The following is a 65812-nucleotide window of genomic DNA, read 5'->3' as shown; positions in this document are numbered from 1 at the left end:
CCTCCTCCTATAGCTCCAAGCAACTGAACCTACAGCGTTAAAGTGGTTGGCTGTGGGCCTGTTCCCCAGGGCAGGGTTCGGGTGGATGCAGTTCAATCCTCAGGGCTTCACGCAGGGCTGGGCTCAGATGCTAGGTGGCGAACTATGCTGGCAGGTGAGGGAGGGTCACAGCCTGGGCTACAGGGTGAGAGGCAGGGCAGGCCGGCCCACTCCCCTACTTAACACAATACCAACAATACCGTTGCTGTGAGTCGATTCCGGCTCATAGAAACTCTATAGGACAGTTCTATTTCTATTCTGTCCTATAGAGTTTCTATGAGTTGGAATCGACTCGACGGCAGTGGGTTTGGTTGTGGTTTTTTTAATAGGGTTTCCACGGAGCCGCTGGTGGATTTGAACTGACAACCCTTTGGTTAGCCGCCAAGTTTTCAAACCACTGTGCCACCAGGGCTCCAACACCAATAATAAGGCCTATTTAGCTCCACATGTACAGCTGTGTAGCCTCTCCCAACCTCAGTTTCCTTATCTGAAAAATGGGGATAATAGGAAGACCTACCTCACAGGTTTGTTCAGCAGATTTAAGGAGTTAAACTTGGAAAGAGCTAGTGTATAATATGCCTGGTACATAATAAGCTATCAAAAATGTTTGCTGTTATTGTCACTGAGCACCAACTTGGCACCAGACAAAGCTGTAATTGTCCCTACTTCTCCGCTTGGCCTGGGAGGCCTGCTCAGAGTCATGGCCTCACGGAAGCGGCGAGCTGGAACTTGAACCCGGGTCTTTGTGACCCCACAGCCTGGGCTGGTGGCGGGGAAAGCACACCAGCCCGCCAGTTGTGGTGACTCAGAGCCTGCAGGGCCTCAGGCCCGCCCTTTCTCACTGACTCAAATCTGATGATTCTGAGGGCCTTTCTCTGGAATTCTGGGCCCCAGGTGGCATCCCCGGAAGACGGCCTTCTCCTCCAGGAAGTCCTCCCTGCAGATTCCTACAGGTGGCTGGAGCTCCTATTGTTACCGGAATAAGGTTCTTGTCTCTTGCTGGTCAAGAATGAGCAGGTAAGGCACGTAGAGTTTTCCACATGGGCAAAGCTTTATTGAAGAGGATTGCAAGTGGAGACAAGGAGGGCCTAAAGCAATGTATACCCCCATCTCACAGAACAAAAGACGGGCCTGGGTTTTTAAAAGTTCCTGGGCAGAAAAGATTCATGTTTATTCATAGGCACAGGCGGGGATATGTTAACTACAGTGCGCACATGCCCACGTGCAAGCGCGCAGCAGCAGTTTTCCAAGATGGCTCCTGTCCCGAAGGCCTCTGGGATTCTTAGCAGGACTTATTATGGGGTGTCGCTCCTGCACAGTCTCCCAGCTGCTGCTACATCCCCTCACTGCCCCTGGTGGAAGGTCACACAGTGGTCACAGATGGATGTTCTGCATGTGTCCTCGGGGCTGGTTTTCTCCAGCTGCTTCTGAAAAAGACAACTTTAAAGAAGTTTGCTGGCTATTTTCTGATACCTTGCCCATTATTCTAGGGAATGGCTTTGCTTCTGCGCCCTGCCCCTTTTCTTGTTACTTTGCAGATTTTTTCTGCTCTGTTTTACTAAGTCCCTAGGTACCACACCCACCCCCATATTACCTTCCTGATAGTATAGCCTATCTCTCTTTTACTTGCTTCTCCTCTAACCATACCGGCCTCTGCTATTCTTCAAACAGGCACCCACCGATCTCAGGGCCTTTGCTTCCTGTCTTACTATGGCAGCTGGCTGGGGTCACCAGCCTCTCTCAGAGGAAGGCTGATGGCTAACTGGGCAGATAGGGGCTCTGGGGACTTTCCCTTTTATCCCCTCATGGTGTACTTGGGGAAACTGAGTCACAGAGGAGCCTGATGTCATGTCTGAGGTGGAGGTGACACAATAAGGGGAGGCCCAGCCAGAGAAGCCCAGCTTCGAGCCCTGGCCTACTCCTATGTCTTTTCTCAGCTCTTCCCAGTCCTGACTTTCACCTCCTACTCCAGGCCTGTCCCCTGCCCCTCAACCCAGCCTCACACTCAGCCCAAGGTCAGGCATGCAGATCTCTGTAATTGGTTCACTTGGGGTAAGGGTGAGTCAGTGTTCAGCGTTTCTACTCCCCACTGTCAAGGCTACAGGGTTGGAGGTGGGGTAGGGGTGGGAGGGTGGCCATGGCGGAAAGAGGAGGCCGGGACAGGTCGCCCCTCCTCCCTCCTTCTGCCCAGCCAGAGACCCCGCAAGTACAAGCAGGAGTTGTAGTCAGTTTCCCTAGGCCAGGGCATGGCTCCTGCTGGCCACTCCCTGCTCTGCTTCCTGGGGCCCTGGCCTTGGGCCTCAGTTTCCCTAACTAATGTAAAACGGTAGTCTCACAGATCCTTCCAGCCCTGACTCCTGTGATTGGCCACAGCAGACACTGCCCTCACCCACCCTCCTGGAATGAGTCCCAGGGAAGGCTTACTGTATAGAGGTGCTGTGGGTACACTGGGCAGCAGGGAGGGGAAGGGACATTTCTGGAGGTGTTCAATTACTATGTTAATTCAGCATCTCCCCTGTGCTCAGGTTTGTGCCAGGCCCTCTCAGATGAGGGGTACAGAAAGGCGTAGAGACTTGCCTAAAATCAGAAGCACATATTATCCTGGGATTTGAACACTGGGCAGCCTGGCTCTGGTGTGGGGCAGACCTTTTAAGGAATTGTCCCCAATCCTGGTCCATTAACAGCCTCCTACTGAGCCCCTGCTGTGCACCAGGCCGTGTGCTGGGCCCTGGTTCTTACTGAAGAGAAGAGATGGCCTGACAAAGTGAGCTTAGTCTGGGGGCTGAGGTGGGGAGCCCAGGTCACCACCATGCACCCACCTTTACAGTCCAGGAGGCAAGATCAATTAAGACCCAAACTCCTGGGATGCAATCAGGGGCTGCCGAGGAACAGAGAAAGTGCTAGGCCAGTGGTGTCCATGAATGAACGAAAAGGGGGATCCCTGCTTCTATGGGGTTTGTGGCTATTTGGAGAAGACAACAGTATTGTGACTAATAAAAGTGAAAGCCAAGTCCTGTTAATGACCTTCAAGGTGTCCCGCTGCCCCCTTGCCACTCTCTCCTCCCTCATGCCACCTCTCATCCTCACTGCTTCCAATACCTTCTGGCCCACCCAGGCTGACCGAGGACGGGTGCCCGCACTCAGCTTGGGAGCCATGCAGAGGAGCTCAGCCTGGGGGCTCTCGCCCCAAGGGAGGTGGCACTGATCTGAGACCTGAATGGCTGGAAGGAGACTTCCATGCCAGGAGCTGGGGGACAAGCATACCAGGCGGAGGGAATAGCCTGGACGAGAGCCCCGAGGTGGAAAAAGCTGGCCAGTTCTGGAAGTTGGAGAGTGAATCGGGGGAGTGGAGTGGGGCAGTGGGCAGGGCTTGGGACAGAGTTTGCATGTTATTCCAAAATTCCAGGTTGGTGGGGAACTATTGGAGGGGTTTAAGAACGGAGAGGCCTGTTTGCTTTTAAAGTGCTCCCCCTGACTGCAGAGTGGGGAATGGGCTGTAGCCTGGGGTCCCGTGGGGAGGCGCCTCAAGGTTCGGACTGGAGTGGGGGCAGAGGTGGTCGGAAGAGGACTTTGTGAAACGTGCTTCTCCCGCTGACTGTCACAGAGCCCTGTGAGGCGGGAGGAGGACAGACATTTCTGTGCCCGCTTCACGTGGAGGGGACTGCAGCTCAGAGGCACTCAGGGTCTAGGAATTGGGGAACCCAGGCCCGGAACCCAGGCCCCTCACTTTCCCTGGGCCTCCGCGTCTGGCCGCAGGGGGCTTTGAGCTCTCCTTGCAGAGCTCGCTAGAGCAGCTGCACCTTCTGAGGAGGATTTTGGGAGCTGGACATGGATGAGTCTGCTGGGCTGGTGGGCTGTGGGAGATCCGTGGAGCTTTCTAGCCACTGAACTGGCCCCTCTGCCATCCATTTGCAGGGGGAGAGGCCTGGGACAAGCCACCCGGCCTCCGTGGGGCTCATCTATCTACCAAACACCTAGTCTGTGCTGGCCTTCTCACTTGAGGCGCCCAAGTTCCCTGCCATGTGGGGATTATTATCCCATTTTAGAGATATAGAAATTGAGAGGGGAAGGGGTTTGGCCAAGGAGACTTAGCTAAGGTCAAACCTAGGCCCCGGAGCACTTTTTCAGCTCCTAGACGGTCTTCCGCTCTAGATGTGGCTACATTACCCTCCTTCTGCAGACAGGGAAACCGAGGTTCAGGGAGGGACAGCGCTCCTGGGGGCAAGCCTGGGATAGGACCCAGGTCCCCAGGTATGAGGTCTAGACCTCCTTGTTTCCCCAACATGGTGCCTGCCTTCCTCGCTGTAGAGACAAGATGAATGTAGCAGAACCCACAAGAAGACAATAACAGAGGTAATGCTCAGCACTTCCACCCTCAGTGCTGTGGGTGCCCAGATGGAGGAAAAGGCTCTGCCGATACAGTGCATTTGTGGGGAAACGAGTACATCCCCTCCTGCCTCCGCCTGGCTCGATGCCCACAGTGGGTAAGTGTCTGTGAGTGTGTTCCTGTGTGTGAGAGAGACTGTGTGTTTGAGTGTGTCCTTGATGTGTGTGTGTCCGTGGGTGTGTGTGACTGTATGTGTGTCTGGAAGTGTGTAACCATGTATGTGAGTGTGTTTGAGTGGGTGTATGACTGTGTGTGTCCATGAGTGAGTGTGAGTCTGTGAGCGTGGTGCCCGTGGGAACTGTCCAGCCTCTCCAGGAGGGCCAGGTACCCAGGGGCACCCAGCCTGCACCCTGCTCACACCTTGAACCCCCTCACTTCCCTGTCCACTTATCTGCTGGTCCCTTGGTTTCCGTGTCTTATCTCCAGGCCCTGCCTAGGCTTCTTGATGAGAAAATGATTAACCATAGGCTCATTTTCCAAGGCTTTCATTCTGTTCTAATGGCCAAGTTAAAAACATCCACAATGAGCGGGGCTGCTGGTAGGAGGAGTCACTCCCTGTGGGAGGGCAGCAGGAGGCCAAGGGCATTTGGAGCTCAGAGAGGGAAGGTGTGTGTCTGGCCACAGAGCTTGGGAGGGAAAAAGACAGGCCAGGGGCCAGGCTCTGATTGCAGCCCACTGCCACCTCACCGTGAATTTGGGCCAGTTCTTTGCCCTTTTTTCACCTCTGCTTCCTCCTTTGTGAATTGAGGAATTTCTACCAGAAATTAGTATTTCCAAAGCATTTCCCCTGGATATAAACAGGTAATACCCAAAACAAAAACAATAAAAACCTCTGTGGCAATTAGGTTTGGGAAATGACTCCAAGATATATAAAGTTAAATTGATTTCTTTACTGCAGGACTTGTCAGAGCCTTTATCCATTGAAAACTTTTAAGTCTTTGGGTAAGTAATCTAGGTGCACATGGCTTCTAATCCAGAAGGTCTGGAAGAGGCTTGGGGAACAGTGTGCCTCCTTTCTGTACCAGCTGTGTCCCTCTGCCCCTCACCTCCAGCAGGCAACTGTTTCCAGCGCATAGAGAGATGGTATCGCAGGTGCCAGCTGATAAAGAGTACAGACACAGACTGTATCATGGTAAGCAATCACAAGTTTCCCAAGGGGGCAGGGTGTAGATACATCATTTCTCAAACTCATTCGACCTTGACCACGGAACCCCTCCCTCCTTGCATCTCTGGGATCAGCATCTAGAGGACACCCTTTGGGAAATGTGAGGTTCCAGGTCCCCACTTTCGCCACGAGACTTTATGGAGGAGTTAGCAATGGTGCCCTGGGGGCTCAGACTCTCATCTCTGAGAAGGCAGTGGTGACCTCTGCCCTTTGCTACCCATTCAGGGGCTGACTTGAGGCTTGAGGTCAGTTTGGGGAGAGAGAGGCCTGGAGAGGGCAAGCCCTTGCCGATTCCCCTAGTGAGTCAGCCGCCTGGCTGGAATTAAGATTCAGTGCCCCCAGGCAGGGCTCCTCACACAGAGGACCCCAGTGGCCCCACAGCTGACCAGGGCCACAGATGTGCTTTGGGCAGGAGGGGAGCTGTGGGACAGACACACAGAGGCGTTCTTGGAAGCATCCAGAGCTCTCCTCCGCTATTTGATGGTCATTTCCTGGGAAGCAGAGCAGGCAGGATTGTGACCAGGTGTGTGGCATACGCCCAGGGTGGGGGTGAGATGCACATTATGTGTGGGCCATTGTGCAGCGGGTGTGATAGGTGAGCCCTGTGTGTGAGTACATGGTGTGTTGGGTGTGAGTAGTATGCCGTGACACGGTATGTTGTGTGACGCTGCCCGTATGGTGTGTACCTGTGTGTTGGTGTGACGTATACGCTGCATGGCTGCTGCCGGGGCTGTGTAAGATGTGGGTGTCGTGCAGGGTGGGCCTGTGGCTCGCACAGGGTGTTCGTGTGGTCGTATGTGGCTGTGTGCCTGCTGTCCCGGCCAGGTGGGCGCGCTGTGGCCGCGGGAGCGGCGCGCTGCCCCCAGCGCTGCCCCCAGGTGTCTCGCGGCGTGCGGAGGGTGTGAGCGTGCGTGGCCCGCCCCGCCCCGCTCCGCCTGGAGCCCGCCAGGTGTGGGCGGGCCGCCCGGACCCCGCTGCGCCGGGCAGGGAGCGCGGGCGGCGGGAAACAGGAAGCGGGGGAGGCGCGCGGCCGGACAGCCGGAGGCGGGCGTGCGGGCGGACGTGCGGACGGCTGCCGGCGGACGCTGGCCCGGGCCGGGGCGACGATGTGGGGCGGCCCGGGCAGCCCCGGCGGCCTTGGGAACGGGGGCGGAGCCGGGGGAGCCGCCCCCCTGCGCCGGCGGAGCCACCGCCCGAGCGCGGACCCGGGAGCCAGAGGTGGAGGTGGCGGCGTGCGGGGTGAGTCCCGGGGCGCGGGGCAGCGCAGCCGTCGGCCCACGGGGCGTGGAGAGGGGCTCCGGCGGCGACTGGATTCCAGGGCGACGTCCCGAGGAGGGACTGGCAGGCGCGCCCGGCCCCGGAGAGCCCCTGCTGACTCCCGCGCGCCTCTCCCCGCAGACCCCAAGGACGAGGCCATGCCGGGCCGGGCCGAGGCTGGGGAAGCCGAGGAGGAGGCCGGGGCCGGCTCGGGGTCCGAGGCGGAGGAGGATGCGCTGTGGGAGCGTATCGAGGGCGTCCGGCACAAGCTGACGCGCGCCCTGAACCCTGCCAAGCTCACGCCGTATTTGCGCCAGTGCCGGGTCATCGACGAGCAGGACGAGGAGGAGGTCCTGAGCACCTACCGCTTCCCGTGCCGTGTCAACCGCACCGGTGAGCCGACGGGGAGCCACCGGGTCAAGCTGGAGCGGGCAGTGCCTGAGGCCTGCCCGTAGCCCACCATGACTCCTCGGAGCGCGGAGCACTGAGCCCTGGAGCGCGAGGCCAGGGGTCAGGTTCCCAGGGCCTCCGTGTCCACATCTGTAGAGTGGGCCGGTTGGGTGTGCCCAACCACTTCGCCTTCTCCTGAACCACCATTAGGGGCGCAGCCGGTCCACCGTGCCCACACCGGCGTCAGGGTTTTGTCTGTCTTGGGGTTTTCACCCACTTCCGGAGCTCATGTTAGAGGAGGGGGTTGGATGTGGTTGCCTGTGCTGGCTAGGCCTGGGGCCTTTTGGTCACAGCTGGAGGATTGTCACCTTTTCTGTGCCCTTTGATCCCTTTGGTTTTGTCTGTCTCCTCTCCTGTGTCTGACACACTCTTTGGATAGTTATTTCTCCTCAAGTGTCCAAGACCCAGTGCGGCCTTAGGAGAGTTCCCTTTACCACAGGGTGTGTCTTTGAACCAGAGCTGGAAAAGGGATGAGGGTCTTGTGGATTTCAGGCAGTGGTCACCAGGAGAAATACTTCTTTGTTTTGGGGATGAAGGGGGCTTCTCTGTGCCATAGGAAGGGTCTCAGGCTGCATTTGCTGGCCCTGCATCTGTGAGTATGTGGAGAGGTTAGGGGGTGCCCTGGGGGGCCCAGCTCTCCTGGCCGTGGCAGACAGGCTCCCCTCCCTGATGTGTTCGAACAGGCCCGTGTGTGTCAGTGGCTTAAAAATCTGGGGAACGCAGGCCCTGGGGCATGGGGGGAAGAAGTGGCCAGGTGCTGGGGGAGGCTCTCACCTTGTGACCCCCTCACTGCCGATGCTCCCCAGGGCGCCTGATGGACATCCTGCGCTGCCGTGGCAAGAGGGGCTATGAGGCCTTTCTGGAAGCCCTGGAGTTCTACTACCCTGAGCACTTCACGCTGCTCACAGGCCAGGAAGCCGCCCAGCGCTGCTCCATGATCCTCGGTGAGTGGGGCTGCCGTGGCTCAGACACAGTCCAGAGGCTCCTTACCCTGCCCTCATGTGGGTGGGGGTGGGGGGGGGCACTCTCGTTATCCCTGTCGAACAGATTAGGGAAACTGAGGTGCAGAGAGAGCTGAAGCACCTTGTCCAAGGCCCCACAGCAAGCTGAGTGTGGGGTGGGGTCATTGCTCTTTTACTCTAAAATTGTTTTCAGACATGTATGTATTGGGCATACATGGGTTTACAGTTTCTTATGTAAAATATTCAAAGATTGCAGGAGACTTTAGAGTAAAAAGAGAAAATACACAAATATGTGGAAATAAATAACACACTTCTAAACAACCAGTGGAGCCCTCGTGGTGTAGTGGTTAAGAGCTTGGCTGCTAAGCCAAAAGTCGGCAGTTCGAATCTACCAGCTGCTCCTTAAAAACCCTATGGGGCAGCTCTGCTCTGTCCTGTGGAATCACTGGGACTCAGAATCAGCTCTATGGCAATAGGTTTAATTTGAAACAACCAGTGGGTAAGAGAAGGAATCAAGAGAGAAATAGAAAAATGCTTAGAGTAAAAGGAGGCCCTCACTCCTTCCCTCAGCTCGCTCTGCTGGTAACAAGTTGGGAGAGTCTCCTTTTTGTCTGCGTTTGTACATGTGTGTGTACACGAGCACCTGGGATCATTGTACACGTGTTGCCCCGTGTTCTGCTTTTTTTCAGACCAACTGCTTTTAGTGATTTTTCCCCACCTGTTACACTTGTTGTAAATGACTCCATAGTGCTCATTAGTGAAGTTTGGCCATTATTCATTTAATCAGTCCCCTATTGTTGGACATCTAGGTTGTTTCCAGTTTGCAGCATTATAAACAGTGATACTGGGAATATCCCACGGGCCTTTGTGCAAATGCGAGTGTGTCTCAGGAGGACAGGTTCAGAGAAGCACAGTTTCTCAGAGTATGTGTATTTTAAACATTAAACCAACATACCTCCCACCGGCAGTGTATGAGTTCTGGCATCGCTCTATTCTCATGAATCCTGGGGATCACTTGTAAACGTTTTTGCCAGTTTGATATATAAAAAAGTATATAATTGTTTTAAATTTGTACTCAAGACATACAGTTCACAGCTTACTAGCTCGTGAATCTTGGGCAAATGGCTTGACCTTTCAGTTTCTATATTTAAAGTGAGAATAATAACAGTACTTACCTTATAGTGCCATCACGAAGATTAAATAAGTTAACATATGAATCTAGTGTGAAAAATGAAGTCAACAAATGTTAGTGGCTACTGTTACTATGGCTGGTGAGTTTGAGCATATTTCCCTATGTTTGTTAGTCATTTATATTATGGGACTTGCCCATTGATAGCTTTTGCCTTTTTTCTATTAGATTGTTTGCCTTTGTCTTATTGATTTGTAGGAGCTCTTTTTGTATTATGGCTCAGAATCCTTTATTATATATGTTATAAATATTTTTTTCTATGCTATTACCTGTCTTTTAGTTATTATGCTTTCTGTCATTCAGAGGTTAAATTTTTTTTTTTGCATGGGTTTGCCCAACTTTTCTCTTTAGCACCTGGATCTTTTGCCTTGTTTAGGAAGATCTTCCCTACTTTCAAAATTATAAAAATAGATTCCAGAATTTTCTTCTAGTATTTTTGTGGTTTGTGTTTTTCTGCGCAGTCTGCTATCCCCTTGCATTTTGTGTTCTTGACCTGAGTTTTCTCTCCCCTGTCCTCGGCAGATGAGGAGGGGCCTGAAGGCTTGACCCAGTTCCTAATGACGGAGGTGCGGCGGCTGCGGGAGGCTCGCAAGAATCAGCTGCAGCGGGAGCAGCAGCTGCAGGCCCGGGGCCGGGTGCTAGAGGAGGAGCGGGCAGGGCTGGAGCAGCGGCTGCGGGAGCAGCAGCAGGCCCAGGAGCGCTGCCAGCGGCTGCGGGAGGATTGGGAGGCGGGCAGCCTAGAGCTGCTGCGGCTCAAGGATGAGAACTACATGATCGCCATGCGCCTGGCACAGCTTAGCGAGGAGAAGAACTCAGCCGTGCTGCGCAGCCGCGACCTACAGCTGCTGGTAGGCCTTGGGGAGCAGGTGGGGCAGGTGGGGAGGGGGCAGCTCTGTGGAAAATAACGGTTCTGTGGTACCAACTCGTGTTCCAGAGCCACTATGTTCTGGCTACTTGACGGTGACCAAGTCACTCTGGCCTCAGTTTTCTCATCTGTACCATGGGGATGTTGATAACATTTATTGGAGTTTAATGGTACTCAAGATGGGGCCACTTTGCCCTGTAGAAACTTTTGTCCATGTCTGAAAGTATGTTTGGTTGTCTCAACTAGGGGGATGCTACTAGCATCTAGAATTAAAGGCTGGGGATGCTGCTAAACATCCTACTGGGGACAAGACAGTCCTCCACAACGAGGAATTATCTGGCCCCAAATGGCACTAGTGCTGAGGTTAAGAAACTCTGGGTTATGAGGATTCAGTGGGTTTAAGGCCCGCACAGCACTCAGCTCAGTGCTCAAAACGTGTAGCATTGGTAGTTGCTGTTGTTGACGTTATTAGCAAGTGTGCTGTGCAGTTTACACGCATCACGTCATTCAGTCATTACTAAAACAAAGTGCCAGGTTCTCGCTTCAAAATACAGACATGGATGCTCCGAGAGTCAGGGGGACTTGCTCAAGGTCACGCAGCTGGGAAGAGGCACAGCCTGGGTTTGAGCCGGAGCCTCCTGGCACAGTGCTGGCCACTAATGGGGATGGCGTTCTGCCTGCTCACCGTCTGAGTGAAATCCCACGTGTTTGTCTCCGGCAGCAAGTGGGGCCACGCCTCGTACAGGCAGGACACCAGGCCTCACTTGCTTTTACTTCTTGGATTTAGCTTGGGGATAATATTGGTATTTTACTGCTGCAGGGAGTTGCCCCAAGGATTTAATGAACAAATCCATGTCAAGGGCTTATTTGCCAGTGCCCACAGCACACAGCAGACTCTTTCCAGGAATGTTGTGTGAGGTCCCACAGTGGGACTCAGACTGTGGAATTTGAAGCCCCCTCCCACCACGAGCCTTGGGCTGTGGCTGCGGTGTTGCAGAGGGTGGCATGTGTCCATGGCGACAGTTGGCACATGTGAGGCTGTGGGTGTACTAGTGTGTCAGTGCCCGCAGCTGTGCGTGGCTGGGCAGGTTGTTGTCTGGGGGAAACGCATTCTGACTGGGGGCGATAAGCTACACGTGGAAGGGCCCAGATCTCTGGTCCCTCTTGAGGGCATTGGTGGCCAGTTTGGGCTTGTGAGGCGAGCGTGAGGCTGTTTTCTGAGGGTTGGCTTGATGTTTGGTGTGAGGTAGAGGCTGCCTGAGGCCCACAGACTGGCTGCAGATTGAGCGAGGGGTGGCTGGCAGGGCCAGGGGATGCAGGGCACAGGCCTGACTGTGCCGCTGAGGAACAGTGTGGCACAGGCAAGGCTTCCTTCCCTCTCTGTGCCTCAGTTTCCTCAGCCTCAGAGCGGGAGATCGTTAATGAGGATGGTCCTCAGAAACCGTGGGACAGTTCTACTCTGTCCTATAGGGTTGCTGTGAGTTGGAATTGATTCGTCGGCAATTTTTTTTTTTTTTTTAAAGTAACAATTATAAAAGACTTCCTGTGCACCAGGCGCGGTCCTAAGGGCTTGCCATGTGCAAACCTCTTTAATTTTCCAGCGATCCTGTGGCGTTAGGGGAGGCGCTGCTATTTTCCCCGTTTATGATGAGGAAACTGAGGCACAGAGAGCTTGGTTAGAGCACTTTCTCAAGATTGAGCAATTCTCGACTTTGCTTTTGGCAGTGCCCAGTGGTGGGGTAGGGGGTGGGAGGGGAAAGCCGAGGTTCCCCTCTCTACCCAGATGTGAGACAGACATAGGCTGGCATCAGGTTTTCTCAGAGGAGAGGGCTTTGTGGCTTCAGTGAGGACAGTGATGGCCACTGGCTGCGTGGTTGGTAGAGGCTGTGGCTGCCATGACTTGCACCTTTGGGTCAGCTGTGATGGTGAGCTGAGACCTGAGGACTGGCGGGTGTGTGCCTGTGACTTGGGGGAGTGTCCTGGGTGTGCCCAGCCATCTAGAGTCTGCTCTGGCAGTGGGGATGGAGAGCGAGGCAGTTGTAGATGCCTCTGTGTGTCTTCAGGTCAGCTGCAGGTGCGCGTAGTATGACCAGCTAGGGGGAGGGTGGTCTGCCATTAGAATCAGATAATGGCTGCTTTCTCCCAGTTTGGCGGGGTAGAAGGTAAGGGATAAAATTAAATTGATAAATAAGATTTTCTTTGTTTAAAACTTAGCTAACCAATAACGGTTGCACAGCATGGAGAGCTCTGTAGGGTTTTCAGCGCTGTGACCTTTGGGAGCAGGTCTCCAGGCCTGTCTTCTGAGGTGCCTCTGGGTAGGTTCAAACTGCCAGCCTTTCGGGGAGCAGCCAGATGCTTAACCATTTGCTCCACCCAGGGACTCCCTCTAGAAATGACGAATTGGCAAATGTTTTTTATATTTTCACCACAGTAATAAAACCGAAAACTCTGCTACTGTAAATTTGCGTTACCTTCTCGGAGATTTTCCGCCGCAAATTAACAAAGGAGCTGCAGGTGGATATTAACGGAACAGCTGATCAAGCGAGCCTGGCTTGGCAGCTTGGGTCCCCTCCCCCCATGGACAGGTGCGCCTGTGGCTGTGATTTAATACCTTGTTTTATAAGGTGCAAATTTAATGAGCTGTTATTTCTAAGGAACATAAACTTAAGCACGAACGCTGTAATTTTGAGCTAAGTGAGTTTGTACACCAGAATTAAATGCATCCGTATTTCCTGGTGTGCAACGCAGACTGCAGGTGCCCCGTTCCCTGGGCTGACGCCGGGGGAGCTGGCCCAGCTGAGGGGTGGGCTGGAGGCTGTGGTGTGTGGCTGCGGCTTGCTGGGGAGGGCCTGACCGTGCTTGCCCTTGTAACTAGCTGTCTTTCTCTGGCAGTTCACAAAGCATATTTTGTGAGTGGAAAGGAATGCGAAGTCATGAATTTCTTTCTCAGTCTTCTGCGGAGGAGGAATGGACTGTTAATTTGTGGAATTGCCCGCCCCAGCCTCCAGACTGCTGTGTGTGTGTGTGTGTGTGTGTGTGTGTGTGTGGTGTGCCATTCTCGGCTCAGAAGGGTGGGGACAGCAAGTCGCTTTCCAAGAGAAGTCAGGGACACTCGAGGTCACCAGACCTTGGCACGCCTGAACTCGACACCATGAGAGCTCATTGTGACTCTTTCCAACAATGACTTCATTTCATGTCCTGCCACCTGCTGCTGCACTCGTCATTGTCTGGCCACCTCAGACTCCGCGTGAATTTGGAAAGTGATAACCCCGTGGAGTGGATGCACAGGCCAGCAAATGGGCCGTGCACATCTGCCCTCAGCCAGGCAGCCTCCACACAGCTGCCCACCACCGTATTGTGCCAGCCTGTGGCTACACAGGTTGAGCTGGTGACAGTCGGGGTTCTGGGACTTTATTTAAAACTGTGAAGACAGCCATAGTCATACCCTTGGCAGCTGTACAGTTGCACCTTTACCATCTGAAGGCTTCTGCTCATCCACTCCTTTATTTGATTCCTGCAACAACTTTGGGAGACAGGTGAGGGCAGAGGATTGACTGCCCCCCCGCCCCCTTTTTGTGGTAAATACGCACAGCAAAACAGACACTGATTCAACAATTTCTATATGTTGATTTCATTCTTCAGGTTGTGCAAACATTCTCACTGTCCTTTTCCAAGTTATTCCACCACTGTTAAGATAAACTTACTGCCCCTGAACTTCTCATTGAAGCTTTCGAGTTGCTGTTGTCAGTTTGATCTAATTGGGCCCATTTTAGTGATGAGGAAACTGAGGCTTTCCAAGACGAGGTTCTGTTAAGAATTTCTTGAAGGCAGGATCAGACTCCAGTTCGTTTCATAAGCGTGTGTTGAGCTGGGAGGGGACATGTTGGCTTCTGCTATTGCTAAGAAAGTTTCGGTCCTGGGCTGGGTGAGACCCTCAGAACCACCACCCCCTTCCCCCAGGTATGGATGAGGAGGCCGAGGCACAGAGAGTGGCTGTGACTTGCCCAAGGTCACATCAAGTTAGAGGCAGAGCAGGGCCCAGGCCCTGGTTCCTCCTATTATTGGTCCAGCCCTCCTTCCCTTCCGTCACACTGATAACTTGGCTAATTGACTGTGCAAGCAGTCCCCAGTTTATAATGGGGTTCCTTTTAGTGGTTCCAGTGACTCCGTTATAAGTCTGTTTGAATGTAAGTCAAATCTCTCTTTTTTTTTTAGTTTTCATTATTATTGCCTTTTATTATGAGTACCTTTATAGATCCCATCTTTGTCTTTGTAATTGGAAACAGTACACATTAAGTTACAGGTATGTTTTAATACATACATTAAAAAAATACACGAATCATAAAAATTTACTCCGATGATGAAGAAGAGTTGGACAATGTTGACGTTTTGTCATTTGTAGTAATAACTTCATTTGTGGAAGGTTCTGGATCATCTGGGTTTTCCCTGAGACTAGAGGTGGTGTTTCTAGTCAGAAAATTAATGAGAATCATCTGAACGGTCCTTTTCTTTTTTTTCTTCATGTATTTCTTGGTAACATCTCACTGCTTCCTGAATCTACCTGTCAACTTTAGCAAAACGACCAGTGTTCGGATCCATGTTTTCAAGCAACTGAAGCCCCTGATTTAGTTCTAAACTAAAACTTTAGCTAATCCTTTCACTGCAAGATTTTTTGGCAACTTCTCTCCTTTGTCTTTCGTTATGTCTTCTTCAGTATTTCTTTCCTTTCCAAAATCCATTAAGTCCTGGTCTGCCGGTTCCCCTTCTTGGTGATCTGTGAGCTATTCCACATCGCGCTGCTACGTGGCACATAGTACGTATTACTAACGATAAGATGTATAAAAAAAAAAAAACCAGATGGTTGTAAGTGTGGTTTGTCATAATTCGAATACGTTGTAAGTTGGGAACTACCTGTATTCAGTGGAATTGTGCGACAAGTGAGCATGTTGTAACGTAGCATGTCCACCCTGAAGTCCTTGAAGCAGAGAGTCCGGGGGTGGTGGGGGGAGGTGGCCTTTGCCTCACTGTCCCCTTTCCCTCCTGGTATTTGCCCAGCCCATCCCTTCTCCATAGACGAGTTTGGGGAGGACTCCTGCTCTGGCCCATTGGGAATCTTGACTGCCCAGGAGTGAAGGAGCAGGGCTTCTCTCCCCGCTGGCCTTGCTGGTGGCTCCTGAAGTGTTCCCTCCCGGGCTGACCCATGTCTTGGGCTGCAGGTGGATCAGCTCAAGCTCAAGGTGAGCCGGCTGGAGGAGGAGTGTACCCTGCTGCGAAGGGCCAGGGGGCTGCTCCCAGGGGCGGAGGAGAAGGAAAAGGAGAAGGAGCCGGATAGCACGGACCTTGTCTCCGAGCTGCAAGCCGAGAACCAGCGGCTGACGGCGTCACTGCAGGAGCTGCAGGAGGGCCTGCAGCAGGTACCGGGGTGGTGCAGGGGGGGTGTGGGGGGTAGATGTTTGCTGGACCCTTCCTGTTCCTTACTCCGTCCTCCTGACTCTTGGAAAGGTGAGGATCCCAGAACTGGGAGTCTGAGGTCTGACTGGCATCCTGCTGGGTATAGGGCCCTTAGAGCTTGGCTTTCCTGGACATTTGCTTTGGGGTCTAGGGGTGACTTCCTGGGGGTCTCTGAACTCCCAGAAACCATGTGGCTCATTTCCTTGGTGAGCATTTTCCTGGGATGAGGTTCTCCAGCTTTCCTTTGATTTTTAGGGTAGTTTGTGATCCCAAAGGAGCCTCTGGGTGGCACAAACAGTTAAGCGATTTGCTGCTAAACGAAAGGTTGGAGATTGGAACCCACCCAGAGGTACCTTGGAAGACAAGCTTGATGATCTACTTCCAAAAAAATCAGCCATTGAAAACCCTGTGGAGCACAGTTCTACTCTGACAGACATAGGGTCGCTGTGAGTCAGAATCAACTTGATGGCAGCTGATGTGGTTTGATTTTTTGTGACGCTAAAAAGTTGAGACTCTTGAGGTGTGGTTGGCCCCGGGGGTTGCTTAATGGCCTGTGGCAGGTCAGTGGCAGCGTGGGCCTGCCTCCTGCTCATTGCTCATCACCACACAGGAAGTGGAGGGATGGCAGCCAGGGCTCTGGTGTATTTCATGGGGTTACGGGGTACCTGGCTGGGCTTTGGGTCTAGGGGCTGGATCTTGGGCCCAGGGCCCATCTCCTCGGTCAGACTCAGCCCCTGTGAAGACCCGTTATCAGAGGGGCAGGAATAGGCTTTGGAAATAGATGCACTCTGCCGCCCTAAGCCTTGGGTGGGGGCCTGAGCAAGGCAGCTGGTTCTTGTTAAGAATGAAATCCTGGCCGAACTTGCTAGAGCTCACCCTCATCCATTTAACTCAGATGCTCCCTGGAGGCCGGGCAGGGTTGGTGCAGTCACACTCACTCTACAGAAGGTCCCAGAGATCCAGGCCCTTGGCCAGGGTGGCCGAGCTAGTGGGGTATGTCCGAGGGCTGGGGGCTTTGTCTCCTCCTTCCTCCCCACGCTCAAGGCAGCCCTGAACTCTGGCCTCAGGAGATGAGCCGGCCGGGGGCCCCAGGCTCGGAGCGTATCCTCCTGGACATCTTGGAGCACGACTGGCAGGAGGCACAGGACAGCAGGCAGGAGCTGTGCCAGAAGCTACATGACGTGCAGGACGAGCTGCACTGGGCAGAGGCGCTGCGGGACAAGGTAGTTGTCGCCTGCCCCGTCCCGCCCCCATCCTTCTGACCACCTGCTAACAGCCCGGCTCCTGGGGGCAGAAGGCGACAGGCAACCCTGAGCACCTTCTGTGTGCCAGGCAGTGGGCTAAGAACTATCTATTCACTTCTTTACAAATAATCTATCAAGGCGCCAGTGTTCTAGGCGCTGGGGACATCAGTGAACAAAGCAAAGGTCCCTGCTTCTGTGGTGTGAGTTCTAGCAGGGGCTCAGAGTTGGACATACACGTAGTAAGAAGTCAGCCATTTTGTGCAGTAGGGGATGAGGGCACTGTGGAAGACGCAGAGGGACGGGTTGCAGTGGAAATAGCCAGATGGGTAGTGTGACAATATTCTTAAACATCCATTTTATAGATTAGGCAGCTGAGGTCCAGTGAATTAGTGGCTCGACCACACAGCTAGAGAGTTGGGCAATTGAAATTGGGCTCAGGCCTGTCTGACCAGGGAGCTCAGCCTCCCTCAGTGGAATGTGGCCACCTGCTGGTTACTTCCCTCTCGCCCGCACATGCTCAGGGTCCCTGGCCAGTGCCCTGCTCTGACTAGGCCCCGCCCTACCCACAGTACCTGCAGGAGATGGAGGACCTGCGACTGAAACACCGCACACTGCAGAAGGACTGTGACCTGTATAAGCACCGCATGGCCACTGTACTGGCCCAGCTGGAGGAGATTGAGAAGGAGCGGGACCAGGTGAGCCCTAGCCTGCTGTGCACCAGGCCCTGGCTGTCATACAGGGGAGTGCAGGAGAAGCGGACAGGTCAGGAAAAGGTGTTGACGGTGCACTGTTGGCTTAGGACGGAGCAGGTGGGCCAAAGAGTAACAGAGACGTGGGACCTTGAGTACTTAAGATCTGTGGACCTTGCACCTGAAGGCACCTGCCTCACCTGTGCTCCCGTGACAGTTGCAGGAGTTGGTCCCAGTGGCCTTCATTTCTGAGTCCCTTGTTCTGGCATATCAAGGACAAGGCCTGCACAGAGGAGGTACATGCAGATTTCTGCTGATGAAAAACTTCCCAGAGTTCTGGCTCCCAGTCCCTGGACACCGTGGCCTCGTCTTCTTCTGAGGCCATGGAGTGGGGTGACGATCCCAAGCCCAGTTCCTCCAGGCCCCCAGCCGGCCTTGTGTGAGGCGCCCCTTGTAGAGTGGAAGGGCAGGAGGTTTTGTCCTTGGCTCAGGTTCAGGTCCACAAGAGGAGTTGGAACCTTCACATTTGAATGGGCCTCAGAGCCCCACCTCGGGCTTGGTGAAATTGCCAATTTGGGCTTTACCCCCAGACATTTTGATTCCAGGTTGGGGGGTGGGTGGGGCCCAGGAGTCTGCATTTCACCAGGCTGTTCCCAGCCCCAGCTCCCTCCGAGGCAATGTTAGCAAGTCTGGGCCATGAGCCCCACTATCATGGGGACCCTGGTCTTCGTTATGGGAAAAAGTGCTTTGGTTGCAACCACCTGGGCTTGAACCTGGCTGTTCCACTAACGGGATGCTGTGAATAAAGCACACAGTAGGTCTCGCAGAAGTACAGCCAGAATGCTCCTTAGAAGCGAGCGTGGTGAGACTTTGTCTCACGTACTTTGGACGTGTTATCAGGAGGGACCAGTCCCTAGAGAAGGATACCATGCTTGGTAAAGTAGAGGGTCAGCAAAAAAGAGGAAGTGAGTTGACACAGTGGCTGCAGCAGTGGGTCCAAACATAGCAACAATGGTGAGGATGGTGCAGGACTGGGCAGTGTTTTGTTCTGGTGCAGATAGGGCCACTATGTGTTGGAACTGGCTCAATGACACCTAACAACAACAATAGGTCTCACAGGAGAGCTTTAAGTTGTCTTAGTGAAGTGGCAGGAGCCTGGACTCTGCAAGGAGACTAGAGCATGGGTTTGAGTCCCAGCTCCGTGCCTACTGGCTGTGTAACCCTCACGCCTTGATTTCCTTATCTGTGAGGTGACAATACCCAACTCCTCCTAGTGCTGATATTTAGCATAGCACCTGGCACACAGGAAGTGCTCAATAAATGTTAGCTGCTCTTACTGTTGTACTCAAACATACCAACGATCGTGAAGATGGCATAAGATGGGGCAACGTTTCATTCTGTTATACGTAAGGTTGCCATGGGGCAGAGCCAATTCCAGGGCAACTGACAGTAACAATGGCTCTCGTTGTTATCGGCCCATTCTTGGGGTCAGAGGCCAGGACAGCTGAGCCAGTGCGGCTTCCCAGCTGCCGGTCCCCAGCGTTTTCCCCGCCCGCTCCCCTCAGGCCATCCAGAGCCGGGACCGGATCCAGCTGCAGTACTCACAGAGCCTCATCGAGAAGGATCAGTACCGCAAGCAGGTGCGGGGCCTGGAGGCTGAGCGGGACGAACTGCTGACCACGCTCACCAGCCTGGAGGGCACCAAGGCCCTGCTGGAAGCGCAGCTGCAGCGGGCCCAGGGAGGCTCCTGCCTCAAGGTGAGCAGGGTTGGGAACAAGAGGGTCCTATGAAATCACCAGCATCCTGGCAGGAGCCCTTGGCCAGGCATGGGAACAGGCACGAACGACCTGGTGGGGGCCTTTGACTGGGCTTGGGAATACGCTCAGTGGGAGCTCTTGGCTGGGAATATCCAGGTCCTGGATGGAAATGCGTGAACCCTGGCAGGCGCCCTCACCGTGCACCAGGAACACACTGGTCTTGGAGGGAGCTCTCCAGCAGGGTGGGGAATGCACAGGCCCTGATGGGAGCTCTTGGCTGGGGTGGAAACACCTGGGCCCAGGCCAGTGTGGGTATGGTTTGTTGTATCAGGGAGTGGTGGGTGCGTATGGGCCTCTGAGTTCCTGGGGTTGCTCCTAGGCTGTTGAGAATTGTTTGAAGCCTCTCGCCTCTCTCAACACAGACTTGGGAAGCCTGGCTGCACAAGGGCTGAGAGCATCCTGAAATACAAAACATGGGACCTAAAAGCTCCTCGGAGTCCAGCTAGCCCAGACCCCTCATTGCACAGGGCCCAGAGAAGGTTAGGGGCTTGCCCAGGGCCACACAGCCAGCCAGTGCTGGAGCTGGGCACAGACACACTGGCCTTCAGGTGTCTGCTGGGTTGCTCTGCCTTTTCCTGTTTTGTATTTGCTTGAAGAAGGGTTCAACCAGCCAGGTGTTTGGTGCGATGATGCCTGGCAGAATGGGATGAAGGAAGCGTGAATCTATGGTTTCCCACTTTTTGAAACTCTCAGTGGCTCTTAGGTAAAGACAAAGCCCCTGATCATGCCTACAAGGCCCTACAGGGTGAGTCCCTCCTTTTCTCTAGCCTGGTTCTCTGTGCTTCAGCCACACTGCCCTTTTAATCCTGGAGTGTGTCACAGTCCTGCCTCCGGGCCTTTGCCCATGCTGTTTCCACTGCCTGACACATCCTCCTCCACCTTCCCCACTTAGCACCTACTTACCTTGGGTTCTCAGTTCAAACCATGAGTTCCCTGGAAAGCCCTCCGAGGCCCCCAGGCCGTTTCCTTCTGGCCCCAGGCACCTTCTTCCTTCATCTCAGTTAACCAGCTACTACTGAGTCAGCTCAGACTCTTGTGTGTCAGAGTAGAAGTGTGCTCCATAGGGTTTTCAATGGCTGATTTTTTGGAAGCAGATCGCCAGGCCTTTCTTCCGAGGCACCTCTGGGTAGACTCGAACCTCCAATCTTTTGGTTAGTGGCCGTGCTTAGCCATTTGTACCACCCAGGGATTCCGCTCTCATTGCAACTTGGGGCTATTGTATTCATGTTTGCAGTTTGTTTTCCCTTCTAGTCTGTGAGCTTTGCCAGGGCAGCGGTCTGGCTCCGTTTCCTGCTGTATCCCTGTGCCTGGCCCAGGGTGGTGCTCACGGGATGATGGTGGCTGGCTTGGGCCCAGCCCTGCTGACCGCCTCCTTCCTTCCTCTCCCAGGCCTGTGCCTCCTCCCACTCCCTGTGCTCCAACCTCAGCAGCACCTGGAGCCTGAGCGAGTTCCCCTCCCTGCTGGGGGGCTCAGACACAACGGGGGAGGTAGCTGTCGCAGGGGGATCTGAGCCCCATACCTCGGTAAGATGCCCACCTGCCCCGGATATGGGGTGGGGGGCTGCTGATGACCTTCATACAGCTACTGATTTGTAGAGTACTTTTCAGTTTCTGACAGTCGCATTTCACAGGTGAAGAAATAGAGGCCCGGGGAATCCAAGTGCCCTATTTGGGCTCATTCAGAGCCAGCTTGGTGCTGAGCCTGGGTGCCAGGGGACCAGGGGTGCCCCTCACATGCTGTAATCTTGCTGAGCCCACTCCCCACTCTGGGCTATGGTCTCATCTGTGGAATGGGCACAAACCAGTTGCTCTGAAGTTTGGGAAGGTGCTGGGCAGGGGAGATGACCCAGGCCCTGATGTGGCATTGCAGGAAGAGGCCACAGACAGCGAGAAGGAGATCAACCGGCTCTCCATCCTGCCCTTCCCTCCCAGCGCTGGCTCCATTCTCCGCCGGCAGCGTGAGGAAGACCCTGCACTTGCTAAGAGGTAAACAGGCCCTGGAGAGAGCAGTAGGGGCCCAGGGAGGTGAGGCTGCTGTTTCCTGAAAGACAGACCCACCTCCCAGCTTCCCTGTGCAGAGTCAAGTCCAGGCAGTCACCTCCCCTTACTACCCTTAAACAGGGAGCTCTGCAGACCCAGGCCCCACAATCCTCTGAGTGACTGAGGTCAGGGGTTAAGGCAGTCCAAAGGGCAGAGTGGACCCAGCCTCAGCTGAGTCCCTTGAAAGGAGATCACTGAAAGTCAAGCCTTGAGGATCCTAAATCCCGGGGGAAGCCATGTGGTTCAGGACTAGGGGACGTGGAGAATGTTTCAGGGGGTCAGGGACTCAGCCAGGGAAGCCTGGCCCCAGGTTTAGCCAACAGCAGCGAACAGGGACCAAGCTATGTCTGCTGGTGCTAAGACCAAGGGCAGGAGATACCCTGCCTCCTGGTGTCGTTCCCCTGTACTGCTTTCCCCTAGAAGGTGCCCGTCATCTGTTCATTTGCTCATGAAATGCTGGGCACCAGGAGGTGTGATCAACATGGGCCTGATCAGAGTCATGAATACACCGTGACTGAGGTGGGAGGAGGGAGGAGGTAGACCCTGTAGTGGCAGTTCAAGGTAGAAAGTGAGTGAGATACGAGTGTCCAAGAAGGGGACTGGGGCTGGCTTTGAAGGCCAGGCCAGGGCACTGTGGGTGGAAGAATCTGCAGGAGGGGCCTGAGTCTTAGCTTCTTGCTTCATGAGCTTGGGGGAGCAGGGTGGTGTGGGTGCTCTGTGCCTGGGACCCCTGCCTTGGGTCTCTCTGCCTTTGCCTGGGGGCTGCAGGACCGTGGTGGCATGGGGCAGGACAGAGTGGGCAGAGTGTCTGCTGTGCCTTATCTCCTGCTCCCTCCTCGCCCTCTCTCTGTCCAGGTCCTTCAGCAGCATGTCAGACATCACAGGTAATGCCCTCGAACTCTGTGGGGATGGGTCATCTGAGGGAGTGCTTTCAACCCACCTGAGGCTTATGCCACCTGCTCTACCTGAGACGCCCTTGTTGAGGGCGAAGCCCCACTGTTCTCGGAGACCACACTGTGGCCCTGGGGCGTTTGGTTCCCACCTCTCACCCTGAGCCCAGTCCTGGTCACATCGCCATCCTGGCTGTGGTGGACGGGCCCCTCCTCAGACCCCACCTGCCCCCACGCTTCCCTGGGAAACTGAAGGGCCACCGAAAAGGCCCTGGGCCAGCTCTGAGTTCGGTGGGTCTGATGTGCTCCTGGGGCCTCAGCTCACACCTCTGGGTTGCTCTGGTTGCTCATGCCCCCTGCCTCCCCGTCTCCCAGCCCGGGTCCCCTGACCCTCGTTGTTCCTCCCCAGGGAGTGTGACGCTTAAGCCTTGGTCCCCTGGCCTATCCTCGTCCTCGTCCTCTGACAGCGTGTGGCCTTTGGGCAAGCCGGATGGACTCCTGGTCCGGGGCTGTGGCCTGGACTTCTTCAACAGGTACGGCAGCTGCCTGGGGCAGGAGCTGGGGGGCTTGGGCCTCAGCTATCTTGAGAGGGTGGGCAGGGGTGAGGCAGCTAAGCCTTTGCCAAAATAGTGAAGTCTTTAGGCAAAAAAAAAAAAAAATTTTTTTTTTTTTTTTTTTAGGCCAGGGCTTTGAACTGGTTAGTTCTGGTCTGAACCCCTGCTGAGAATTTGCATTTCTGACTAGTTCCCAGGCTCTGCTAATGCTGCTGCTTAGGGACCAACTCTGAGAACCACTGGAAGGACAGTGGGTCTCAAAATTTATTGTACATAAGAATCACCCGGGGATCTTGTTAAACTGTAGAATCGGATTCAGTGTATCTGGGGTGGAAATGCATATTCTCAGCAGGGGTTCTAACCAGAACGAACTGGTTCAAAGCCCTACTTTAGACCTTGGGGTTTAAATCCAGCCACCACCGTTCACTGTCCCTGACTTGGGCTGGTCACTCTACCTCTGTGGGCCTCAAGCTTCCCCGTTGGTTAACGGGAGACAGTGATCTCTTCTACATGTGGGTGTTTTGAGGTTCCTGATTCATAACTCTGTCAGGCACACAATAGGTGTTTAGTAAATGGCTGCCCGTGTATCAACATCCCTGCCTGCCAGGCCTCCCTGGCCCAACACTCTGGACAGGACTGAGCCATCCAGCAAAACTCTGTGCTGTGGGTGCAGCTGGGCCACTGTGGGAGCTCAGAGTGCAGGCGCTGGGCTCTGTTAGCGCTGGCCAAGGAGTGGCTCCCTGGTCAGACCTGCCAGTGGCTCTCAGGAGTGGTGGGGGCTGGGAGCTCAGCAGGTGGGGGGAAGAGCTGGGTGACTGTGGCAGAGGGAGCGGGCAGAGGGAATCCAGGGAAGTGCCCGTGATTTGGCTGAGACTGGAGCACAAGGAGGAAGGTGAGGGGAAAGGTGAAATTTGAGGCTGGGCCGGCCACCGTAGACTCTGTGTCAGGCCAGGAAAGTGTGGACTTTGGCTTGTGGACTCTGGGAGACCTGAGAGCGTTCAGCTATTAAATGCAAGACCAGCAAGTCATGGCCGCTCCACAGTGTCCTCTCTGTCCTGGGATGTAGACATTATATGGATTATCCCTGTTTTTTAGAGATGGAAATTGAGGCTCAGAGAGGTTAAGTGACTTGTCCAAGGTCACGCAGCTGGGAAGTGCCTGAGCCAAGGTCCAGAATGAACTGATCCATCTAGATTTTAGACAAGGGCTTGGGGAGCACTGAATGGTGGAACTGGAATGGGGGGATGCTGGGTCCAGAGGAAGAGGTCACCCAAAAACCATGGGTGGGGTAGGACTAGTGGCCTCCTGGAAGCAGCTTGGCCAGCCTGTGGTCAGGCCCCCGCCCCCACCTCGCCCTGGCTAGACAGCCGGCCCTGTGTGACATTGTTTCTTAGACGCAGGACGTGCTTCAGGGGAAGGGGCGGAGGTACCTCCCTTCCTGCCTGCCTTGGCCCTTCCTCCCTTCCTCCTGCTTGGCTACAGCAGGGGTCCTGGCTGCTGTCCAGGGGCTGCTGGGAGAGTGGGCAGGAGGCTGTCTCAGCCCCCACCCATGGGGTCATGGGGTCACTCCTGCTGCCCACGCCTGGGGAGGAGGGAGTTGAGGTGGGGGTGGGAGAGATATAGAAATGGGGGGTGCTGGAGGGAGTGGGGGACCGAGAGAGAAGGAGGTGGACTGTCAGAGTCGGGGGCCCTAACTGTGCCTGGTGCCCTGGTGGGGCGCTGTGCAGCGGGGAGAGTGGACTTTGGAGCCAGCTACCTAGGCTGAAATCCTGGCTCTATCTCTTGCGACTGTAGGGCCTCAGGCAAGTCGCTTCGTTTACTGGTGCCTCAGTTTCCTGCTCTGTAAAATGGGACCCACAATAGTGGCTGTCCCTAGGGTTATTGTGGGGGGTTCCAGTATTCCATCTCAAGTGCTTAGAACAGTGCCTGGCTCATACTGTTGTATATCCTCGAGTCAATTGGGATTCCTAGAGACCCTATAGGATGGAGTAGAACTGCCCCATAAGGTTTCCTAAGCAGATTGCCAGGCCTTTCCTCCTGCTAAGCCACTGGATGGGTTTGAACCAGCTGAGCGCTTATTATGCCACCAGGTCTCTTTGCCTGGCTCATAAAAAAAAAAAGTGGTAAATACATGTTAGCTCTTAGCTGTTAATACGATTGCTACTGTTTAACTCACAGAGCAGTCTTGAAGGCTAATATATATATGTATTTTTAATATTTTATTGCGTTTTCAGTGAAAGTTTACACAGCAAATTAGTTTCTCGTTTAACAGTTACTACACGAATTGTTCAGTGACATTGATTACATTTTTTCACAATGTGTTAACATTCTCATTAATTCCATTCTGGATATTTCATTTCTAGTAATCTGGTTTCCCTTCCCCCTTCCCCTTTCATCTTTGCTTTAGAGTAATTGTTGACGGTTTGGTCTCATACAGATGATTTTGTACAGGTGCTCAGTACTCACTGGTGATATTCTTTATTTTATGAGCCAGTCTGTTATTTAGCTAAATGGTGACACCGGGGTGGTTTTGGTTCAAGGTTTATGGAGCATTGAAGGGCAGTAGTCTTGGGGAGTCCTCTCGTCTCAACCGGTATAGTAAGCCTGGACTTTTTAGGAAGTTGAGTTCTGCTCCACATTTTTCTCCCCTTCTGTTGGGATCCACCTATTGTGGCCTTGATGAGAACGGCCTAGTTGTAGCCGGGCACCATCTAGTTGTTTTGGTCTCAGGGTAGATGAGGTCATGGTTCATGTAGGCTGTTAGTCCTGTAGACTAGTTTCTTGTTTTTTGAGTCTTTGGTTTCCTTCTTTCTCTTTTGCTTCGGATGAGAAGAGACTGATAGTTGTAAAGACTGGTCTTTTTAGCCCTATTATACAGATGAGGAAACTGAGACTCAGAGTCAGGAATTTGTCCAAGTCATAAGGCCACTTGGTGGTGGAGTTGGGGATTCCAATGTGCCTTCTTTCCATATAAGTTCGACTCTCTGCTGAGCCACTGCTATGTGCCGGGCGCCTGTCCCTTTCCCAGTTTCTGCCCATCTCTTCTCCTTAGCCTCCTTGCCACCTCTTCTGGTCTTCCCTGCCCTTCTCTGCTCTTGGGGCCTTCGTGGGGGCAGACCATGGATGGACAGTGGGGGTGCGCCTGCAGGCTGAAGGATGAACAGACAGATGGATGGGCAGGGAGACAGTGAGGAAGAGCTGAGGAGTGAAAGTGAGGACCTGAGGAGGGCTGACAGGGCACTGGGAGGATCTCTGGCATCTGTCCTTGCTCAGAGAGGGTTTGATAGGTCTAGGGGGCCGTGGTTAAGAGAGTGGGCTCATTTCCTGACTCCACCACCGGTGTGACTCTCAGCAAGGTACTAACCACCCTGTGTCTTAGTTTTCCTCATTGGAAGAATCAGCGTGCCTTCTATAGGGTTGTCAGAATTAAAGGAAGTAACCTGTGACACACTTAGCGCGGCTCCTGGCACACCGTCAGCCAGCGAGTATCCATTTTCAGCAGAGCGGGCGGTACAAATGGTTAAGCGCTCGACTACTAGTTGGAAGGTTGGCAGTTCAAACTCACCCAGAGGTGCCTTGGAAGGCAGGCCTGGTGATCTGCATCTGAAAGGTCACAGCTTTGAGTTCTACTCTGCACATGTGGGGTCGTCATGAGTCAGAATTGACTTGAGGGCAACTAACAACAACAACATCAGTGCCATAGCATGGGGGCTGAGAGGAATAGGAAGAATCTTCACACAGCTTGGGTGATCAGTCATGGAGGGCTGCCTGGAGGGGGTGAGTGTGGCAGGGGGTGGAAAGATGAACAGTGAGAAAGTGGTGACCCACACACAGGTAAAAGGGAAGGAGAAAATGGTGAGACAAGGGGGAAGGTAAGATGCACTGGGCAGAGTGGGGGCAGACTTGCAGAGAAGGAGTCCAAGGCTGAGGGAACAGTGTGTGCAAACGGCTTGGAGGCTGAGAAAACAGGACCCTGGAAAGACTGGAGCACCATGGGACAGGAATGGGAGGGAGTGTCTGGAGAAGAGCCTGGGCCAGGTGGAAGAGCCCATGGGTATGGGGCCAAGGAGCGTGGGTAATAGGGAGCTACGAGGCCTCTGGGAGCTGGGGAGTGACATGGTCATACTGGGCCTTTGCTGGGATGGCCTTCAGGGCTGGTGGGGCGGGGGTGGGAGAGAAGTGAGGTAGGCCTGGCTTCTGTAAGCATTATAGGGCCCTGAGCAGGAACTCAAGCATCCTGTATTCTGCCTGGAGATCTTCCCACAGTGCTCTGGGGTGGTGGGCAGGAAGGGAGGGCAGAGCTGGGAGAGTGAAGTATTTGCCTGTTTTCCTCTGCCTGTGACCTGACCTCCTGACCCTCCTGGAGGTGCAGTACTGAGAGCCCTCACTGGGTAGATGGGAAACCCCATCCTTCCCACACTGCTCAGGAGTTCCGGGAGGTTGGGCAGGCAGCCCGTTTCCCGCACCCTGCTCCCCTCTCCACCCCCTCCTGCTTGTGGGGTGAGGCCTGGGCCTGAGAGGATCTGGTTCCTGCCCTCAGCAGGCCCCCAGGCGTTTTCTGAGCATGCTCAGGGCAATAGCCCGAGAGGGAGGTGGAGGGTCAGAGAAGGCAGTGTCTCCCTCAGGGAGGTCTGGGAGGTTGGCAGGAGTGCCCTGGAGGAGGGGATGCCTGAGCTGGGTTTTTAGGGAGCGGCAGCAGTTGGCAGGCCCTAAGGGAAGAGCCGTCGGCCTGTGGACTGCGGTCCTCACCTTGAATTACAGGGAGAGTGGAAGAACGCGGGAGGGCTAGGCCCTCATCTAGGGTGGCTGTGATGGTCTTTCTGTGGGTTTGAAGCGGTGGGAAGACAAAGGCCGAGAGAGAGCTGATCTGTTCTGAGTCACACCTGATAACAGTAAATGCCTGCTTTTTATTAAAGACTCAGCATGCCTGACACTGTTGGTGCTTTCACTCATTTAACTCCTCAGTGCTGTGAGTGGGTGCAGCTGGGGACATCGGAGGGTTAAGCTGCCGGGCGGTCTGGCCCAGAGTTCCTGTTCATGACCTCCATACCACTGTCGGTCAAATTTTCTGACCACAACCCACAGTGAGAAATTTATTTTATATCGAAACCTAGTCCACACGCCTGAAACTAAAGGGTCACGAGACAGCAGTTGGTTTGACCTGGTAGGAGGCTGGTTTATGTTTTCTGTTGCATTCCGCTAAAAACAGTGCCGGCTTTGGCCCAGTCAATTCCACACCCCGAGGGACAGGCCTGCAGTTTGGAACCTCCTCCCCCCGCAGCCCTCTGCTTCCACCTGTTTACCTGCATTGTTTTTCATTGCTCAGACTCTCCCTCCCCTCGCTCACACCCATACTGGGAGACAGGTTCCATCTTTTCCTCACTTTACGAATGTGGTCAGCTCACGCACCCGAGTCTAGGCACGGTTAGCGCTGGGCTTTGGAGCCATAGCTGTTTCTTCATGGCCCATCTCCAGCCACAGGGCAGCATAGCCAGCCCAGCCACAGGCTTCTGTGGTTCAGGCCTTTCCGCAACCCCTTGGTGCAGCCAGGGTGAGTCTAGGGCTGAAGGAGCCCGTGAACACAGCATCGATGCCTCCACTGCCAGTGTTCAGCCCTAGCCCCTTGGGCTTGGTTGTCTGAGAGCGACCGAGGGGGTGGTGAGAGCATGGAGGGCTGGGGCTGCGACAGGCGTTCTTCATGGCCCAGGTTCCCAGCTCCCCAGCAGTGGTGCCCAGGTGAAGGTCCTTCCCGCCTTGCCTATCCCAGGCTGGTAGCAGAGGGCAGTGTGGCTGTATCTGTGCCACAGCTGTGTGGGTGGGGATGTGGGCACTCTGCCTGAGCCACGTCTTTGGCTGGGGCACACCTTTTAACCTGGGCCTCCCCTCACCCAGAGGATCCCGGAGGGGACTTCAGGTCCGTTTGTCTTTGAACGGACCATGGGGCCTCACTAGTTCTCACCCAGGGACAGGCAGAGAGCCCTGCTGTGATGGGGACCTGGGTGACTGTCTTAACCTTCAGTGGCTCCCACTGCCCACGGGATGGCCAGACACCTTCGTTCTGCGTCCTCCACAGGCTGGCTCCAGCTTGTCTCTTCTGGGAGGTGCTTCCCAGGATGTTAGTTAATTAGGAGCTGAGAACAGTGCCTGGCCCATGGGAAGTGCCAGTGTTTGCTGCTGCTGTTAGTACTGTTATCAAATTCTTCCCATACCCTGTATTCTGCCCTCCACGCCTTTGCTCATGCTATTCGTTCTCCATCCATCACTGAAGCGCCACCTTTCTCCATGAAGGGGGAGCCTCGGTACCCCTTCCTCTGGGAAGCTCCCCTTTTGCCTCGTGGCCAGCTGGCTCCCTTTTCTGGTCTGCTTAGGGTTCTAGTTGACCTCCCTCCCCAGACCGTGGGCAGGGTGGAGATTTATTAATCATCTGCTGTGGGCCAGGCAGAGATCTTGGCGGCGCAGTGGTTAAGAGCTACGGCCTCTAACCAAAAGGTTGGCAGTTTGAATCCACCAGGCGCTCCTTAGAAACTATGTGTGGCGTTCCTACTCTGTCCTGTAGAGTCGCTATGAGTCAGAATCGACTCGATGGCAACGGGTTTTGGTTTGGTGGGCCAGGCACTGTGTTTGGTGTAAGGGGTACAGAGTTGGACAACCACAGAAGTCTGGTTCTGAGGATTTTTTTTTTTTTTGTATTTGATTTTGTTGTCTTTTGTTTGCTTTCACTGAGTCAGCCCCCTACTCATGGTGGCCTCATGCGACAGAGTAGATCAGCTCTGTAGGGTTTTTTTTCTTGGCTGTAATCTTTACAGAAGCAGGTCTCCAGGCTTTTCTTCCACAAAGCTGCTGCGTGGGTTTGAACTGCCATCCTTTAGGTTAGCAGCCAATCGCAAACCACTTGTGCCACCCAGACTTCTCAGGTTGTTTTTCCTGATGGAAGAAACAAAAGGGCAAGGGCAAAGGCAAAGGCAAGTGCTAGTCCAGGGAGCTCCCACCTCCCTGGGCACTCAGAGGAGAGGCCGCTTTGACCTGGGCTTTGAAGGATGAGCAGACTGCCTGGCTGAGGAGAGGGGCAAGGGCATCCCAGGCAGAGGGCCCCTCAGGTGTAGCGGCTGGGGAGCCATGGCACCCAGGGACTCTTGTGCTTGCTGTCCTTCTCCAAGAATGTTGAATGGGAATGAAAATACTACTGGGCTTTAATTCCCACCCCCCTTCTGCCTTCTCAGGTCGCTGGCTGTCCGATTGTCTGGCTGGAGCCCCCCAGGGGGCCCTGAGCCCCAAGACAAGAGCCCAGACGGCCTTTCGTTCCTTGGGGACAGCTGGTCTGGGGCCGTGAGGCGGCGGGTGCTCTCTGGGCCGGGGTCTGCCCGGGCAGAACCCCGAGAGGTGAGGGCCCTCTCCCCTGGGCTGGAGGTGGAGTCAGTGCGTTAGCCTGGGTGGGGCAGCCTCTGATTGGTGAATGAAGGTCACTGGGTGGAGCTTCTGGGGATTGGCTAGAGCAGAGAGAGATGGGTGATTAGCTGCTCTTTGCCCCGCCCCAGCCAGCGTTGAAGGAAGTCTGATTGGGCAGGAACTCCAGGTGGGGCGGATTGATAGCACCTGACCAGGATGGGGTATGTGGGGTGGGAAGCCTGATTCCAGAGTCCTGTTGGTGGGAACAGGGCCTGACTGGGCTGGACATGGCATGTGCCCCCTGACGTGGGGTCTGAATTGTGAGACATGGTCGCCCCCACACCCTGGTCTTCCTCTAGCTTCCCAGTTGTCCTGACCTGGGAGGGTCGCTTCATTCCCTCCCTGCTTGGGTTTTTCCCCAGCCAAGGGCTGAAGCTGCTGGCCTGGAAGGGTCATGCCTGGATGCGGAGGTCCAGCAGAGACCCTCGCCCTGGAGCCAGGTGTCCACACACCCCTTCCTGGTGGATTCCAAGGGTAAGCCTGGTCTTGCATGGAGGCTGGGGAGTGACTGGGACCAGCCCAGGATGCAGATGGGGAAACTGAGAGCTAGAGAGGGAGATGGCCCCACCCCAGTCACCCTGTCTCCTGTGCTATTGCCCTGTCCTCAGTAAGCAGCGTCTGGTGAAAAGTGCACTGATGAGGAGTCCGGGAACTTGGATTCAAGTCCTCGTTGTGTCCCTAGTGGGCTGCGTGGTCTAGGGCAAGTCTCCACCCCCTCTGGACCTCAGACTCTCACTCTAAGAAGGGGGAGGTGGGGTCTTGGCAGCTCAGGCCTCTAGAGGGCCATGCTGGTGGTCTCACCATTAGCCGATCCCTGGCCTCACCTTTCTCCTCTTGTTCCCCCCACTGTCCCTGTCCACCTCATGCTCAGCCTGCCAGTCCTTCCACGAGGCCCTAGATGCCTGGGCAAAGGGGCCGGGCACTGAGCCCTTCTACATTCGAGCCAACCTCACCCTGCCTGAGCGGGCAGACCCCCATGCCCTGTGCGTGAAAGCCCAGGAGATCCTGCGGCTGTTGGACCCGGCGTACAAGCGGCAGCAGGAGTGGTTCTGTATACGGGTTGACCCCCTCACACTACGGGACCTGGACCGAGGCACTGTGCCCAATTATCAGAGGTGACAAAAACTAGGAGCCTAGAAACTGGTCCCACTGGGAGCGGGAACTGGGGTGGGGGTCCCCCCCCTGCAATCCCTCACCATCCTCTGGGGTGGTCCAGGAGGCAGGAGGAGAAGGGGCAAGGGGGCTCCCCATGTCTCTGCAAACACATGGTCCCTACAAACACATGACATGACTCCCCTCCACCTCCATAGAGCCCAGCAGCTCCTGGAAGTTCAGGAAAAATGCTTGCCCTCCAGCCGGCACCGAGGTCCCCGCAGTAATGTAAGCAGGCCTGGGTGGGCAGGAGGGGCCTGGAGAAACGGAGAGGGTGGGCTCTGTTCTCTAGCAGCCCTGGGGGAGGAGAGGAGGGAGGTCCCCCCTCACAGGACTTAGGTGGTCATCTAATAAGCACCTAGCATGTGTTTTCTTAGCGCTTTACAAACAAACAGAACAACAGAGGGCCTCATCCAGGCTAGCTGAGAGAATTGGATGAGCCAGAGTGTGCCAGTGCTAGGAGGATGCCTGGCCCATAGCAGGCACTTGGCAAACAGCCATCACATCTGTTTGCCATTCTTGGATAGGGCTAGGCTGGGCGATCGTCCCCACTGTGTGCTGGGGCTCAGCAGACTTCAATACTCAGGAGGCTCTGTCGCTAGAGAGGTGTTGAGAACGTGGGCTCTTAAATCCCAGCTCCGCTGCTTACCAGCTGTGTGACCTTAGACCACCACCTTAGCCTCCCTTAAGGCTCTGTTTCCTCACTTGTAAAATGGGGACAATTATGCTATCTACCCAGGAGGTAGTATAAGGCTTCAGTGAGTTAACCCCATGTCAGGTGCTTAGCGTCTGGCATGATATAGGCATGTGATGTGTGTTAAGTATTGGTATAATAAGTGCCAGTGTTATTGGACCAATTAACCTTACCCAAGGTCATGTTGCTAGTTCATTGACAGAGCCCCCAAAGTTTGTCCCTTCTGTACCATGCTGCTTCCCCGGGCAGAATTTCCACCTCCCCACTGGCTGAAGCCAAGCCCGCGTGGCTGGTGTGAGGGCTGTGGCAAAAGGAATGGAAGGAGTATATGCGACATTAGGCTTCTCCTGTCTCTGGCCCTCAGTCTCACCATCTATAAAGTGGGGGCAGACCAGCCAATCCCTAAGACTCCTCCAGCTCTAATTGGCTCTGACTGGGCTCTTCTCTGGACCCTTAGCGATGATTGTCCTCACCTGCCTAGGAAGTGGCCCTGGGCCAGACAAGGGCCTGGGATGGGCCTGGTGGGGAAGTGGGGCCTTGTGCTGACCCAGGCGGTGGGGGGTGGGGGGGATACCCTCTTCTGGAGGCTGTTTATTCTCCCGACTCCCTGAGGGTGGGGTGGAGCTGAGCTCTCAGGTACCCCTCCTGACTCTTTCCCAGCTGAAGAAGCGAGCCCTGGACCAACTCCGACTGGTAAAGCCTAAGCCTGTGGGGAGTCCTGCAGGGGACTGCCCGGAGCAGCTGCAGCTGGAGCCCTGCTCAGGTGAGTGCCCAGGCGTAATGGTGCAGACCTGTGCTGTGCATGGTGTCCTTGGGCCTGGAAGGGCCTGTTGAGGGGGTTCCACTGGAAGGTGGGGCCCATGCTGGGGGCCTGAGAGGCAGGGCTCCCCCTGGTGGAAGATAGGCTGCTGGGGTTGAGAGAGGTGGGGAGATGAGAGGAGTAGGCTATGTGTATGATTGTCATTGTGGGTCTGGATGTGTTTGAGGCACACACAAGCATGGGCCCATTCTAATCTGGGAAAGTGTGTATAGCTGCGTCTTTTGCACGTGTATGGTGCAGGTGTCTCGTGAGGACCCCAGAGAAGGGGTTCCTGGAGCAGTAGGGTGAGGCCTTAGACCAGATCGGAGAGAATGCACTGGGGGAGCCCACTGAAGGAGTAGCAACTTTGAGAGTTCAGAGGAAGACTTCCTGGAAGAGGTAGCATTTGAACTGGGGCCTTCAAGGATGAATAGGAGTTTGTTTCAGGTGGGAGGCACAGCTGTGCAAAGGCACAGTGATGTGGGTGCTGTGTTTAGAGAACATTCAGCTCAGTAAGTGTGTGCATCAGGCACCAGGTCCGTGAGCGTTGTGCTCCATCCGGTGAACGCAGTGGTCCCCACCCTCATGGGGGCCACCGCCATGGGGAGGCACACGCCAGTCAGATAATTGCCCTCGTGAACATCATTACACAGAGGGTGAGGCGGGTAATGGAGGAGCACATGCCAGCAGTCCTGCTGTCTGTGTGACCAGGGCTTTGAAGGGGGAGTTAAGAGTTAAGGGGCTGAGGGGTGCAGGGGTGGGGGTGGGTGGCCCCAGCGCATGCAAACACCCTGTGATTGGAGGCAGCACTCTCAGGTGGAGGAACTGAAAGATGGTCTGTGAAGCAAGGGTGGAGTCCGATGGGTGCGTGGCTCGCTGCCTGTCCAGGCTGACCTGCAGGGCTTTGTCACCCACGTGATGAATGTGCCCTTTTCCCTAAGAATCATGGGAAGTCATCGTTGCATTGAAAGCAGAGCAGTGATAGGATCTGACTTTAGTTTTAAAAAGCTCCTTCTGTCTGCAGAGTAGAAAATGACCTGTAGGGGGCAAGGGTGGGGCAAGGGAGCAGTGAGGCGCATGCCGTGATGGTCTCAGCAGCTGGGTGCTTGTACCTGCATTTGTGCACATTTGCAAGACAAGCAGCAACGGGACATAGGAGGTGGGAGGGGATGGGTGGGGGGAGGCGATGGAATTTCTGGGTGTCAGAGGAACTGGGCCCTGCCTACACCCTGTCTTTTCTGTCCCTGCTCCCACCCCAGAGCCAGAGCGGAGCCTCAAACCCTACAGCCTGGTGCGACCACTGCTGGTGTCTGCTCTGCGACCTGTGGTGCTCTTGCCTGAGTGTCTGGCGCCCCGGCTCATTCGTAACCTGCTCGACCTGCCCAGCTCCCGGCTAGACTTCCATGTGTGCCCAGCGGGTGAGCCTGAGAGCTGGGAAGGGAGGTGGCTGACACCCTGGGCAGCCAGGCACACTGACCTGTCATCCCTGTCTCTTCCTCCCTCCTTTGCAGAAAGCCTCTCTGGGGAGGAGCAGTGCACATCCTCAGCCCCTGGGGCCCCCAAGGCCCGGCCTGCCACCCCTGGCCTGGGCAACAGGATCCGCGCCATCCAGGAATCTGTCGGGAAGGTACCATGTTTTGGATGGGGTACAGGTGGTGGGGCTGCCATCCTGGGCCCAGGAGCCAGAGCCTGAGTGCAGGCCTTGTTCTACTGCTCGGTTGTGGGGTGACCCTGGGCAAGTCCCTTCCCTTTTCTGGGCCTCATTTTCCTCACCTGTGAAATGGGTGGGTTGGGTCAGTTGACCTTGTGTGGGTCATCCTTGAGGTGTTTGGTTCCCGACACAGTACTGACACACCTCGTCCTTGCCTTTGCCACTACCCTGGGAGCTTGCCAGGAGCTGCGAAGGTGGGTCTCGTGGGAGTAGCGCCATCCTACAGGTGGGGAGACTGAGGTCCTGAGAGGGGAAGTGACTTATCTCCTCAGGTCTCCCGCCTCCCCTTCTGAGTTCTTTCCTTGCTGTCAGGGTTATTCCTGGGTGGAGGGGAAGCGGGAGGTCAGGGGAGGGTGTGGAGAGGTCAGTGTCTCTGGGCTGGGACTAAACTGTAGTCTCAATCCTCCCTGGCCCCCCGAGAAGAAGCACTGCCTTCTGGAGCTGGGCGTGCGCGGCGTGCGGGAGCTGGTCCTGAATGAAATCTACCCCATTGTCATCCATGTGGAGGTGACTGAGAAGAATGTCCGGGAAGTCAGGTGAGGTGGGTGGAGGGGAGCGGGGATGGGCAGAACCCTGAGACCTTCCTCCTGTTTATGTCTCTGTGTCTCTCTGTCCTCGCTACCTGTTGTATGTGTGTCTTTTTCTCTGGCTACCTCCCTCTTTGTCTGCCATCTCTCTTTTTTCTCTGTCTGTCTGTCCTCCTCTCTCTGACTCTCCATATCTTTGTCCCTCTGTCTCTGTCCATCTTTGTCCCCTGATCCACCTAACCGCTGCCCCCTCCCCTCTCTGCAGGGGCCTGCTGGGCCGGCCGGGCTGGCGGGACTCGGAGCTGGTTCGGCAGTGCCGAGGCTCCGAGCAGGTGCTGTGGGGGCTGCCCTGCTCCTGGGTGCAGGTGCCCACCGATGCGTGGGCCCATGCGGAGGAGCTGGCCAAGGTGGTGCGCGGCCGCATTCTGCAGGAGCAGGCCCGCCTCGTGTGGGCTGAGTGCAGCAGCGGCAGCAGAGGCCGCAATGGCAGCAGCGAGGCCTGAGCATCTCCCTTGGGTGCCCTGACGTCCTCCAGCACTTTGGAAGCTGCCAGAGGGGACTCTGGTGTCTGCGGTGGAACTGGATTTCTCCATCCTGAGCCTTCTAGGCCTTTGGGCTCTCAGACACCGGGCCCTGGGCCCTGAGCTCTCACCTGGGTTCATCGCTGGTCCTGCTGAGGCTGTGGGAGCCTGGTGGCGAGAGCTTTTGCTGTCCGTTCTTGCTGCTCCGGGCCTTCTCCTGAGTCCCACTGCATCTCCATGTTCCCACGGGAGTCCTCATCCTCTCCGTAACTGCCTCCCTGGAGCACCCGGGCTCTCATATGTGCACATGTCTGCACACCCAGGTTCTCCTTGGGGTGGGCTCACGTTCTGTCCCCCACCCCCAGGCACACGAGCCCTCATAGGGGTGTACCCCGTGTGTGCAGTTCTCAGTTTGCTCACGGGGTGGCAAGCCAGCTAACGTGTGATGTCCCCCTGTGCGCACGCAATCTTGTGGATGCCTCCACGTGTGGGTGTCATGGGCTCCCATCCACGATGCTGCCACAGTACATGCCCCTCGTGTCCTCTCCCGTGTGTGTCCTCTTAAACACGTGTCAGTGGTTCTCCTGTGTAAATGTCATGTCCCCACCCCTGTGACCTGTGCACTACCACGTGTGTGTTCCTGGTGAGCACATGCAGGACCATGTCCTCACGGCGCCCACTCTCTGCCCTGTGTCCTGCCTCTCTCGGGCAGCTGGGGAGGAGCCAGCTGCTCAACCACTGGAATGTACCAGAATGTATGGCTCGTACGTTACCGGGCCTTTTTCACTCATAAGCTGCACAAATATGAACATTAAACACTGTCGTAGAAGCTGGTGGTCTTCTGCTTGCGGGTGTTCCGGCCTGGGACCCGGTTTGTCCCCACCCCCACCTCAGGCTGATGCCAGCCGCCAGGTGCTGGCCCGCCTGTGGGGAGGGTCGAATTTCACTCCTCAGTCATCCTGGAGCTGCCCGCCATCTGTGCTGGCATCACTTTACCTGTCCCCCAAGTGACCGAAGGAAGGCCTCACAGCTGGACCACCGTTGCCCAGCCCTGCCTGCTGTCAATCCCCAGAGTGGGCCCTGGAGTGGGGGCGCTAGCATGGTCTCGGGTGGAAGGGGCCCAGCTTCAAGGCCAGGGGACCAGGGCAACCCTTGAGTGCACAGTCAGCTCCCCTAGAGAGAGGACGACCACCTCAGATGTGGGAAATCTGGGTGGGCTTACTGGAGGAGGTGCCACTTGAGCTTGGGGGCTGGGAGTCCTCTCTCCAAGAAATATTTTTTGGACCTACAGCATGGAGGTGACTGTCCTTGGTGCAGGCCACAATGATGAACTTGATGGCGAGGCCCGTGCTCTGGGGAAGTGGGGACATACTAGGTAGAGGGAACCTCAAGAGCAAAGGCTCAGAAGTGGAAAATGGGATGAACTTGGCCATTTGGGGAGTGGTAGGAAATAAGGCTGGGAGGTGGGTGGGGCTGGGGGCGGGACACCAGGCTGAGGTGCTTGGCTGTGGGCTGTGGGAGCCTCCAAGGGCATTGGAGCAGGACGGAGGGGCTTGTCTGGAGCTTTGCTTTGGGTCAACTCTGGGTCTGAGGCAGGTGGGGTGACGATGGGGCCTGAGTGGGGATCTGGGCAGTGGAGGGGAGGAGCAGGCAGAAGACTCGAGATGGGCTGGGCCTGGGGAAGGTGAGTGCTTGGGACTGGACCTTCGTTCTTGGCAGGCAGGTGGAAACAGGTCCTGAGCTTTGGCGCAGGATTGGGGATTTGGGGTGGTGGGTATCGAGGGGAGCGAAAAACCGAGATGAGGGCTGGGTGGCTGGTGGGGGGGCTGCAGCCCCATCTTTAGTGGGAGGAAGAAGAGGAAACAAGGAGGGCTGAGGGGTGGGGAGAAGTGGACCAGGAGGGATGAAGGAGATGGGGAGGGTAGGCAAGGAGTCACCTGGGTGGAGGGGGCCCAGGCTGCACCAGACTGCATCTCTGCACCCTGGGTCCTCACCAGTAGAGTGGAGGTGCCCAGTACTGTGTGTGGAGATGGTGGGGGTTGGAACGGAGGTGCCAGCTGTGGACAGGGCCAGGCTGGGTGAGTGTGGCTAGGAGAAAGCCATTGGTCACAAAAACTCAGCACTTTCTGCTCCCCCAAGAGAGGGGGTGCCCATAACAGGGTGCAGATTGGATGGGACAGGGGAAATGAAGGGGCCTTGACCTAGAGCTTGAGGCCCCCAACCATCACCAGTATGGGGTGGGGCTGGGGAGTTGGACACTTGACAAGGGTGCTTCCCCTGGAGGAAGGGCAGCCCCCATGCCCAGGAGTGTAGACCTTACCCACATGCCATCTGTCACTCCAGCCACATCGTCTCTTCAGCTGGTGACCCCCTGAAGCTGCCCTTAGCTTTTTTTTTCTTTCTGAGATGTTTGTAGTTTATTTTGTTGTTGAGAATATACACAGCAGAACATATTCCAAGACAACTGTTGCTACATGTACAATTCAGTGACATTGATTACATTGATGAGTTGCACAACCATTTTCATCCTCCATTTCTGAGTTGTTCCTCCTCCATTAACATCAACTCAGTGCCCCTAAGGTTCCTATCCTTCGAGTTGTTTTCAGTTTGTTCCCATATAGATAGTTCATAAAAGAACATAATGCTCAAGGCAGAGATTCTATATTAAGTTATTGTCTGGTTTTAAGAAGACTTCAGGGGATATTTTTGGCTTAAGGTTTAAATATGACCTCAGGGCAATAGTTCCAGAGGTTCATCCAGTTTCCATGGCTCCAGAAAATCTGGAGTCCTTGAGAATTTGACTTCTGTTCTGCATTTTCCCCCTTTTGATCAGGATTTGATAGAATCTTGAATCAGAATGTTTGGTAATGGTAGCAGGGCACCACCCAGTTCTTCTGGTCTCATGGTAAAGGAGGCAGTTGTTCATGGAGGCAATTAAGGTATATGTTTCATATCCTCCTCTTCCTATTTCTGACTCTCCTTCATCTGCTGCTCCAAGTGAATAGAGACCAATTGTGCCTGGTCGGCCTGCCCTTAGCTTTTCTATCACCATGCCTTTGCTCACACTGATCACCCTGCCTGAGCCATTTTTCCCATATAAATCTTACCTGTCCTTTGAGGGCTGGCTCACATACCACCTCCAGGAAGCCTACCTGGCCCTCCCAGCACTTGGGACTTCTCTTGGTTGATGCCACATTCTGCTTTGTTGCAGGATGGTGGGTCTGCGTGGCTGTCTCTGTGAGTGGCCTTGGGCTCCCTGGGCATGGGGACTGGTCATGCTCATTCAGGAAAACCTTTCCATGTGCCTGGCCCACTGGCTGGTCTGTGGACATATGCTGGAGCCTAGTGGCCCAGCCACCTTCGCCCAGACACTGTGTTAGATGCCACTTTCCCATGGAGTGAAGAAGTCCACTAGCCCCATAACTCTCAACAAGTTGCATTTTTGTCCCATTCTACAGATGATAAAAGCAGACCTCAGAGAGGAGAAGTAACTTGTCCAGAGTCACACAGCCAATGAGTGGCCCAGTTAAGAAATGAACCTTGATCTGTGTGGTACAAAGCCTGGGATTGTCCTTGGTGATGTCCTGAGAAGATGGGCTGTGAAGGGACCTGGCATGTGGCCGGCCCATAATGGCAGGGTGATTGGAGAGGGTGGCTTTTCCTTTCCTCTCACCCCAGAGTCCTAATACAGGGCTGGCCCACAGGCGGCCCAGTTTAATTCACCAGCCAGTAGTACTTTCATACATCTAATTAACAGATACTCATTGAGCTTCTACTGTGTGAGGTACTGAGGAATTGGTAGTTAAAAAAAATTTTTTTTTCTGCCTTGACCTTTTCATGAGACAAACAGTAAAATATACAGCAGAGAAGAAGGCCCAGGAAGGCAGGGCTGAAAGCCTGGAAGGGATGGGGAGAAGGTTTTATAATTTAAATAAGGTGGTCAAGGAAGACTTCCTGGAGGAGGTGACATGTACATAAAGACCTGAAGGAGGTGAAGTAGTGAGATGTGCCTGTTTTGGGGGAAAGAGCACCCCAGGTGGGGGGAGCAGCAAGTGCAAAGGCCCTGAGGTAGGCGTGTGCCCGGAACAGCCAGGAGCCCAGGGGGTCTGGAGTGGAGGGAGCCAAGGGAGGGTAGTGGGAGATGGGGCTGGAGGGTCAGAGGGGCCTTTTAGACCAGTGTACAATTTTGATGTTTGTTCTGAGGGAGCTGGGAGCCAGTGCAAGTTTTGAGGAGAGGAGGATGTGACTGACCTTGTGCAAAACGAGATGGAGATGGTGTCTGGGGAAGTCCCGTACCTGCCCCCTGGCCTGGCCAGGGAGAGAGGCAGCAACAGAGACTGACAAAAGAGATGTGACATGGGGCAGTCACAGCTGGACAAGTGGCCACGGGGGCCTCCTGTGGCCTAGATGAGGGACCAGACACGAACCTGGCTTTAACCACTCTGTGTCACTGAGTTACCAGATCACCTTCGCTCTGTGCCTTATGTCCTCAGTTATAGACTGCGAACAATAATCCCAGTGCTGTTAAGACCAGAGGAAGTATTGTGGGAGCCACTGAGGCTGGGTGGACATCATGGAAGGCTTCCTGGAAGAGGGCACACTTATGCTATGTCTTAAAGTCCAAGGAGAATTCATACTGGTGGAGGGGCGGGGTGGGATGTGTGTGAGCATGGCAGAGGACTGGGAAGAGTTTCAGGAGGAACAACATCATGAATACAAGGCAGAGGCTGGGTAGAGCAGGACACTGCAATAATGGGGCTTGAATCGCGCCAAGCTGACACGTCCCTGGGGAGTGAAACGGCTGGAGGGCCCCTCCCTTCCATCCCTGCATAGAAGGTTTGTTGTCACCCCAACCCCCACCGTAGCAGCTGGCAGGGCTGGGGCTGTCCCTTCAGCCGGTGTCTTTTTTTGAGTCACCTCTGGGGCTCCCTGGGACGGCCCCGCCCCTCGGGCTGCTCTGGGGCAGGGGCGGGGCCAGGCAGCCCCAGAGCCGGCAGCGGAGGCCAAGGGAGCAGGTGGAGGCTGGTGGCTGGCCGGCTGCATGGCTCAGCCTCAGGGTTCAGAGCACCAGCCCCCTGGTTGCCCTTCCCGGCCTGCCTCTGATGCCGGCCAGACTTTGGCCTCTGCCAGGGCCCCCGCCTGAGCAGCCCCCCTTCCTGCCCGTCTGGAATTTTGGGGCTGATGCAGCGCCGGCTCCTCCAGGGCCTGGCTGGAGCCCTTCTGACCCTCCTATGCATGGGGCTCCTGTCCCTGCGGTACCACCCGAGCCTGTCCCCCCAGGGGGTGCAGGTGACCCCTGAGCCTCGCCCGCTGAGACCTGGACCCCCTGAGCTGCAGATGCGGGACATCTTCATCGCCATCAAGACTACCCAGGCCTTCCACCACTCGCGCCTGGAGCTGCTGCTCGACACGTGGGTCTCCAGGACCAGGGAGCAGGTGACGAGTAGGGGACTGGAGCCCTGGGAGTGACCCTTGGCCTGAGGGGCTCATGGAGGCCTTTCCCCTGGGCTGGGGTCCTTGGCGACCTTGGCTACCTGCCCCATCTGGGCTCATCTTCCCACTCCTCCCCCATCCCCAGCCTCTGTGCCATGGCCAGCAGCTCCTCAGGCCAGGGCTCCGACTCTTTCAGGGGCCAGACTGGGCCCCCGCCCTGGGCCCTTGGGTTACTCCTGGGGGTACCCTCTATTCCCACTCCTGCCCAGCCTGGCCCAGCCTGGCACCGGGGACAGCAGTGGATGCCGTGCCGCTGGGCCGAGGCTGCCGAGGAGTCCGACCCCGAGCTGGAGGGGGAGCCCCCAGTCCTTTCAGGCATGCTGGCAGCCCTGCCCCCACACCTCTGCTGCCCAGGCTGTGCCAGAGGAGCTGACATCTCCCCTCCTGTGCTCACTTCCTGTGGGGCTGTTGCTGAGGGAGGAGAGGAGGGCGTGTGTGCTGTGCTAGTGGTAACTGAGGCAGTGGTGGGCACAGGGTGGGGGGCTGGAGGCCTGGCACGTGGATTGTGTGTGTGTGAGTATATGTGTGAGTATGTGTGAGATTGTGAGTGTGTGTGAGTGTGAGCATGTGCGAGTATGTGTGTGTGTATGAGTGTGAGTGTGAGCCTGTGTGTGTATGTGAGTGTGTATGTAAGTGTGTGTGCTCATGTGCATGGAGCCAAAGTGTCAGTGTTAGGTGTGCTATGACAAGAAGCGTGTGGCTTATGCCTTTCAGGGGAGGCAGCTTTCACAGCAGAGTCTCCTCTACCCTTCCCGTCCCCACACCCACTACCTTCCTTAAGCAAAGTCAGCAATTTGGGGGCATTGGGGGCCATCTCTGGGGGAGGTGGAGGGGTGGATTTACACACACACACACACACACTGTCCCCCACTTGGGCAGCTGGCTCAGTGGGAGAAAGTGACTGAGCCATCCGGGGGAGCTGGGGGCTTCTGAGAGACTACAGAGAGAGGGAGGTGGTGCCCGGAATTGGTCAGGCCCCCTGGCACCCCCTAGCACCCTAGATTAATCTTTTCCCAGCAGGGGCCCCAGACACCCCTGGCTCTTTCCTGGGGCCCCACAGAGCTTCTCAAGCCAGGGAGGTTCTGGTTCCGCCCGCGGAAGCTGCAGAGCCTGGCCCTTCCCACAGACCTTCCTGTTTATGCCTCTGAGCCTGTGTGTACCCGGGAGCGTGGCCTCATGTGGTCCAAGGCCCTTTCCTGTCTGGTCTAGCCCTGGCCCCAGATGAGGAAACTGAGGCCAGAGAGGAGGACACACTCTCCAGAGTACCCCAGGAGGCCTGAGTGGGACCAGGCCCCCACCTGCTGGGTCTCTTCCCTCTCTGCTAGGGCTTGGGAGCCCAGAGCTGCCCGGGTGCCTGGGCTACAGGGGAGGGCCCTTGGGCCCCCAGCCTGGGCAGCTGGGCTGGCAGGACTAGGCCTGCAGGGGAGAGGCAAACTCCGAGCCCTTTCTGTGCCCCTCCCCCAGCCCCTGCTCAGACCCACCTGATCAAGGCTCCCTCTGTCCCATCTCCCCCTGCCCATCTGGCAGGGTGTGTGAAGTGGGGTGTAGGGCCTTGGTTAGGACTCCATCCCAGTCCCCCACCCCCTGTGCCATCCAGATGCCAAACAGTCAGCCAGGGGGGTACCTGCCAGCTGCTCAGGATCTGTTGTTGTTGGGTGCTGTTGAGTCGATTCTGACTTATAGCAACCCTATATGACAGGGTAGAACTGCCCCATAGGGTTTTCTAGACTGTAATCTTTACGGGGAGCAGAACGACAGGACTTTCTCCCTTGGAGCCGCTGGTAGGTTAGAACTGCCGACCTTTCGGTTAACAGTTGAGTGCTTAACGATTGTGCCACCTGGGCTCCTACTAGGAGGCTGCACATCTGACACAACACTCTATTTAATCTCCCCGACAACCCCAAGTGGTAGGTAATGCTAATCCCATTTTACAGGTGAGGAAACTGAGGCTTGGCAAGATTGAGCAGAAGGAGGAGATGAATCCAGTCATTGGATCCAGGACAAGGGGCAGAGTCTAGAAACCCTGTTCTTTAAGGCATATTTGAAAGAAGAGAGGATTCGCAGATGGAAGAAGAGATGGGGGGGACAGCGACACCCGTGCTCGCCATCCCATCTGGGCTCCCTTTGGTTTGTCTCTCTCTGGGACTTTGGTCAAGGCCCTCAGTTTCTCCATCTACACACAGTACTCGAGGGTCTTGGGCCTCTCTCAGCTCTGCCATCGGGAGCGGGCCTGAGCTGGTTAACTCCCACACTGGCGCCCTCACAGGCTGGTTAAGGGCAGCAGTGGCAGGTGGGTCTTTGTGGCAGCAGTCTTGGGCTCGTGTGTGGCTTTTGTCTCCAGAGGAGGGGGTGGGCTGGGAGGCGTGTTTTCTGCTCGAGGGGGGTAGGCGGCAGCCCCATAGCTCTCCTTCTCCGTAGCAGATGGTCTCAGGCTACCCCCTCCCCTGCCCCCAGCGGGCTGCCTGCCCCTTTGTTTTCCCGCTGCCTCTGAGGGTTTAACCATTTTCAGGGCCCCTCCTTAAGCAAAACAAACGCAGCTCTGGGCTCCATGCCGCACGCACCCACCTCAGGGTTCCCAGGGATGGAAATCACCAGCCTCAAGCGCCTCCTTGCCCTCCGTCTCTACACCCACCTCCCCTCACACGACTTCCCACTTATTTATTCCATCTACTCAGTTCTTCATTGGCAAGGGTTCCCTGGCCCACGTGGCCTGTACCCTGCACTTAAGAGGGCTCCACGGTTTGGTGGCAAAAGTTCGCCAGGGAATCGGGCAAGAAAGGTCTGACTTAAGTTTTACAGGATCCTTCAGGGGCTGTGTTGAAAACAGACTTGTGGTGGGGGGAGGTGACAATGGTGGGTTGGACCGTGGGGTGGTGAGAAGAGGGGGCACCCTGAATAATCTGAAGGTTGGGGCAACAGAATTTGCTGATGAAGTGGTTTGAGGTGAGAGAAAGGGAGGTGCCATGGGCGGGTGACTTCAAGATTCGGGATGTTGGAGCTGCCACCTGCCGAGATGGGGAAGACCGGGGAGGGGAGGCCAGAGCGAATGCCTGCACAGTGGGACTTGAGCCTGGAGCTCAGGGGTGAGGCTGGGGCTGGAGGCGTCAGTGTGGGAGGCCCTGGCTTATTGGTGGTGCTTGAAGCTGGGAGACGGGATGGCATCACCAGAGGAGGCGGGGCCCAATATTTTCCCCCATAGAAATCCAGGGACCCCAGTGTTAGCTAAAGCTGACAGTGGGAGACAGACCCGAGGGGAGAGGGACTCAGAAGGTGGACACAGCCAGGCCTACCAGAGGGGTGCCAGGACAGGAGGCGAATCAGACCAGGTCTGTGCCCTCCAGGATGTCACCAGTTGGTGGAGAGACCAAGAAATAAATTTCCATACCTGAGTAGTTTCTGTTCGTAAGAGGAACAGGAAACTGGGGAGCATATGGGAGGGGCCCCTAAGGCAGCCCAAAGAGTATTAGGGAAGGCTTCCTGGAGGAAGTGATGCCTGAGCTGAGATGGGGAGGTAGTGTTCTAGGAAGAAGGTGCAGCATGTGCAAAGGCTCCCCACCCCACCCCCAGGGTTGGAGGAGTGTGTGGCATGTTTGGGGAACTGAAAGACCTTCCAGCTAAGAGAAGCCCCAGCCAGGGGTGGGGCAGGAAATGATAAAATGAGGCTGAGCAGGCAGCAGGTGCTACTACCATGATGGCTCTCACTGGCCACACTTAGGAGGCTGGATTTTATCCCAAAGACAGTAGGGTGGTGGGTAGTAGGATGGCAGTAGCAATAACTTTATTCCAAAGTTAGCGGGTTGATGGCTGGTGGGGGTGTTGTATGACTGATCCTGACGGGAAAGCAGACCTGAGGGCATAAGGCAAGGTTTTGCAATAACCTCGCAAGAGGGAATAGTGGCTTAGAAGAAAGCCCAGGGCCATTTTTTCTCTTTCCTTTTTTTATTGTTGCTGAGAACATACACCAATTCAACAATTTCTACACGTATAATTCAGTTACATTGATTGTATTTTTCAAGTTGCACAACCCTTCTCACCCTCCTGTTCCTAATTGTTCCTCCCCACTAACAAACTCACTGCTTCCAAGCTTCCGGTCCAACCTTTTGAGTTGCTGTTGTCGATCTAATCCTACTTTCATAGTTCTTTAAAAGAGCGCGATTCTCAAGGCAAACATTCTTTACTAATTAAGCTTGACTATTGTTTGGTGTAAAGACTTATTTTTGGTTTAAGGTTTGGAGAGTTTCTCAGGGCAATAGTTTCTAGGGCTTTCCCAGCCTCAATGGCTCCAGAAAGCCTGGATTCCATGAGAATTTGAAATTCTATTCCGTATTTCCTCCCCCCAAGCCCCTTTTGATCAAGATTCTTCTATAGGTTCTTTGATCAAAATGTTCAGTGATGGTAGCCGGGCACCATTCAGTTCTTCTGGTCTCATGGCGAAGGAGGCAATTTTCATACAGGCAATCAGCTGCACATTCCCTTTCGTCTTATTCCTTGTTCTCCTTCTCCCACTTTTGTTCCAGGTGCATAGAGACCACTTGCTGTACCTTGAATGGCTGCTTGCAAGCTTTTAAGACCCTAGCCACTACGCAATGAACTAGGAAGCAGAACAGAAGAGCTAAAAATGATATTAGGCCAACTAACTGGGATATCCCATGAAACCATGAACCTAAACCTCTGAACCAAGAAACCAAATCTCTTGAGGTGTTTAGTTTTACATAAGCTGGCCAGGCATTTTGGGGAGACAGGCCTGCTTGCCTTTCATCTTTCCCTATGTCCAGCCCTGGCTCTGGCCTCCTATGCCTCAGTCTCCCCTGATACAAGGAACTGAGCGCTTCACTACCCAACTCTTCCTTGTTTTTTCACACACTCTCTCATTTACTCCCACAGCCACCTTGACCCCCGCCCTCCCTATTTTATAGGTGGATAAACTGAAGCTTCAGACGGGGCTGTTCTGATCCAAAGGGCTGATTCCTGGAAAGAAGGGAGGGGTTTGTGGGTGAGCACAGAGGGGCACTGCAGCTGGAGGCTCTGAGCTTGGAGGGAGGACAGGGGTAGTCCATAGGTGTGACCTGAGCGGGAGACGGGAGAGCCGAGGAGCTTTAAACAGTTGGAAAGGCTTCCCATTGGTCTTCACTTGGATGGGGTTCAAAACTGTCTTGTCTTAGGGCCAGGGGCAGCACTTGATGTGCTCAGGGATGAGAGGATCTGTGTGGGCACCAAGAGGCTCTGTGCATGCTAGAATGGGTGTCGTACAGTCTTGGGCCCGGCATGTCTCTGTCTTTATGTTTTTCTCCTCCGTCTCTCTCCCCTGCTCCCTCTCAACCATCAGGCCCTCATCTCTGAGGGGTAAGAGTTACCCAAATGGTGATCATTTCTACACTACTGAGATGACATGATTTTTGCTGTTTCTATACACCTCTTGTCCTATGTTACTGTCACTTAACAACAGGCTGATCCAGGTTAGAGCAGGGGCTTTGGTGCTGAATGGCCTGGGTTTGAATCCCAGCTCTGCCACTGACTAGCTGTGTGACCTTAGGCAAGTCACTTTGCCTCTCTGGGTCTCTGTTTTCTCAGCTGTACAAGGAGGATGAAAAAATCTAGAACATGTAAAAAGCACTTAACCACCAAGCCTGACACATAAGACTCATTCCATAGTCTCTGGAGAAGGACATCAAGCTTGGCAGAGTACAGGGTCAGCGGAAAAGAGGAAGACCCTCAACTAGGTGGATTGACACAGTGTCTGCAACAATGGGCTTAAGCATAACAATGATTGTAAGGATGGCACAGGACCGGGCAGTGTTTCGTTCTGTTGTGCATAGGATCACTGAGTCAAAGCCAACTTGACGGCACCTAACAACAACAACATAGTTACTATTATTATTTTTCTTTAAAGCAACTTACTTGCTTAATTTCAAGGAGAAGCACTATGTCATTAGTGTGATTTCTCTAATCCTCAATAACATAAATATATAACTTGAATTTAAAAACACTTGTGTGTGACCAACCAAAGGCTGTTTCAAGTGTCGTAAGTCTTACATGACTGCTCTATGAGCTTCCTGGGGCTGCTGTGACAGATCACCCCCCTCCTACGTGCCTCTAATCTGCCAGCAGTGGTGTGGCTCGGGTTAGTGTCACCCAGTGCGGTAACTCCTGGTGCTACCCCTCCTATCCCTCTCCCCTCGCCCGCCACCGCCGTGGACCTCCCCACATACTAGACCATACAGAATCCTTAATAATTTTTTTTTTTTATACTAATCAGGGCTGGATTAAGGCATGTGAGGGCCCTAAACATTGATAATCTGTAGTGCCCCCTCCTCTGCTTACTCACACATTTGAATGGGATATGTGACCTGGTGGCGTAGTGGTTAAGTGCTGTGGCTGCTAACCAAAAGGTCGGCAGTTCGAATCCACCAGGCTCTCCTTGGAAACTCTATGGGGCAGTTCTACTCTGTCCTATAGGGTCGCTATGAGTCAGAATTGACTTGAAGGCAATGGGTTTGGTTTTTTTTAATGTGACTTAGATATATACACGTGCATATGTGTGTGTGTGTATGTCTTAGCTATCTGTGATGTAACTTCTTTTTAAATGGAACTATAGTATTATTGACTGAATTTGAAAGTAGTATATGCCACTTTAGAGGAATGAGATAAACTGGATTATAAAATTTTTAGTGGATGCGGGGTGCCAAGATTTTTACTGTATGCCACATTTTCTACAAAAAGATTATTCCACACAGTCTACAACAAAGAAAATGAGTCAGTGAACTTAGCTGTTTCAACAATCAATGTAAAATTCTGTGGATCTCCCACAGCGAAAAATTGACTCTCACCAGTTTTGCTCTAAACGGCTCATACGTCAGTTTTGATGCTTGTTTTGCAATAACTGCTATAATTATAAATGAACAAAAAAAAAGAGATGGCATAAAAGAAAAGTTAAAGATCAGGAAACAAATATTACAACAAATTACTCTGTTTTATTTTTAGATCTTTCATCTCTAACATGTTATAATTAGACACATTTCTTTCTGTTCTTCTGCTCTTATATATTCTTCAATGATTTCATCACAATTTAGCTGCCGAACAGTATCTGTTGTTGTTAGGTGCCGTCGAGTTAGTTCTGACTCATAGTGACCCTATGTACAACAGAATGAAACACTGCCCAGTCCTGTGCCATCCTCACAGTTGTTGTTATGCTTGAGCCCATTGTTGCAGCCACTGTGTCAATCCATCTAGTTGAGGGTCTTCCAGTTTTTCACTGATCCTCTACCAAACATGATGTCCTTCTCCAGGGACTGATCCCTCTGACAACACGTTGAAAGCATGTGAGACAAAGTCTTGCCATCCTTGCTTCTAAGGAGCATCCTGGTTGTACTTATTCCAAGACAGATTTGTTCGTTCTTTTGGCAGTCTATGGTTTGTTTGATATTCTTCGCCAGCACCATAATTGAAAGGCATCAATTCTTTGGTCTTCCTTATCCATTGTCAAGCTTTTGAATGCTTACAAGGCGATTGAAAACACCATGGCTTAGGTCAGGTTTGCTTTAGTCTTCAGGGTGACGTCTTTGCTTTTTAACACTTTAAAAAGGTCTTTTGCACCAGATTTGCCCAAAGCAATGCGTCTTTTGATTTCTTGACTGATGCTTCCAAGGGTGTTGATTGTGGATCCAAGTAAAATGAAATCCTTGACAACTCCAGTCTTTTCTCCGTTTATCATGATGTTGCTCATTGGTCCAGTTGCGAGGATTTTTGTTATCTTTATGTTGAGGTGTAATCCATACTGAAGGCTGTGGTCTTTGATCTTCATCAGCAAGTGTTTCAAGTCCTCTTCACTTTCAGCAAGCAAGCTTGTGTCATCTGCATAATGCAGGTTGTTAATGAACCTTCCTCCAATCCTGATGCCCTGTTCTTCTTCATATAGTCCAGCTTCTAGAATTATTTGCTCAGCATGCAGATTGAGTAGGTATGGTGAAAGAATACAGCCCTGACATGTACCCTTCCTGACTTTAAACCACGCGGTAACCCCTTGTTCTCTTCAAACGACTGCCTCTTCCTCTATGTCAAGGTTCCTCATGAGTACAATTAAGTGTTCTGTAATTCCCATTCTTTGCAATGTTATCCATAGTTTGTTATGATCCACACAGTCGAATGCCTTAGCACAGTCAATAAACCACAGGTGAATATTCTTCTGGTGTTCTCTGCTTTCAGCCAGAATCCATCTGACATCAGCAATGATATCCATGGTTCCACGTCCTCTTCTGAATCCAGCTTGAATTTCTGGCAGTTCCCTGTCGATATACTGCTGCAGCTGTTTTTGAATGATCTTCAGCAAAATTTTACTTGCATGTCATATTAATGATATAGTTCAATAATTTCCGCATTCAGTTGGATCACCTTTTTTTGGAATAGGCATAAATATGGATTTCTTCTAGTCGGTTGGCCAGATAGCTGTCTTCCAAATTTCTTGGCATAGACAAGCGAGTACTTCCAAAGCTGCTTCCATTTGTTGAAACAGCTCAACTGGTATTCTGTCAATTCCTGGAGCCTTGTTTTTTGCCAATGCCTTCAGGGCAGCGTGGACTTCTTCCTTCAGTGCCATCGGTTCCTGAGCATATGCACCTCCTGAAATTTCAGGAACAATGTCTACTTCCATATGTGATCATGATAATGAATCAAGTCTTTCTTGAATGATTGCTGCACTCTGAGGGTTTCTGAGTCCCTTTAGGGATGGAAATGAGTGTTCTGTTGTGCAGTTGGTGATCATTAAAGTTAGGAATATGCGTCAAGCAATTTCAACAGTGGGAAATACGCATTGTATTTTATCTTCTATTATGGAATCCTACATGCCTACCTGAGTAAAATTTGTCTTCCTGGAAACCGTATGAGGCGGTTCTACTCTATCCTATAGGGTTGCTATGAGCCAGAATCAACTCTACCGCACACAACAACAGCAACAATGTGCGTGTATATGTGATCGTGGACGGTTGCGAAACTGATGGTTCAGAGTGTGTGGGTGAGTGTGTGTGTTGTGAGGGAGGGACAGAAGAGGGTGTGGCTCTGCCAAGGATGTGTGAACACAGCTGGACCCTGTGGTGCAGGTCCGTGGAGGGGATGGGTGTGTGTGAGATGAATGGGAAGTGTAGACTGTGATGATGTGTGGCTATAAAAGCTGGGATGTGTGTGTGCTCCATGGGAGGGGGTAGCGGAGGAGATTACGTGATCCTAAAGGAGTGTGTGACCATGAGAGGGATGTGCGCGCATCAGTGAGGAGGATGGCAGTCTGCTGGGTGTCCACCTGGACAGGCAGTTCTTCAGGGACTTGGCTGTGGGGGGTGTGGTTGGCTCTGGGGCTGCCCTTGGCAGACCTGAGTCCTGACGCCTCGGTTTCCTCCCCAGACGTTTGTCTTCACCGACAGCCCAGATGAAAGCATCCAGGAAAGACTGGGTAACTAATTGCCTAGCCTGGGTGGGGTGCCTGTGCCCTGGCCTGGGAATTCCTGGGAACAGGACTATACCTTTGGCATGTGGGGATTCCTCTTTGCTAAGGAGGGGAGCAGGTTTCTTCCCTGGAAACAGAGTGTGGGTGTGGGGAGGGGCTGTGTTGGACAAGGCCCAGTCTACTGTTGATTAACTCTGTGGTCCTAACAATGGCAGCCTTCCCTGGGCCTCACTTTCCCCACCTGTAAAACGGGAGTGGGTGGGCTGCTCCAGGTTCTTCGAGGCCAAGCCCTGCTGTGCATTCTCATGGTGTGCAGGGCACTGGGGAGGAGCCTGGCAGGGACCCCTGACCCCTACTCACTTCTCCAGGACCCCATCTTGTGGTTACCAACTGCTCCGCAGAACACAGCCACCCAGCCCTGTCCTGCAAGATGGCTGCTGAATTCGATGCCTTCTTGGCCAGTGGGCTGAGGTGAGTGCTCTTGGGTCTCTGGGGACAGGAGTTGCCTTTGCCTCAGGCCAGCTTCTGAGTGGGGTGTCTTGTCAAAAAGTGAAGTGGTCTAGGCCCAGTGAGTGTAATTATGTAGGGGCTGACTCCTGGGGGCTGACTCTCCCCATCCACCCACCCACCTGGCAGGCAGTGCTCAGTGGGCTGGTCAGTCCATCTGGCTTCAAATCCGGCCACTCATTGGCTGTGTGGCCTTGGGCTAATGTCTTAAGCTCTCTGAGTCTTGGTCCTCACCTGTTATGTGAGCACACCTTCTTAACGAGCTTACATGAGATGTTGCTTGGTGCCTTTGATGTCACACTCTCCCTCCCTCTCCTCTCCCCACCTCCACCCTGAGGACGGGGGACCCGGTGTGGGGGCCCTTCGACCCCAGGAACGCTCCTAGGCTCATCGTCCCCTCTTCCATTTCTTCAGGTGGTTCTGCCACGTGGATGATGACAACTACGTGAACCCACGGGCGCTGCTGCAGCTGCTGGCCACCTTCTCACCAGCCCACGACGTCTACGTGGGCAGACCCAGCTTGAACCGGCCTATCCATGCCTCAGAGCCTCAGCCCCGCAACCGCACGGTCAGTCTCTCCCTTCTTCCTTTGCCCAATGACTGCTGGGTCTGGGTGAGGCCAATCCCAGGGGTGGGGCGGGAATGGAGAGAGCTGGGTTCTGGGCTTCAGATCAGGCCCCATCCCTTTCAAACCTGTGTCTTTGGGCCGGTGGCTTTGCCTCTTTGAGCCTCATTCTCCTCCTCTGTGAAATGGGGAGATTGCAATCACACAGGTAAGGCACAAGCTGGTGCATGGGAGGGCCTCAGTCACCGGGGCGTAGGAGTGTGCCTTAGTTACACAGCAAGCATGAGGCTGAGCTGGGGCGTCCTGACCCCACGGCAGGGCCCCTCGACACCTGGTTTCATCATGTGGCTTGTACACAAACCCATTGCAGTCGAGCCCTTAACCGCTGTGGCTGTACAGGTTGTTAAAATGCTGGAGTCCTTTGGGGTCACATGGTAGGTCCCCACTGCCCTGAGTCTCTGCTATGCCCCTCCCCTGGGTCCCCCCCTCCAGACATCTCCAACAAAAGAGTTAACAGCTGGCACCACAGCCCCCCCCACCCCCGACCAGCTCCAGCTCCAGACTTGGACGGACACTAATTAGAGTTACCAGATTTAGAAAACAAACAAAATGCCAGGACACCCAGTTAAATTTGACTTTCAGATAAACAACAAGCATGCCCCAAATAGGGTGACTATGAGTCAGAATTGAATAGAGGGCGATGGTTTTTTTTTTTTTGGTTTATGCCCCAAATATACCTGGTTTCCTCTGCCCCCAGGATCTACCAGGCTGCAGGCCTTGGGTGGCCCAGGCTCCTAGGCTTCGTTGGCCCCATGGAAAAGGCAGGTCAGAGGATTTCCGCTCCAGAGGCTGTGCCCCGAGGCTAGGGCCCTCTGTGGGGCTCCCCCTCCCTGCCCAGGCCACCATCTGCTCCAATGGGGAAACCAGGAGCTGAAAACACAAAGCCTAAGTTTTCAGAAGCGAATCAGCTTTTGAGCCCTAAGTAGTGTTCTCCTGGGCCCTGGGACACTGCCCTGGGTGTGGAGGCAGGAATGTGTGCGAGCTAATTCCAGTGAGCAGGGGTCCCCCAGTCTCCCACACCCCCCGCCCTTGACCTTCACCTCTGCTTGAGCAGTTTGCCTTAGAAGTTGGGAACACCACTCTGGAGCCGGAGTACCTGGGTTCATTCTCTGGGTTCACACCTGGCCCTGCCACCTCCTGGCTTCCTGCCCATGAGCGAAGTCACCTAACCTTCTTGGGCCTCAGTTTCCTCATATGTTAAACGAGGCTGCTAACAGTCCCCACCGCACAGGGTGGTTGTGAGCATCGAGGAAAGAATTAAATGAGGTAATCTCTCAGGTGCTTGGAACAGGAGGTGGCGCCATGACACTAGTAAGTGTTAGCCATCAGTATCTGCCTCCGCCCAGTGTGCATTTCTGAGCAGACTTTCCTTTGCTGGCTCAGCGCCCTGCTGAGCACACTCAGGCCTGTCCCCACAACGTGCCCCAATGCCTTCTTGGCACAAAGGCCCCAGTGGGATCCCAGGACACTGTTCCTTGGAGTGTGGCAGAACCCTAGCATGTCTGGGCTGGTTCAGACTCTGGGGTCCCCTGGGGTGGACTCTCTGAGCCTCGGTCGCCTTTTCTGCAAAGTGGGGCTCAAGAGGACTGGTGGATCACAGTACCAATGTGCAGGAACCTGTCTGGCATGGAGACGGAAAATGAGAGAAGGCAGGCCCAGCCCTTAGCATAGGGCATGGCACCGTCACTGCTCAGGATTAGGCGTTTATATCCCTACTGTCATTGCTATTACTACAACTACCTGGGAGCCGAAATCACTCATTAAACAAGCATTTATTGGGCACCTTCTATGTGTTAGGTCCTCAAGGGACCCCCTAATTCTGCCTTGCTGAGTCCTGTCCTTTCTCTAAAAGGGCAGAGTTTCCAGAAGTCAGCTAATAGAGGTCTGTAGGAGGGGGACACCTCCAGGCAGGGGAACCATCAGATTTCAGAACCAGAGCCGAGGTTTGTACTACCAGCTCTGAGGCTCAGAGAGGGGAAGTGACTTTCTCAAGGTTACACAGCTATGTAGCAGTGGTGGAGGAAGGGTTCCTAATGCCCTGCTTCTCTCACGGTTGCATCGTGGGGGATAACTCAGCCCAATGCAACATGCTTTGGTTAAGTACCAACTGTATACTTGGGAGAAGATAACTGTAGGAAACTTGTTAGACTGAGAGATGGTGCACCTGAAAAGGGTAAAACATTTCCCAAAAGCCTTAGAGAGATTCGTGGGTGAATTCATGGGTCCTCACAGAATGGGAGGGAGGGGAAGAAGTCTTGGGGTGTGGTGATGCTGGGCGGACCCGAAAGAGATGCTATAGGTTCATGTGATTGAGTTGGCTTCATGGACTCAGAGGCCTGCCCCTCTCTCTCTTTATTCCCTGAGAAGCCTCATCCTCTCCTTTTGCGGAAGAGCTTTCTTAGTCCCAGGGATTAGGGGTGGTGGGGGCTGATGTAGGTGGTGTCAGGACTAGAGCTTCTTCCCCAGAGTTGGCATATAGATCTCAGGGAAGGGCTCTGGTTGGCCAGTGCAAGTCAAGTGCCCATCGCTGAACCAATCACTGGAATGGGGGTGGAGCTTTACGATTAGCCACTCTTGGGGCACCTGACCACCCCTGTGGCCTCAGGGGGGTGGGCACTGTGTTTGGCAGGCCCTTCGGAACTGCAGCGAGTGAGGTAGAGACCTTTCCCAGGGAAAGGAGGGAAGGTGTGCTGGGTGGACAAAAATGACACCTGTCTCCTTTAACCAGAATCCAGAAAGATTTGGGTCTTATTGATGTCCCTGTACTCTTAATTAGCTATGTGACTGTGGGCCTTGGTTTTCTTATCTATAAAATGGGCATAATGATGCCAGGCTGTAGTGAGAATCTAGTGAGATATGAAATTAAGAGCTTTTGAGCCAGGCTGGTGGGGGTGAGGGGCAGCCTGGCTGTCACCTCAGTCCACCCCCACCCCTAGGCTCTCCCTGCACCTTGATCCTCCTCTCCCCCAGAGGCTGGTACAGTTCTGGTTTGCCACTGGGGGCGCTGGCTTCTGCATCAACCGCAAACTGGCTTTGAAGATGGCCCCGTGGGCCAGGTAAGCAGAGACCCATGGGTGGGAGGGTGGGAGGGTGGGGCAGGGGCAGCTGCTGCTGCTGTGTGTGTGTGAGTGCGTGGCCAGGAGCAAGCTCAGAAGAAACTGCCCCTCATTGGTTCTGTTGCAGAGCCAGACCTGGGGGTTAGTGGTGAGCAGGCCTCCTGCCACCCCTGCTTCAGGTGGCTCGCCGCCTAAGACCCCCTGTCACACACAGGCGAGTCACGTAATCTCCAGAGCCTCAGTCCCCTCATCTGTAAAATGGACCTGTCACTAGGACAGCAGAGGTTGATGTAAGGGTTCAATGAGAAAATGTCTGGGCTGGCGCCTAGGTAGGTGGCAGGCAAGCATTAGGACCTGTTTACACCTCTCTTCTGACCTGCAGTGCACAGGAGGGGAGGTCAGACCACGTGTGGGGCACTCAGGGGAGGGAGAAGGGCCTCCTGGTGGGGAGCGCTGGAAGGCTTCCTGGAAGAGGTGGCATTTGAGCTGGGAGAGCACTGAACTTCTGTTCTTTGAGGGCCTCAGATGAGGGACTCCTAGGGGAAGTGGGAACCATCAGTAGGGAATACTGGGGGGTACTGGTGTTCTGAGAGGAAGTGGCAAAGGGCTGGCCTCTGCCTGGGCAGGTTGTTATTGTTATTAACAACAGTATCAGTGGTCACCATCCTGTTTTAAGGGTGGACTCTGAGCCAGGCCTTGTGTTCACCTAGAGTTTCGTGGGACCCAGGGAGGAAGGTGGTATTAGCTTACTGTGTATAGCTGAGGAAACTGAGGCACTGGGAGGTGAAGCAAGTGACTGATCCAAGGTCACTCAGGCTCTGGGTTTGGCTCCAAGATCTTCGTGCTTCACTCACCATCCTGCCTCGCCCAGCCCTGAATGAGAAGGGATCTCCAGGGAAGGTTCGTACTCGGGGCCGGAGTGGGCATATTTTCCTAGGGTATGTCCACAGCACGCGTGTGCACATGACCAGGGGTCATTCCTGTGCCTGGGGTGCCCCCATCCGGGCTCCTGCCCACTCTACGTTACCTTTGTGTGAATTAGAAAAGGGAGCCCCCTCTGGGTGGGTGAAGGGGCCCTGTTAGCACAGTAGTTGAGCGCTCAGCTGCTAACTGAAAGGTCGGCGGTTCGAACCCACCCAGCAGCCCCGCAGGAGAACGGACCTGGTGTTCTGCTCCTGTAAAGATCACAGCCTGCGAAACCATATGGGACAGTTCCACTCTGTCCTATAGTTCAATAGGAGTCAGAATTGACTTGACAGCACCCAGCAACAACTGGGCAGGTACAACCTGAGAGCACCCAGCCTGCGGAGTAGAGTGGGGGCTGGGATTCTGCTTCCACTCACCCCCTCAGCCAGGCATCTTGTGCAGGCGGCAGCCTGCCCAACCATACCAGGCGGCCCTGACTCCAGGGGCATGATGAGGTATGTACAGCCCAGTGATGTCCTTGCCTAGAACACTGGGCCTCCCTCCCTCTGACACCTGGCCAACTCCAGCTCATCCTGTAAGACTCCATTTCCTCCAGGAAGCCTGCCTCATCCTCCCTGTATCCCACAGGCTGAGTGCTTCCCTCTGACTTACACCAGTCTCGCTCTGACATAGTTGCTCATGTATCTGTCTCTCCCTGGAATGGGGTCTGCTGTTGAGGGCAGGTTGCATTTCTTTCTTGTTATGGATTGAACTGTGTCCCTCCAAAATGTGTATCAACTTGCCTAGGCCGTGATTCCCAGTATTGTGTTGTTGTCTACAATTTTGTGATCTGATGTGATTATCCTATGTGTTGTAAATCCTAACCTCTATGATGTTAATGAAGCAGGGTTAGAGCCAATTATATTAATGAGGCAGGACTCAATCTACAGTATTAGGTTGTGTTTTGAGTCAGTCTCTTTTGAGGTATAAAAGAGAGAATTGAGCAGAGAGGAGAGGGACCTCATTACCACCAAGCAAGAAGGGCCAGAAGTGGTGTGTGTCCTTTGGACCCTGAGTCCCTGCGCTGAGAAACTCTGGGACCAGGGAAAGATTGATGACAAGGACCTTCCCCCAGAGCTGACAGAGAGAAAGCCTTCCCCTGGAGCTGGTACCTTAAATTCGGACTTCTAGCCTCCTAAATTGTGAGAGAATAAATTTCTCTTTGTTAAAGCCATCCACGTGTGGTTTTTCTGTTATAGCAGCCCTGGGTAACTAAGACATTTCTCATCCCTTCTCTGTATTCTCAGCCCTAGTACAGTATCTGGCACCCCAGTAGATGCTCAACTATGAATGAATGAATGAGTGAAAAGAAAGGGAGAGAAGGAAAGAATTCATTTATAAGGGGCTTCACCTTGCCATTCTTCCACTTAATCCACACAACACTGTGAGGGCAGGGCCATTTCACAGATGGTGAAACTGAGGCTTCTGAGGTCACACAGTACGTGGGAGGCAGATGCTGGAACCAGCCTTCTGCTCTCCTGGCTGTCCCTGGGGAGGGCCTTCTGGGAGTGGGAAGGACTCCGGGTGTCGAGGGCCTGGACCAGTGACCTCAGCATCCTCTCTCCCACAGTGGCCCCCGCTTTGTGGACACATCCGCCCTCATCCGGCTGCCCGATGACTGCACTGTGGGCTATATTGTCGAGTGCAAGCTGGGCGGCCGCCTACAACCTAGCCCCCTCTTCCACTCCCACCTGGAGACCCTGCAGCTGCTCGGAGTGGCCCAGCTCCCAGAGCAGGTGAGCTGGCCTCGGGGTAGGCAGAGATGGGGCAAGGGCTGTAAGGCCAGGTGCCCCCAAAGGAACATGGGATCTCTCCTGACCCTCCCTCCTAGTGTTTGAAATCAACCTGGAAGCCTAGACTGTGAGGCCTGGGCCATCCCCTGTGGCTGGGGAAACAGGCCCAGGGTGACAGTCCTCTAACCCACAAGGGCTCCAGCATTTATGATGCGAAAATTCTATGATCTGGTTCCCAAATGCCAGATGGAAGGACCTACACAGACAGATGAAACCTGTCTTCAAGCTCCCACTATCCTGTTCCCCCACCTTGTGTCCCTCCTCCACCTTCCCACCCCCCCCCCCCCACATCCCTCTTGGCCAGCCCAGCCCCCTAAGGGCCCAGGGCAGCCCTGTCTGGCATTTCCCATGGGTAGGGTCTCCTTCGTTAAAGCTTACCTGTCCACTGCTCCCTGTTTTTCATTTGAACCCTGGTGTTACTTGGGAAACTGTCGTGAATGGAGACCCTCAGACATAATGTTAGGTGGGGGAGGAATGGGGCCCCATCCTACCACCTGGCAGGTGCTTGTGGGTAAACCTGGGCCTGCCTTGCAGATGCTGCCCTTGAACTCATGGGTTCCAGCCCCATAGATGGGCCTGACTGGGAGGCCCCTGAGGTCTTCTGCCAAACTGTTTGAGTCAGAACCCTTTCGGTTGCAAGTGATAGAAACTCAATATAGACCGCTTAACCAAAAAGGAAGTGTATCTGTTCAAATAACTGAGCAGCTGAGGGCTTGGCTTCCTAGGTCGGCTGGGTCTAGTTGCTCAGTTGGCATCCTGGGACTCTGTCTCCTCTTTGTGAATTCTCCTCTATGATGACCTCGTCCCCAGGCAGGTCACCCCTGGTATTGGCAAGGTGGCAGCCCCAGATTTTCACCCTAACTGTGGGAAGAGCATCTTCCTTCCCCAGATCCCAGGGTTGGTACTCATTGGTCTGATGGCCCAGCTTGGGCCACATGACCTGCCCTCTACAGACTGGAATCAGTGTTGATTGGCCAGGCCTGGAACTGGGGTGCAGGTCGGTCCCATTAGGACCACAGAACCTGAGAGAGAGGCTTGAGCCAGGAATGAAGCAGATGCTGGGAAGCCAAAATCAGGACATCCTAACAGGGTTTCTGACACCCGTCATGCTAGGCACCTTGTGGGAGCCTGACTTCCAACGCCCTCGTGAAGTTGCTACTAACTTTATCCCCATTTTACAGATGAGAAAACTGAGGCCCAGGGAGCTGAGCTAACCGTGGCACACAGCTAATACAGGGCAGAAGAGGATTTGAACCCTGGCTGGGTGGCCTCTAAGCCCCCAGTCTTTAATTGCTTCGCTCTACTTGAGGTCATCATCCCACCTTCATTGTAGAGCAGAGGAACCTGGGGCTTGGGGTGGAGAGGGCTTTGCCAAGGCCCTCCGTGAGTAGCAGAAAACCTCAGTTCTAGTCCATGTGCATAACTTACTGGGAAGGTGACTTCTCTGAGCCTCAGTTTCCTAATCTGTAGAATGAGGGTGGAGCCCTGGTGGCACAGTAGTTAAGAACTTGGATGCTAATCAAAAGGTCAGCAGTTCGAATCTACCAGTCGCTCCTTAGAAACCCTATGGGGGCAGTTCTACCCTGTCCTATGGGGTTGCTATGGGTTGGAATGGACTCGACGGCGAGTTTGGCTGTTTTGGTTTAGGATGAGGGTGTTGTCCCAGCCTCCCAGGTAACCTGAACTGCTGGGGAAGCGAATGGGATTATGGGCATGAAAGTGCTCCACAAGCAGTACAGCACCAATGGGTGGGCTTTTAGTGAAGCCCCTCTTGCTAGTGGTAGAATTTCAGGCACAGAAGCAGGCTGGAGGAGAGGGCCGTTTTCTGTGCCTTTCAAAATGTCTTCTGTGCCTTCTCTTCCTGTGCCAAATGCTGCCCCCTAGTGGGCAGTGGAGATCCTGGTGGGACAGCCCAGCAACACTCACCCTCTTCTCGCTTTCTGTCTGTTCAGGTCACCCTCAGCTATGGTGTCTTTGAGGGGAAACTCAATGTCATTAAGCTGCCGGGTCCCTTCTCTCCTGAGGAGGACCCCTCCAGGTGGGTCTGGGGGCTGAATCTATGGGATAGGAGGAGTGGGGGCTGATTGGGGCACCCAAAGATGGGTAAGCTGGGGGGAGGGAGCATAGAGCTGGGGGTACTGAGAGTGGATCTCAGTTCCTCTCTGCCGCTGGCTTGCTGTGTGACCGTGGGCAAGTGTCTTGACCTCTGTGGGCCTCAGTTTCCCCATTTGAACACAAGGAGGCTGGGTGTCCTGGATCTGAAGGGCTCTCCCAGCCCTGATCCTCTGGGATTCTTCAGGAGCTGCCAGAAGGCTGAAAGGTCTTCATTGATGCTCTAGTGGTGGGACTTCAGGCACTGCTGGCAATTTTTATTTTATGTTTTTTAGGCTCTTTGGTTTTTGGTATTCATCGACAGTTCTTGGTGGGTAGGGGTTGGAATGGGGGCTAAAAGTTACCCAGCACCTTCCAATTCTGGCCCAAATCAGGCCACAGGGAGACTGGGGGCTGCTCAACTCAGCCCCTAGCTAGTATAGAGAAGTCTTAGAGCACAACCTGTGACCCCCAGTGTCCTCTCCTCCTCACCCTGCTACTGGCCAGCTGCGGCTTGTGCTTCTTGTGGGGTGGGGTGGTGGGGTGTGAAGGACTGGAGGGGGAACATGATTTCTGAGCTCAACAGTTCAACTCCGAAACAGATGCTCGATCCCCTCCCAGCATCTCTGCTGAGCCACGCGCTGCCTTCAGCTTGCATGCCTCCAGCCACGGGGAGCTCCTCCTTCCATGGCACTCTTCCGTCTCTGGGTGACCTGATTGTCCCACCATCCCTGTACTCCCATTCCTGCCCCTGTCAGTGAGGGCCTGGGAGTGAGGCCAGGAGCCCTGATCCTGCCATTAGAGGCAGGGAGGCGAAGGTGGGGGAGGCGAGGGAATGAGCTTGGGCCCATCTGAGAGACAGTGACTTGTCCAGAGAAGGTGCAGGGGGACGAGGGACTTGAGACACTGTCGTTAAGGGGGGGGGTGGGGGGAGAGTAGCAAAGTATACATAGATATGGGTGATATAGGTACTGGTATAGACATGTGCCAGGAAGGGGAAGCGCAGGCCATTGGGGAAAGTGTAAGAACAGACTGGGGATGGAGGCTGCTGAAGGGAGGTCTCTCTGAGAGGACATGTACTGAGAGGACATGTAGGATGAGACCTGAAGGAGTTAACCAGAAGAGGGGAGGGTTGACAGCTCCAGCAGAGCACAGCCTGTGTAAAGGCAGCAAGGCGCTCAAAGAAGTAAGGGAAGCCAGTGTGACGGGAATGACATCGCGCTGGGTTGGGGAGGTGGCAGGCAACCTCCCCAACACCTTATAGGATTTGTCAGGACTTTGGATTTATTCTGAAGTGTGTAACCCCTGGGGCGGGGAGGCGGGGACCAGGACCCTCTTCTGAAGCCCTGTGGAGTTTTCTGTCCTGGGGTAGAGGGCTCACAACTCTTTTCAGGGTCCCAGGGGCCAGGGATGAATTGACCAATTTGGACATTATAAGGAGTCAGAGTTTGGTTCAATATAAGGAAAAAAATTTTCAAAATTCCACAATAAAAGGAGCTGCCTTCTAATGGGGTGAGCGCCCTGTCAGTGGAGGTATGCAAGCTATGGCTGTACCGCCAAGAGGTTTAAGAATTAATGTTAAATTCCCACCAAGCCTGAAGATTCTAGGATCCATAAGTTCCTGCCTAATTGGACTGGAGTCAGCTGGTGGCTTTGATACGTGTTGTCAGGCAGTCTGGCCTCAGCTGAGTTCTCTTCATGGCTTCTCTGGCCTGGAAGTTTCTCTAAACCAGCGTTCTCAACTGGGGCTGATTTTACCCCCCATCCCCCACCCCCCACCCTGGGTAACATTTGGCAATGTCTGGAGACTTGATTGTCACAGTGCGGGGTGGGGGTGGGGGGACAGGAGAAGACTACTAGCATCTAGTGAGTAGCTGCCAAAGATGGATCCTACAATGCAAAGGACATCCCTCACAACGAGTGACTGTTCAGCCCAGAATGTCAGTAGTGCTGAGGCGGAGAAACCCTGCTCTGCACCATCTCTGTGACGTGCTCCCCTCTAGGAACCCTGGGGGTGCAGGTAGGAATGGGGTGACCATCTTGTTCATTTCTGGTCTCTTCACAGGTTTCGTTCCCTCCATTGTCTCCTCTTCCCAGATACGCCCTGGTGTCCACAGCTGGTGGCCCGATGACGCTGACCTGTTGGGCAAAGGTTGGGCTGAGGCCTCTGGTTGTCCTTCTGCCTCTGAAGGCAGCCCTGGGGGCCCCTGGAAAGTGCTCTGTGTTGGCTGTCACAGGAAGCCTCCAGGTGGTGGGCAGGCCCCGGATCTGGATGGTGGCTGGTGTTAGAGGCATCCCAGGCCCCTGGGAAGTGGGTCGGGTGGCCCAGGGACAGGGTGGTCCAGGTGAGGGCCAGAGAAACCCCAGGGACTGGCCTTCCACCGGCCTCGGACAGCTGAACTAGACAAAGCTGAGGAGGGTATTTGAGCTGGTATGAAACTCAGGGGTCCTTAACCCTCAGAGAATGACGAGAGCCCCTAGGTGGGGCCTGGCACCAGCCCAGGCTCTGTTCTCTCAGGCATTACCTTGGGGTTCAAACCTTGGGCCGCCTAGCCCTGGCGGCCCTGGCCAAATCTCCAACCACTGAGGGACCCTGGGTGGAATAAACGTAAAGTCCAGGATCTGCAGCAGGTACTGTTGTTCCTACGCCCTGCTCACGGCCCCCATCCCTGGCTAACAGAACCCAGTTTTGTCTGAAGCCTCAACATGCCCAGGCCCAGATGATGGACCATAATGGTTCCCAGCCAATCATGATGATTGTTTTGCTCACTGTCCTAGCCTCCCTTGCTGTTAAGGGCTACCATGTGACCCAGCTATGGCCAGTATGAACTAAGCAAAGTCAAGAGAGGCTTCTGGGAAAGGTTTTGCAGTCCCATACCCCATCTTACTGATGTGAATGTGGATACAATGGCTGGATCTGAGACAGTCACTTTGCCACCATGAAGGAAAGGCCAAGATAAGCATCCACAGCTGCCCCCTCTAGCTTCTGATTCTGTAAGAAAATTAAACTTTTATTTGTTTAAGCCTCTCTTGGTCAGGTTTTCTGTTATAGGCAGCCAAAGTGCTCTTGACTGGGGCAGGGTCTTTGATCTATCTGTCGTGGTGGCTCTTTTATGGAAGAGTATATGAGACACTGTTGGTGTTGATGCAGGCTCCGCAGTTAGACCGCCCTGCTCTACCCTCTCTGGCTCTATGACCCTGGACAGGCCACTTGATCTCTCTGGTCTGTTTTCCCATTTTACAGACGAGAAAAAGGATATTTACCTCCCGGGTTGATATGTAGATGAAATGATACAGGGCACAGCACAGAGTCTGGGGAGGAGAAAGGAAGGGCTCAGTGAATGGTGGCTGTGATTTGTGTGTGTGTGTGTGTTACGGCATGTCAGGGTGTGTGAGGGTGTACATGGATGTGTGGGTGGCGTGTACCCTTTTACACATGTATGTGCATAAGGACATGTGTGCAGCATATGTATGCTCTTGTGCCCAAGTGTCACACATGTGTGCATGAGGTACACACGTTAGTGTGTGTGCGCGCCATCAGGTGTTGGTGTGCTGGAAGTTGTTCTTCCTTTTCTCTGACCTCAGGGCCTCGGTTGGGGGCTCAGAGAATCAGGGGAGGCAGAGTAGAGACTCAGAGCTGAGGGACCCAGCCTCAGGCATAGATAAAGCGGTGATTTGATGGCCAAAGTAGGTACTCAATACCACAGGTGTCCTGAGAGTACTGGGGTCCACAGAGATTGGGTGAGTGAATGAAAGTGACTGGTGAAATTTCAGGCATGGTGGCACGTAAGTGGGGGAAGGTCAGAGATAAGAAGTCTTTTCTTCCCATCGTGCCCAGTCATGTTGGGAGTTAGGGTCACGGTAGGACTCTGGGGTGGGGGAAGAGGGAGGAAAGATCCTGAGCCATGGGTCGGGGGACTCCGACCAGGCAGGTCAGAATCGTCACCCAGGCTCCTTTGGACCAGAAGCCTTGTCAAAACAAGGACCCACTGAGCGCCAGAGCCTTAGCCCTGGTTTTCTGGGAAGAAGCTTGAGGCCCAGAGAGGGACGGCCATGTGCTGTGGTCACACAGTGAGCCAGGTGCTGAGCAGGGCTGTTTGGGCTCTTCCGGAGCCTCCTTTCCTTCTGGGCTGACCTGAGGCTGGTTTTGTGGGATGCAAGCTGAGTGGGGGCGGTCTGGGTCTGGCCGGCAGCCTGGCGGAGGACGGACGAAGTGGTGCTTCATGGCTGCTGTCCTCCCCACCCGCATGTGGAAGTTCTGCTTTTAGAAGGAGCAGCAGATTTTCGGGTTGTTCCCAGATCCTGAGGGTGTGATGGGAACAGGACTGGGCCATCTGCTGCCTCCATTGTCCCAGAAGAGCTGGGGGTGGTGGTGGTGGCAGGGGGGGCAGAGTGAACAGGATCAGAATTAGGATGAAGGGAGGGGGGTTCTGGGGTTTAACCCTTTGTGTGTCTACGTGGGAAGTTGTGAAGCTGCCTGTGCCCTGTGCTGAGGGGCACAGAGGTGGGGCAGGGGAAGGGGAGGGGCAAGATCTGTTAGCCCTGTCTTGGGCTTGCTCTGCCTTGGGGCAAGTACTTGCCCTCAGCTCCTCACCTGTAGCTGGGCCGCCAAGCCCTGCCAGCCCATCCCAGGGTGCTGTGGCTGTGAAAAATGGAGGGCTGTGTGGGTGGCCACAGGTCCCTGGGTGGCACAAGCAGTTTGTGATGGGCTGCTGATCTAAAGGTTGGCAGTTCGAACCCACCCAATGGTGCCGTGGATGGAAGGCCTTCCGTGAAGATTATAGCCAAGAAAACCCTATGGAGCACTTCTACTCCGTAACACATGGGGTCGCTATGAGTTGGAATCGACTTAATGCATACGGGTTTGATTTTGGTGTGGGTGGCCACTGACCTTTGAGCTGGGCAGCTGAGAGTGGGCCCCTGTGCTAAGGAAGGGCGAGGAATGGCTGAGGGGTGGGAGCCCTGGCCTGGGACAGGCACTGGAAGGAGCTTGGAGATATTCCACAGGAATCTGCGCCCCTCCATCTAGCCCCCACCCTAGCAGAGATTGAGCAGGTGGTCAGTATGAGCCTCCCTTGTCCTGGGCCATGGCAGCTCCTGTCATCTTTCTACCCAGCAACTTGTTAATTGATGCATCTTAATTGATGCACCGTTACCTGCTGTGAGTGAGCCAGGCCTTGTATAGTCAAGGGATGGACACCACACTGGGAGGCAGGAGGCGAAGTTTCTCCGAGTTGCCCTGCTGTAGGTATACCTCAATACAAATAGAAACAAAAGTCTATGTTATTAAGTGCGTACGGGGTATTGGGTACTGTTCTAAGCACCTTACACAAATTAGCTCATCCAATCCTCACCCATTCGAGGCATGTACTATTATGATTCCCATTTTACAGTTTAGGAAACTGAGGCACAGAGGGGGAAGAAGTGCCTTTGTTCCACGTTGTGGGCTCCTAGGTGCCAGAGCCCAGGTTCTGGCTCTACAGGGGTCATCTCAATGTGGGATGACTTTGAAGGGTCAAAGAGGCCACCAGGCCTGGGCTCCTTTCTCTCCCCCCTTCAGGCTCTGTACTCTTGGGCAGATGACTTCCCTTGTCACTGGTCTCATCTGTCAGGCAGGCACAGTGACTCCGAGGAAGATACTGTGAGGCTTTGTGATGCCGCACAGAAGCTCCTGGTGCAGAGTAGTTGCTCAATAAGTAATACCCCCTTTGTTCTCTGACCTCAATGTTCTCAGCTGTAAAAGGGGGTGGGACAGGTGCTGGAGTCACTGTCATGGCCACTCCACCACCCAAGGCCCAGCCACTGCCACCCTTGCCTGGATTATGGCAGGAGCCTCCTTAGGGACCTCCACGCTCCCCTCAGCCCCTCACCCCCTATGCCACTGGCTCTGAGCATGCTGGTCTCCTTGCTTCCCCTGGCATGTGTCTGGTTCTTTGCCTGCACCAGCTCTTCACTCTCTTTGCAATGCACTCTCCCACTGCGTGGTTGGTGTCTCAGTT

The 65812-nt window shown here is 54.3% G+C and overlaps 2 protein-coding genes across 4 annotated transcripts; both read left to right on the top strand.

The window, feature by feature from the left end:
* Positions 1 to 6642: 6642 nt before the first annotated feature.
* On the top strand, positions 6643 to 36670 carry CARD10 (caspase recruitment domain family member 10). Of its 3 annotated transcripts, XM_049884376.1 has the most exons (21): positions 6643 to 6830; positions 6990 to 7241; positions 8105 to 8242; positions 9972 to 10297; positions 15531 to 15728; positions 16833 to 16988; positions 17579 to 17704; positions 19264 to 19455; positions 20905 to 21039; positions 21386 to 21501; positions 22411 to 22439; positions 22855 to 22978; positions 30220 to 30379; positions 30808 to 30919; positions 31317 to 31560; positions 31756 to 31825; positions 32952 to 33054; positions 34350 to 34508; positions 34602 to 34717; positions 35222 to 35337; positions 35594 to 36670. In XM_049884376.1, exons 1-21 carry the CDS (start codon positions 6698 to 6700, stop codon positions 35829 to 35831), a joined length of 3243 nt encoding a protein of 1080 aa, XP_049740333.1. In that variant the 5' UTR covers positions 6643 to 6697; the 3' UTR covers positions 35832 to 36670. The 3 variants fall into 3 exon arrangements, with proteins under 3 accessions (XP_049740333.1, XP_049740332.1, XP_049740331.1); XM_049884375.1 differs by having other exon boundaries at positions 6643 to 7241; positions 35225 to 35337; XM_049884374.1 differs by having other exon boundaries at positions 6643 to 7241.
* Positions 36671 to 40822: 4152 nt separating this feature from the next.
* On the top strand, positions 40823 to 62836 carry MFNG (MFNG O-fucosylpeptide 3-beta-N-acetylglucosaminyltransferase). Its single transcript, XM_049884373.1, has 8 exons — positions 40823 to 41285; positions 50733 to 50781; positions 51144 to 51246; positions 51697 to 51850; positions 54878 to 54963; positions 57500 to 57665; positions 59675 to 59760; positions 61879 to 62836. Exons 1-8 carry the CDS (start codon positions 41031 to 41033, stop codon positions 61943 to 61945), a joined length of 966 nt encoding a protein of 321 aa, XP_049740330.1. The 5' UTR covers positions 40823 to 41030; the 3' UTR covers positions 61946 to 62836.
* Positions 62837 to 65812: the final 2976 nt, after the last annotated feature.

This window comes from Elephas maximus, chromosome 4, assembly GCF_024166365.1.
Source record: "Elephas maximus indicus isolate mEleMax1 chromosome 4, mEleMax1 primary haplotype, whole genome shotgun sequence".
NCBI lineage: Eukaryota > Metazoa > Chordata > Mammalia > Proboscidea > Elephantidae > Elephas > Elephas maximus.
Note: the sequence above shows the minus strand (reverse complement) of the source record. Positions and strands in the feature narration are given on the sequence as shown.

What these genes read in the sequence shown, in the direction of transcription:
- MFNG (XM_049884373.1), top strand. Translation starts at nt 41,031, where the DNA reads ATGCAGCGCCGGCTCCTCCAGGGCCTGGCTGGAGCCCTTCTGACCCTC. An exon ending in TCTCCAGGACCAGGGAGCAG is followed by an intron (nt 41,286 to 50,732) that starts GTGACGAGTAGG and finishes TTTCCTCCCCAG; the next exon opens with ACGTTTGTCTTCACCGACAG. An exon ending in TTCTTGGCCAGTGGGCTGAG is followed by an intron (nt 51,247 to 51,696) that starts GTGAGTGCTCTT and finishes CCATTTCTTCAG; the next exon opens with GTGGTTCTGCCACGTGGATG.
- CARD10 (XM_049884374.1), top strand. Translation starts at nt 6,698, where the DNA reads ATGTGGGGCGGCCCGGGCAGCCCCGGCGGCCTTGGGAACGGGGGCGGA. An exon ending in ACCGAGGTCCCCGCAGTAAT is followed by an intron (nt 31,826 to 32,951) that starts GTAAGCAGGCCT and finishes ACTCTTTCCCAG; the next exon opens with CTGAAGAAGCGAGCCCTGGA. An exon ending in TCCAGGAATCTGTCGGGAAG is followed by an intron (nt 34,718 to 35,221) that starts GTACCATGTTTT and finishes TGGCCCCCCGAG; the next exon opens with AAGAAGCACTGCCTTCTGGA.